General features: G+C 37.4%; 1 protein-coding gene across 3 annotated transcripts; it reads right to left on the bottom strand.

The window, feature by feature from the left end:
- Positions 1 to 15,122: 15,122 nt before the first annotated feature.
- Positions 15,123 to 62,244, bottom strand: RGS13 (regulator of G protein signaling 13). 3 transcript variants are annotated; one of them, XM_036756789.1, is made up of 7 exons: positions 62,098 to 62,244; positions 59,679 to 59,746; positions 51,213 to 51,282; positions 39,592 to 39,660; positions 33,023 to 33,084; positions 26,405 to 26,571; positions 15,123 to 18,915 (listed from the first exon to the last, which is right to left on the bottom strand). In XM_036756789.1, exons 4-7 carry the CDS (start codon positions 39,654 to 39,656, stop codon positions 18,730 to 18,732), a joined length of 480 nt encoding a protein of 159 aa, XP_036612684.1. In that variant the 5' UTR covers positions 39,657 to 39,660; positions 51,213 to 51,282; positions 59,679 to 59,746; positions 62,098 to 62,244; the 3' UTR covers positions 15,123 to 18,729. The 3 variants fall into 3 exon arrangements, with proteins under 3 accessions (XP_036612684.1, XP_036612683.1, XP_036612682.1); XM_036756788.1 differs by lacking the exon at positions 59,679 to 59,746; XM_036756787.1 differs by lacking the exons at positions 59,679 to 59,746; positions 62,098 to 62,244 and adding an exon at positions 52,943 to 53,122.
- Between the last annotated feature and the right edge of the window lie 9,845 nt (positions 62,245 to 72,089).

Genomic DNA, 72,089 nt, shown 5'->3' with positions numbered 1-72,089 from the left:
TATACATATATACATGTATATATGTAAAATCATTCTACACATCTATTTATCAGTTCTTTCTCTGGAATTAGATAAGTACCTTCCTTCACAGATCCTTTGTAGTTAATTTGGGTATTTATAATAGCCAAAATGACTTAGTTGCTCAGTTGTTCTCAAAACAATATTGCTGTTATAATGTTCTCTTGGTTTTGCTCATTTCACTCTTCATTATTTTGTGCAAATCTAGCCATATTTTTAAAATCAAACTCATCATTTCTTATGGCACAGTAGTATTCTATCATGATCATATGCTGCAACTTGTTAGTGATTCCCCAGTTGCTTTTGTGTAATGCTCATTCATGATGCCTTTCAACCTATCATATACACTAGCCTAACTCCAGCTCCTGTTCCTGCCCCCTTTTGCCTGCTTTGCAACCCATGGTTTGAGACTGACACACAGTGACCTTGAAGGGACAGCAGTTGGAGTTTAAAAACTGCATTCAACAGACTTGTGAATATCTACTACATATAGCACCCTATGCAGGGAGCTCCGATATTCTAGAAGGACAGATGTTTTTTTATTCCTGTAGCTATAGACTCATCTTTGTTACAGGATGATGCTAGAATTTGGAGCAGCTCCCCCAAATTGAAGATGTACACCAACTTTCTTTTTAAATATTGAACTAAATTTAGCTCAATTAAGCTTTTTGTAATCTATTTTTTCCTTAAACTCAAGCAACACCACAAAGTGTCTTAACACTGGTCTAATTGTGTCCCCACTGGGAAATAAGAGAAGGAATACAAGGATCAAAATAGCGTGAGGCTTTAATTATCCATTCTAATGATGGGAAGCAATGGTGCCGATAATCAGAGTGGGCATTCTGGAAAGCTTTTATGTTTGCCTCTTAAATGTATCAGATGACTATTTTTGGTAGCAAATTTACTTTCCTAATTACATTTTGCTCAGGCACATGTTAAAATTAGTTTGCATTCCTTGAGTACATAGTAAACAACAGTGATGAAAGGCTAGCCAGAAGCCAGCCAGCCACACATCATCATTTTCAGTAAAGTGCAGATGAGTAATCAGAAGGTAGCTGTGTCTCAGTAAGCTATTGTGATGCTCACATTTGATGCTGATTTCTTCTGAATGGGTATTAGCACTCGTAGATGTACCCTTTTTTCACTCTCGTTTTCGCTGTGCTCACATATGTTTTCATAGCATATACATTTAGCTTATTCTCATGTGGAGACTACTGTGAGGAATGTTCACATTATATCTTACAAAAATTTGTATGATCCAATTATCCTAGTAGGCATGAAAGGTGTATTCTGGATAGAGAGAACAGGGTGAATTGTCTTCAAGTTTATATAATAAAAAAGCCATCGATGAAAATGGCTCGTAAATGTTTAATGAAAAATGGACTCATAAAAGTTTTTATTGTTTGGACAGATCTTTTAGCTTTCAGAAATGAATAACAGCTGGTGCTGTACCCAAAGTACTTTGTAATCTTTTTGCACATGTTTAATTTACTCATGTCCACGTGTCTCATGTTTTCATCAATGCCAGCTTCTCCTTATTAGCTATTCTTCCTATTGCACACAGTTTGTTTTTAAAAACTTTGCCATCCAGTGGTAGAGTGCCAAAAAGGACTATACCAACACTTTTCAATGGCTCTATTGTTTTTCAGAACCATCTCAAGGTTCTTATATTTCTTATCATGCATTATTTTTGAGGTTCCTATAATTTCTCATGAACATCTGAAGCCTTGTGCTTTCTACCTATGTGAAGGTCTGCCGAGGGATTTGATCTTTCCTTCCCAAGTTTATTTTACTTAAATAAAAGAATGTAGAACTGTATGACTTTTATTTTGTTTCTATTTTCTCTGCCAAGGAGAGTGACCTTGGACTAATAGGGAATTGGTATCTCAAATAAGTAGAAAGATAGTAAGAGAACACTTCCCTTCCCCATGTAGATACATCTAGAGTATATCCTAATAAGGAATTGGTATCTCAAGTAAGTTGAAAGATAGTAAGAGAACACTTCCCTTCCCCATGCAGATACATTTAGAGTATATCCTAGAGTACTGGAAGAATGGATTGATGCTATTGGCAAGTTATTGTCTGTGATCTTTTAAAGATTGTGTAGAGTTGGGGTGTGTGACAGGATTAGAGAAGGGCAACTGTTGTGATTTTCAAGAAAGCCAAGATGATGAATATTGAAAATTATAAGCCATTTGAACTGGCTTTGGAAATTTATCCATCAGTCAATTAATAAACATTCATTAAATGCCTGTTATATGCTAGGCACTGTGCTAAGCATGGGGGGATACAGAAAAGAGGCAAAAGACAGTCCCTGCCCTCAAGGAGTTTATGCTGTAATGGGGAGAAAATACACAAACAAATATATACAAAGCAAGCTGTATATATAGGATAAAGAGACTTCTAAGCTATTTAATGCATACCCCCCATAGGTGAAAAGATTGGAGTTCCTGGGAAGTCTTGTGATTTACCCAAAGTCATATTAGTAGGGATCCATAGCCAGCTCTCTTTCTACCAAATCACATGTAGGTCCACATTCAGTCATTTTCCAGTCATGTCTGACTCTTTGTGACCCCATTTGGGATTTTCTTGGTAAAGATACTGGAGTGGTTTGTGATGTCCTTCTCCAGCCCTCTTTACAGATAAAGAAACTGAGGCAAATAGGGTTAAGTGACTTGTCCAGGGTCACATAGCTAGTAAGCACCTGAGGCCAGATTTGAACTCAGGAAGAAGACTCTTCCTGACTCTAGGCTTGATGTTCTATCCACCGTGCCACCTAGCTGCATACCAAATCACATCATTTCCCAATCCATCATTGCTCCTAGTTCTGCTTAGTTTAGTTGACTTCAGTTACTTCAAGGCTAGGAACCAATTTCTGTGGTCATTTAGAATGGCTGCCTTGTTAAGATAGCTGAGCAAAAAAAAAAATTCATTCAAGTAATTCTCAAAGGTGTCCTCAAGGACTTTACTCTCTAGTTAGGGAGATAAGACATGAATAGATAAAAAGTAAATAACAAATAATTTAAATAACAATTCAGGATAGAAAAGTCACAAAACCCCGTAAGATGAGTTACCTAAGAAGTAGGGAATAGGAACTCTACCTATGATTTCAATTATATGGAAAACTCCAGGAGGTGGAAATTCATTCTCTAAATGCAGGTTAGTCCCTTTTTGAAGCTTATAGTTTTAGAGAATCACCTAGACCACTGAGAAGTTAAATTGCTTGCTTAGGGTCACATAGCCAGTATATATCAGAGACTGGACTTGAACCCAGGTCTTACTGGCTTTATCTCTAGTTTGGCAGATAATCTGATAGGAACAAAGAAGAATCATCAGTTTAAGGTCAGGGTTTTGGGTGGTGATGGGCATCAAGGAAGGGTTTATGGGGAAGAAATTAGAGTTTGAATTGTGTCTTGGAGCATTTTTGGATAAGTAAGGAGTATCCCAGCTGAATGTGAGTTCTCACAAGACTGAGAAAACACAACTTGTGTTTGGGGGATAATGACAACTAATATTATCAAATGAAATTTAGAATTTCTTGAGTAACTAGGATCTAAGTCTTCTAGAAGCAAACAAAAAAAAAGAAATTAAGCTATTGATAAGACTAGAAAGGCTAAATGGAAAGGTCTAGATAGTGGGAGAGGTGAAATTCCTTAAGAATTACACTGAAAAATATTAGAAAAGTAAGAGTAATCAAATGATATTTAGAGTTCTAAACCATCTTCATTGGACTTTGTTTTTAATAGGGGAAAGACCTCTCTTAAAATTGCTATATCTAAAAGTAATACTTTTCTCTGAAAATGAGAGAGGAAGCATGACATGGAAGAGGTTCACCATCTTTGACATGTATTTGGGGCATGGGTGGGTGGGGCTTGGAGTTAGGAAGACCTAAGTTCAAATATGACCTCAGATGTTTCCTAACTGTGTGACCCTGGGCAAGTCAGTTTTTCCAATTTTAAAAAAGGGGATTTTAATAGCACTTGCCTCCCAGGGTTGTTGTGAGGATCAAATGAGATAATATTTGTAGAGAATTTAGCATAGTGCAATAATAAAGGCTGTCCTTTCTTTTTAGTTCCCAATAGGCATAATACTTAATCTCTCAGGGTTCCAGGCAATCCTCAAAGGTTATAAACAGCAGATAAGTCTATAATCTTCTAAAGTGGAGAGAATTTCCCCACTAGGAATTCTCTACAACAATGAAAAAACATAAACAGAACAATAATTTTTTCAAAATTATATTTAAATACCTCCAGGTTCACGGGATGAGTAGACAAATTTTACCAGAAATAAGGGTGGATTACTTTTTTGCTACTCTCTTGTAAAAAAAAAAAGTTGCATTACTTAAAGGCAGTCAGATCTTTGGACTGTACCATTGGCCAATAACAGCTCTAAACCACTATGATTTATGTGCAAGCTGCATCATCATATCACAGCTACATCTAAACTTGGAGTGTAAGTGCTAGCATAGGCAAGATTTTGATGTGTGAACTTGGCAGTCTGTTGTTACAGCTACCATTAGTTAGTATTTTCATAAACCAGAGAGAGTTGTTGAAAAACGTCATTGGAGCCTTGCTCTTTTTAACAAGGAAGAACAAGTGAGGAGCCAAGGTTTAATTTTCAGGAATAGTATTGAGCTGATAAATAACAGAAGTGCTTAGCAGAACTTCAAAAAATCAGAAAGGTAACTTTTAGCCACATGCAAGCAGAAGAACCCCTGAAATCTGTCAGGGGAAAGAAATCACAGAATCGTAGAAGCTAAAGTTGGAGGGTAGAAGAGAAGCCTTTCAATTTTCTTCTGAAAGAAAGCATTCATAAAATACCAGCACGAGGCTTCAGGGATACCTACAAGCCTTTGACCCCTTTCATTTCTTGAGTTCTGAAAATAACCATACTTTCCCACTTCTGTATTAAAGAAGCAAAACATGAAATCAATAGGACTCAATGATAAACTATTAATTCTTTTTTGTGATTAAAAATTGACTGTCTAACAAAGAAAACTTACCTCAAGTTTATAAGAAATATATAGAGGTTTTCGCACATCTTCCCCAGTCCTGGGAGATTCAATACTTTATACTCTTATGAACTTTTTAGAAGAATACCTTAAAATCCAGTCGACTTCCCCTATTTTTTTCCCCCTCTCCAACAAGAAAAGCACACAGGAAGGCTGCTAACATAGGTTCTTTGATCTGCTTTTCTAAGGACAGGAACTTTAACGGGTTAACAATCTTGGGTGTCAACAAAGCAGGCATTGGAAGGCATGATAATGCTCTTCTTTTTTGTTTTTGTTGTTTAGTTGAACTCTTCATGACCTCATTTGGGGTTTTCTTGGCAATGATATTGGAGTGGTTTGCCAGTTTCTTCTCCAGCTCATTTTCCAGATGAGAAAACTGAGGCAAACAGGATTAAGTGATTTGCCAAGGGTATCACACAGTGACTAAGGCCAGATTTGGACTTAGGTCTTCCTGACTCTAGGACAAGTGCTCTCTCTACTGTACCACCTAGCTACCCAGTGCTTTTCTACATAATGTCAAGTCAAATATGGAACTCTCCTGTAGTTAAACATGGGTAATGTTTTGAAAGCCTGACTCTCTTCAGGTTTCACTCTCTCTCTCCTCTCTTGCTTTACACTTTTTCATTTTGTTTTCCTCTTATCCTTTTACATCTCGTTTTCTTCTTCCTCCCAAAGTTCACCTGTTCTCCTTTTCATATGACCACCACAATTTTACTTACACTTAGAAATAATTATGTTAAAATTTGAAAGCGGCACAGATCCAATCCTATTCTAACAAGTACTTGCTAACAAAAATTTATTGAACAATTATTATGCATTAGTGCTAGAGTTATAAAGATAAACATGGCACAGTCCCTGCCCTCAAGAACCAATATTCTATGGGAGAAGGCAATATGTGCAAATATAAGTATATACGGAACAAATATGCAGAGATAGCTTAGGGATGGAGGTGAGGGCATTAGCAGTTGGGGGGTGGGAATCAGGAAAGGCTTCATGTTGAAAGTTGTACTTGACATATTCTATTTCTGTATGACTGTAAATCATTTAACCACTTCAATTCCTTTTCTACTGTATAAAATAAGAAAAATAAGATAATATTGAAAATTTTCTGTATTTACGATTCTGTGATCTCATAGTTCCAAATAACATAACATTGAAAATTACTGTAAATGTTAAAACCAAAAGATTTCCAAACTCCCATGTTTTTATCCATTTTTATCGGTATTCTTTGTGACAGGGGAGGGGAGTATTAAGGACCTTAGCTCAAAATCAACAGCCTTCAGGATAATTGAATGAGTGAGGCTTTGCCAGACCAAACAGGTGTGTTGGTCAGGACAATAACTCCCATTTGGTATCCATGCTAGGGTTTGCCAATTGGTCTAGAAAAAACATCTGGCTATTCTGGTTAAAAAAAAAAAAGACATCGTGATTACTGGAACTTGAACACCACCTCTTCAATAATTACTCTTTCCGACTAAAGGATAAGAAATGACAATATTATTCACCAATATGTAACAGTTCATAGAAACAGTAACTGTTAGCAGCTGTAATAACAAACCTTCATATTAAAATCCTGTGCATAATAGCCCTTCAAATTTGGGAAGTGGACTATATTCCCACTGAATAAAATGCATGCTAGATAATCAGCATGATGTAGTGGAAAGAATAACAGGCCCAAGTTAGGAAGCCTGGATTCTAATCCATGCTTGCTTATGACTAACTATAACTTTTGGTTAGTCTAAATTCCCCTTTGGGGCAGCTAGAGGCACAGTGGATAGAGTGTCACCCCTGGAGTCAAGAGGACCTGAATTCAAAGTGGGCCTCAGACTCTTACCAGGACTCTTACCCTGGGGCAGTCATTTAACCTCTGTCTGTCTCAGTTTTCTCAGTCATAAAATAGTGGTGATGATGACAAGGATAACAGCTCCCTCACAGGGCTATTTTGAGGATCAAATGGGATAGTGTTTGTAAAAGTGACTAGCAACACATCTGGCATGTAGTAGGTACTTAATACTTATTCCCTTCTTCTCCCGATGGACCTCTCACCCCCATGAACTAGGTAAAAATTCAGTAGATGAAGAGAGGGAGGGAGGACATTGTAAACACAGAAGACAGAATGGAGGCAGAAGTATACATGGGATATTATGGGTACTGAGAGATCAGTTTAGTTGAAGCTTATGAAAGGTCTTGAATTCCAGGTGAAAGAGTTTGATCGGGTATCTGGGAGGAATTGAAAATACATGAATATAGGAGTTCCTGAAATAGTATCTATTTTTTCCAAGGCCATAAGATTTTTTTTAAATGGGAAAGAGAAATTGTAAAGTTTTTGTCTATTTTAATTTAACATTTGGTGACAACTGCCTCTTAAAGGAGTGATTTCATAGTAAATCAGTGTTCACACTAGGAAAAGGAAAAGAGAAAGGCTGTGCAAACTTATGTATCTGAATGATTTATTAAAGAATGTTTTTAATTTCTTCTTTGAATTTTTATTTTTTAATAGAACTATTATTTATTTTTATTTTTAAAAATTTTAATAGTATTTTTCCCCAGTTACATGTCAAGAATTTTTTTAGCATTCATTTTTACAAGATTTTGAGTTCCAAATTTTTCTACCTCCTTCTTTCCCCTCCACTTTTCTGAAAATGGTAGACAGTTTGATATAGTTTATATATGTGCTATTATGTAAAAAATATTTCCACATTAGTCACAGTTGTGAAAGGAGAAATAGATCAAAAGGAAAAAAGTAAGAAAAAAAAGTAAAAACTATGCTTCGATCTGAATTCAGAGTCCATCAGAGTATTATTTGGATATGGATAGCATTTTCCTTCATGAGTCCTTTGTACTTGTCTTGGATCATTGTGTTGCTGAGAAGAGCTGAGTTATTCATAGCTTATCATTACAAAGTATTGCTGATACTGTGTACAATGTTTTCCTGGTTTTGCTCATTTCACTTTGCAACGGTTCACACAAGTCTTTCCAGGATTTTCTGAAATCTGCCTGTTAATCATTTCTTATTGCACAATAGTACTCCATTACATTCATACACCACAGCTTGTTCAGCCATTCCCCAACTGCTGGACATCCCCCCATTTCTAATATTTTTTTTACCATGAAAAAGTTGTTACAAATATTTTTGCACATGCAGGTCCTTTACCTTTTTTATGATCTCTTTGGGATAGAGACCTAGTAGTGGTATTGCTGTATCAAAGGGTATGAACAATTTGGTTTTTCCTTAACTTCTTTCTTCTTTCTTGTTTATTTTTTTGGTTGGATTTATTTAGTTCTAAAAGGGGGAGGTTGAGGTCCCCCACTAGTATAGTTTTTCTTTCTATTTCTTCTTGTAACTCATTTAACTTCTCCTTTAAGAATTTGGATGCTATACCACTTGGCACATATATGTTTAGTATTGATATTACTTCAGTGTCTATGGTACCTTTTAGCAAGATGTAGTTTTCTTCCTTATCCCTTTTAATTAGATCTAATTTTGTTTTTTCTTTGTTTGAGATCAGAATTGCTACCCCTACTTTTTTTTTTTTACTTCAGCTGAAGCATAATACATTCTGCTCCAGCCTTTTAAGTTTACTCTTTGTGTATGTCTCTGCTTCACATGTGTTTCTTATAAACAACATATTGTAGGATTCTGGTTTTCAATCCACTTCACTATCCACTTTCATTGCATGGGAGAGTTCATCCTATTCACATTCAGTTATGCTCACAGCTCACAGAAATACTGTGTATTTCCCTCCATCCTATTCCTCCCCTCCCCATTTAAACTTTTTTTCCCCTTTCACTCTGTCCGTCCTCACCAGAATTTTACTTCTGACTACCACCTCCCTCAGTCTGCCCTTCCTTCTATCAGCCCCATACAGTTCCTTTTTCTTTCCCTTTCCCCTCCTACTTCCCTACAGGGTAAGAAAAATTTCTATTTCCAACTGATTGTATACATTATTCCCTCTTTGAATGAAATCTGATGGGAGTAAGGTTCAAATAATGCTCCCCCCGCCCTTCTTTCCCTTTACTGTAATAGGTCTTTTGAGCCTCTTCATGTGATGTATTTTAACCCTATTCTGCCTCCCCCTTTCCTCTTCTGCCAGTACAATCCTTTTTTTCACTCCTTAATTTTTTTTATATTATCACATCAAAACATCCTGTTTTGGGAAAAGAAATATGAGTTATGCAAGCCTAGTCACCTCTATTGTGTTAGGGTTCTAAGGCTCACAACTTGCCTTCTGCAATGGGGCTGGAGGCCTCAAAGGTGGCCTGCTGAGCCAGTACTAAGGGGCCTTGGTTGATGATCTGTGCTGCAGTTAAGGGCCTCCTGCTGGCTTGCCTGGACACTGTCTGCACTGGGCTGTGCTCCCCTTTTACCCAAATGAGACAGACCTTTCTTGAAGTCCTTCTAAACTATCTTAAGCTGGAAAATTGTTTCACTCCATCTTTTTTGGGTTTCTGTCACTCCAGAATCTGTTTAGAGGCTTGATTTAACGTTATTTCTGAGGGAAACTGGTGAGAGCTCAGGCAACTTCCTGGCTTCTCTCTGCCATCTTGGCTCCACCCTCAGAATATTCTCTATGTCTGATAAAGGCCTCAGAAGACCTAATGAGTGGGGATGCTACAAGTTTTCGGGTCTGCATCTCCTGTTGAAACCCTCCCCTTTAGCTATTTGGGTGAAGCAAGTGTAATATCAGTCCTTGTGGTGGAGTGGAAATGAGAATGGGCAGCAGATTATAATGGGATCCCAGCTTTCTTTATTTTACATAGGAAAAGTTCCACCTCTGAAATATCTTAGTCACTTCTGAGGGGTTCTAGAGCAATGATTGGTCGGGAAACAATGTACTATATGTTATTTCCACTCTCAAATCCATGCTTTGAGATCTTTGAGCATTGTAATTGGCTTAGAGGGTAAAGGAGAGACAAAGAGGAGAAAAGAATGACTAAAAGTCAGACTCATGTCATGGCTAGCTTTGTTTCTATTTTCATAGAGTGGTTTGCTCTTATGGCCTTGGCTATACTCTGAAAAACTTGCCCAGATTCTCATCCCTTGTAAAGATTAATTCATAATGGGTCTCATGGCAAAACAAAGAACAAAGGTGCTATTAAGTTTGTTTATAGCTTGAATTTTTTTAATTTAATTTTTAATTCTCCTGTTCCAGTCTCTGACTTTAGAGTTACTCCAGGAACAATAAACCCTAATTTTCAATGAGGGCTTTTTGTTCAGTACTTCACATAATAGGGTATCTTGCATCTAAGTAATGGTCAACCAGACAATTGCTAATGTACTTATGCATGTATATATTTTCTAGGAAGCAATGGCAATACATTTACATTTATAAAGAAAGGATGGCACTTACAGTTATGAAAATTCTAAATTGCAGACATGTCTTTATGGGAGGGGTCATAGCAGCCATGAACCAGATGTTGGGGAAGGAATGATGAAAGTACAGTTTAGCTGGATCTCCTATGGTAAAACAATAAGATCTATGCAAAAAACATTAGCACGGTCCTTGGCTGAAGAAAAGATTGCAGGAATGAGAGATGGAATAGGAAGAAGACTTGTAGAAGATTAGTGAACTACCCTAGAGGATTGGTAATGAGGGCTTATACAGTGGGAATAGAGAAGAGAGGACAAATGCAAAAGCTATAAATGACAAAATTTGGCAACTGATCATATTTGAGAAATGAATCAGAGGGAAAAGTCAAAGCTTGCAAACATAGGAGACTTTAATGAACAGTGTTGTCACAGAAAGATTGAAGTCAGAAGGAGGAATAGATAATATATTTGCAAAAGCTAATAATTTTAGTTTGTTATATTAAGGTTGACATGCCAATGGATCATCCAGGTGGAGATGATATGAAGACAGCTGGAATTGCAAATCTGCAACTCAGAGGAGAATTCAAGGCTGAAGCTATAGAAATGGGAGACATCTGCAGAGAGCTCATAGTTGAATCCATGGGAGTGGAGAGTTGGGAGGGGGTCAAGTACTCGGTGAAGGACACAGAGAAGGAGCAGTTAACAATATTGGAGAAAAACCAAAAGAGGATGGTGTAGAAAAGTGTTCAACTATTACTACAGCAGTAGAAATGCTGATTTGAAAGGGACCTTAGAAGTTATCCAGGCTACTCTGTGCTTGGACAAGAATCCTTTCTACAACATATCTGGCATGTGGTCATCAGTCTCTGCTTGGAGACTAAGTGAGGGGCTACCCACCGCCTCCAGTGGCAGATTCCGCTTTAGGATAATTCTAATCCTCAGGAAGAGCCTCCTCTCATTAAATTTCAGCTTGGCTGAATTTTGGCAAATTTTGGCAAATGTTGGCAAATTCCATCCATTGTTCTTAACTCATTCTGCCTTATAAGGCCAAGGAAAAAAGTCACATCCTTCTCAGGAAACCCTTCATTCTCATTTACACCATGATCAACACAGACACACAGACACAGACACACACACACACACACACACACACACACACACACACGGAAACTATCAGCAAATTGCTCTACTGAGAGCTCATACATGACGGTCGTGACAAGTACATCTGAATACCTAACTGGTCTTTGAGAGAGTATTGGAATTCAATTGATGAGTTTTGGGGGCGTGATCTCATGAAGGCAGGGATAAGACTCTCTTAATGATACTGAATTTTTTCTTCACTTCTCCCCCACTACTTGGACTTCTGTCCTCAGCCTTTAGAAAGGATTGCCCTGACCTGGTAGGCTTCTTTATTTTATATGCTTTGAATTGGATGAAATATATATGAATATATATATATGAATATATATGCATTGCATTGGATTGATTATTTTGGAGTCAGATTCTATTCTCAGGAAACTAGCTACAATATAATCATGTCTGATTATTTACACAACTCTTCCAACAGTCTTGAGCAAATGTAACAAATGGGCTTCAATTCAGGGTGTGGTAAAAGTTCTAACGGCGAGGAATGCAGCTGACCAAGGTTGAAGGCTCAGTGTCAGTGATGAGGTGCCCTCCTCTGGGACGCATTATGAATGAAATCAGAGGCCACTTCATGGTGTCTCTCCATTTGTTGCCAATGTACTGTGGAAGGATGCTTAGGTGGAGAGGAAAATATAACTTCCCTTGAGAAGAATTTTAATTCTCCAATGAAAAAACAAACAAGCATCTATTCATCTCCTAAGTCTCTGCAACCAATTAAGGGAAGTTGTTATAGAATACCATCACCAAAACAATACTTGAATGAGGGAATTCTTCCTCTTTGTAAGATTTGCTTCCTGACATGTTATTGTGTTGTTTTAAGTTTGACTTTGAAGGGCCCATGTGCACCTTTCTTGACTTCATCATACTGGTGAAGAGGACCTGCGTGTTCAGATGTACTAAGTTATATATGTTTTCTATTGAAATTGATTGTTGAAGAGTGGACTTTGGGATCCAGAAAAAGCCTGCTGTTTTTTTTTTTTCAAGCCTGGTCCTTCTTTTTGCTTCGTGTACCATTTTGGGATTCCCTCATATCTGAAATGATCTATTCTGGGCTAGATGTGTTCCAGTTTCCTAGATGATAGGGGTATCCCTGCCTGTGACCTGAGGGGTAGGAAAACAATCAGAATTATTTGAACAGAAGTACTCTATGCCCTATAAAACACCTAGAGCAGCCCCTGCTTCCAAAGTGGTTCTGACAGAGTTGAATGAGTTGCTATAATGGAACCAGAAGTCTCCACGAATGCTTCATTTAGTCATATGTCAGTGCCTAGGTGTAGCCTCTCTTGGCATGACAGTGAACTCTTTTCTCTTTTCTTTCCCTTTTTGTACAGATGCTTTTGATTATTTTGTACCTGAGTCTAAGACTTTATATTTAACCCTATTGAATTTCATCTTATTCTTTTTTATTAATTAATTGTATTAGATTATTTGAGATTTAATAGATTTATTAGATTTTTAGATATTTTTAGATCTAATTAGATAATTAGATTTATGAGAGTAATTTTATTAGATCATTATTCTTGTTTCCTTGGTGATATCCTTGTTTATCTCATTTCCATCGCCATCTCCAATATAGCTTTGAGGCCATCAAGCCCCAGTTTAAGGGGTTTGGTTATTGGGGTCTTCTATCCCCTGCTTGAAAACCTCCAACCCCCCCCCCCTCCAAGGCAGCCCATTTTTACTTTTGGAACAATGCTAATTGGTAGGAAGATTTTTCATTACATCTAGCCCAACTTTTCTTTTTTCACCAAACCTTTACTCCTGGATATGAGAGTTGTCTTGAAGCATCTGAAAGGCTGTTGTGTCTTGTTTAGTTATACCCAAAAGGAAAAATGTTTTTCTTTTCTGACTCTTAGCTCACCCTATTTTCTGCCCATTCAGCACATTGCAACATAAGAGCTATTTGATAGGCTCAGCATCTATTCCCCCCCTAGGCCAGCAGCCATTTGTGTTGAGATCCCTTTTCCAAATTAATTAAGGTAGTCACAGAAGACACAATAATGAATGCTGTCCTAATCTTTTTTAAATCTGGTATGCATGGTTATTTACATATTATCTTCTCTGTTAGCATACGAGCTCACAGAGGTCAGGGACTGTGTTTTCGACTTTCTTGGCATCCCTAATGCTTAGCACAGTTTTGGGCATGTAATAAGTACTTAATAAATTTTTTTGACTGGTTAACAAAGAACACAGATGGCATGCAACTTAAGAAAAGGGCATCATTTTAGTTATAAAGCCATTGCTTGATATAAGATGAGCCACATATGGGGTTGTATTTATGAAGTAAAAGCAATTCCAGGTAAGACTGAAAAGTTTACACTATTCATAAATGGAAACACAGAGAGCCATCTGCTCAGGGTAAGAGTTTAAACAGGTGAGTAGTAAAGATGCCAAGTAGATTGACTTCATTTATAGCTTGTATAATTGTAGAGACAAGGCAGTGTTAATAAAATTTTGGACAGTACAGTGTGGTAAATTTTTCCTACTTGCTTGGTAAGATTACAAATGGCTCAAAGCTTGAGAATGGACACTTTTGTACATATTCCCACACTTCCCTTTTTGGTATAAGTCATTTCATTTTCATTTCTCAAAGAAAGAAGGTCTCCTACATAATCGAAAAACAACTTTGAATGAAGATAGGTGGGGAATTGACTGATTTAAAAGCATGTCAATCTCATTTCTCATGTTAGAAAATAAAGACTGGTAGCTTTCAAAAAATTGACTAAACTTTTGTGCTGAAGCAAAAAAAATCACCATAACATTTTCTTACATCAATGGTTTTTGTATCCTCATCAATGTGGATATTTCTTTCAAAAATGCATATCACTACCCCTCCATGCCTATTCATCTTCTGTGATTTTCATCCATGTCCTCTCAGAAGAGACATTGACGCAATGTATTGGGAGACAAATTCTACTTTCTTATAAAGTCTTGGTCTGCAACTCAAAAATGTACTAGAAATATGTTTTTTTTTCTATTTTATCATATTCTTTTGAATTCTCAAGTGAAAAGATTATATTTTTAAATTGTCATTTTTGATGGTTGACAGCATAGGTTCGTGGAGATTTTGAATTGAGTAGAAATGTTTCCATCTCTCTTTAGAATTAAGTAATAATACTTTTGATAATCATTAGAGTAAAACATAGGCACAATATTTTTCTATTTAGTGCTGCTTCGAAGAAAATATTTATTTTTAAAATTTCAGTCTTCTAAGCATTTTTATTTCCATATAATCAGTATCTAAAGAATTGGTTACCTTTCCATCCATTTGAATATGGTTCTCTGAGAAGTGCTGAACAAAGGCAATTAGACAGGCAAGATTCTTTTCCCTCTAGCAACTGTTATCCTGGCAACTTTAAAATTCAGCTTTCTGGCAAATGTTAGGAGAAGGCATGAGTGGGATGCTACATAAAAAGCTTTCTGAACGTGACAGAATTTATCAGAGCTAAATGTAAAATCTCAGTTTATAGAAAATACTGAAAGAAAATTTAGCCTTAAAGGTGTAGAAGACATTACACACACACACACACACACACACACACACACACACACACACACACACACACACACACTGAAACTCTCTGACAATGGCTGAGGAAAATTGAGCAAATGTATTTGAAATAACATCACCAAAACTTCTTTACCTCCAACTGGTAAGATGAACAAAATTTTGTAACCTGTGGCCTAAGTCTCCTCTCTCCCCAAAGTCTCTGTGGGTTCACACAGACCTGTAGGGCTATTGAGGTCAAACTCTTTTGAATGGTTGTAAGGCTCCTTCAAGAGGCTTTTTCAGTATTTTGAGGCTTGATTTAATAAATACTATCTTATCAACAAAGGTCATTATCTATAGGAAATCTGTCTTAAATTTCATCCATTTTTTGCCATGATGATGGCAAACACCTTTGGAAGTAGCACCTAGGTGGCAGAGTAGATAGAGTCCTAGAGTCAGGAAGACCAGAATTCAAATTCCACCTCAGATACTAGCTGCTTGATCTTGGTCAAGTTTAAGAAACCTTTGTATGCTTTAGTTTCCTTATGTGTAAGATGGAAGTAATAACAGAACCTACCTCCCAGGGTTGTTCTGAGGATAAAATGAGGTATTATTTATAAAGAGCTTTGCAAATCTGAAAACACTATTAAATGCCAACTCTTATTATCATTTCGTATCATAAGGGGATAAACTGTCATTTTGGTTAATCCCTTGTGAGTTAATATACTGTTAGTTTGGTTAGCATAAGTCTGTCCTCTAGATCACCCCTGAGAGAACTGAAAAAAAATAAGCCTTAAAAAACTCCTGAGTTACCAGACTTGTAAAACTGTGAGTCAGGTCCATGCAACAAAGTTGAGGACAAGACCTATGGTCTGCCACCCTTTGGTGTAAGGATTAGTAGACCCATTGTAGTGGGTCCCAGAGAAATAAAAATGATTTATTCAAAATCATGCCGCTGATAGGAAACAGAGCCAGGATCTACACCTTGGTCTTCTGATACTAAATAGAATGGTTACTACACTATCTTTCCAATACACCTTTATAGTACATTGACCTCTAATAGTTGGTAGGTTTATTCAGTAGCTAGGTGACATGGTGGATAGAGTGCTGGACTTGGACTCAGAGTGATTTGAGATCAAATCTTGCTTCAGAAATTTACTAGTTCTATGACCCTAGGCAAGTCACTTAACTTCTCTGTGCCTCAGTTTCTTTATCTTTAAGATGAGGGGTTGCACCTAATGGTCCCCTAAGGAAAGGTCCTTTCCAGTTCTGAATTTATGTGTGGCTTAACATTTCAAAACTTTTAAATGTAATATATATGTCCCATTAAACAAGTGATTTCATTTTGTATTTTATGTTGAGTATTCCTAGTCTCAGGAGTAGAGGTAGGGTATATTATGATTAGCAAATCAGGGATTATGATTTCTATTATGAGTGTAGTTTATTATTGTTTATTTTTAAGGAGTGGAAAACATTACTTATCCAAAATATCAGGTAATTTGAATCTTAATATGCATATTAGAAATGCTGCATCTGATCCTGATAATTTAAAAAAAAAGTAAGTTGCTCACTTCTGTTAAAAAGTGAATTAACCTTTCCAGGTGCTGAGTTTTTCAATATCTTCAAGGAAGGACCAGTCAGTGAGATGTGACCTGGTGACCTAAAAGAGCTAATGTGCCCCCATGAAGTGAGAGGATTCACTTCTTATTAGTAGCACCAAGGCCACTTGGGAAGCATTTTACCAAATTGAAAAAGGATGAAATAAATGAAATAGGATGAAATAAAAATGATTCCAGGAAGGAAGAGAAATAGTATATATTTATAGTGTTTTTCAGAGTATGAAGTCCTCAAGAATATGGAAAGACAGCATGGTGTAGTAAACAGTCTTCTGGGCCTGGAATCAAGAAAACCTGAGTTCAAAATTCTGGCCCTGCCACATACGAACTGTGTGACCAAAGGCCAATCACCACCTCCCTGAGTGTCAGGTTGCTCATCTCTAAACTGGGGATTGATAATACCTAGAGTACCTATTTCACAGAATTTTTCTATAAATGTTAGCAGTTATTATTAGCAGACTTTACTGAGATTAACTCTGAATCAATTTCAATTCAAGATACATTTATTAAATGCTTAATGTGTGTAATAAATGGTCATCTACTAGTATGATTTGAGAAAAGTCACAAATCGTCTCCTCAAAATGGTCTCAACCAGCAGGTTACCATGGTTGCAATGAATAACATCACTGCTACCTGCCCACTGGTAGAATGGAAGTTCCTGGAGGGAAGGGGCTAATTTTTATCTTTTTATGCCCTTTACTTAGCCTAGTGCCTTGTACATCACGGGTGTTTTATAAATGGTTTATGAACTGAACTTTGGAAAAAGACAGTGCGGACAGAGTGTTCCTTTAATATCTGTGAATGTTCCAGGGAAGTAATCTCACAAAGATGTGCTATATTTCTCACATCTTCCAATGTGATTGGCACTAGGGGAAGAGTGATGTATGTTCTGGCTGGTGTAATATGTAAGCCTTAATTTGCACTAGTCATTTGTACCAAAACCTATTTCTTCCTTCTTTCACATAAACAGAGAAGAACAATGTGAATTCATGGCTTCTGTAGGTCCATATATCAATTTAATGGCTAATGTGATCCACAGAATACTAAAAGAACTAGAGAAAGGTCATCAGCATATTGGATAAGTTGCCCATCTATATTTTACAGAAAGATAGGGCAATAATTACATGGGGTAAACCTTGGGATGAATAACTACAGTATGCCTAGGGGTGGGAGGAAGTGGGGGAGGCACTATTCACATCAACCAGGTCAGAGAGCCACTCATGTATCAGAGTATGGGCCTGATACATTCATATCACGAGTAAAAAATCCCAGAAATAGGACAGTGTTCTTTTTCATTTTTAAAGTATACTCAAGTATAAATGAAAAAAAAATCCTCAATTTGTTATGCAACTAGGAAACATAGTGAGCTTTGTATGTGCAGTAATTGCTTTAAAATGTAGGCAATATACTAATGGTTGAAGTTTAATGAGCTATAAAGCAATGAAAAAGTATGCATGTAAACTAGCCCATACATGAAATACTATGCAAGTAACATAGTGTCTAAGACCACACCTTTGTTGTTGTTACTGAGGCTTTAACTTGTGATTGGTTTCTACTGTGAAGTATCTCATTACATTCTTGATAATTCAAAACAATTAAGCGAATTTATTAAGCAAGAATATTTTCTTTACAGTATATAATCTACCCTAGAGCTAATCTTCATCTAAGTACAACTTTTGAGGTCCTGAGGTGTCTGTGATCCAGGAGCAGAACCAATGCATGAATTTGAAAAGCTTTAAATTCATCACTTGAGTGGAATCTCTTTGATGTTGGTGTTGTGGAAATAATCTTAACATCTGACTTAAATATAAACTGTTATATCAGGCTTACATTGAGCTAGCTAGCATTTATTTAGCACTTTAAGGTTTGCAAAGCACTTTACAAAAATCTTATTTTATCCTCACAACATCCCTGGGAGGTAGGTACATGATTTGCCCTGTGTTATAATCCATTTAGTATAATAATCAAATTACACTGGATTTCTCTTGTATTTCTAGTTTGCAGAGCACCTGTTTGGAAGCTATAAATCCATCCTTGCTCACTTTCCTGTTTCCTCATTTTGTTGTATAGAGGGTGTTAGAACAAAGAAGGTGCTTTCCATATACCATCTTCAGTTCCTTAAATGGTAATGTGCTTTTCAGATTTCACCATCCCTCTGCAGACTTTTGATGAGGTTTTGGTATAATTCTGACCTTAGGAATCTGGGGTAAGAATCTCTCTCCATGTGCATGTACACAATTTTTTGAGCTTCATCAAAACAATTCTGGGTGGGTTCCTGAATGTTCTTAATGATGGCTTCTCTGGTAGGACTGTCAATGTTAATCTGAAAAATTAAATGACATGTAGGTTCATGGAACATGCCTGAATATTGGTAAATTAAACCTCTAAAGCTTTAAATACATTTCTTCCATCTTTTCATTCAGAATCCTGTTACTAGTGTCATTCCTTAGGCACCAAGAAAAAGTTACAAGAGACAATTTTTAAGTTTCTGTTTTTGGTAAATAGCCATGCCCACACTGGAAAAAAATATCCACAATACTAAAGCAAAAATAAAAAAGAAGTGGTTTGTTATCTTTGGTGTGAAAAATAGGGAAGCACTGAGATGAAGGATCCCTTGAAGGAAAGAGGAAATTAAAGATTACGTAGAAAAGATTCTAATAGGCTCTTTTTCCGAATCCTGGCAAACAACCACATTACATGGAATATGCCCCAGATTGAGAGGAGAATGAGGAGAAGTGGGGGTAGAAGACTGAAGGAAGTGGCTTTGGTGAACCATGCATTTTCCAGATGAGGGTTTTGGGGTATTAGTCAACAAAGTTGGGTTCTGTGGAGGGGCACAATTTCCATATTCTGTTCTTAACCCCTGGCCTACCATCAATAGGAACTTTTGTACCACATCCTCTCGTCATCACTTGGGACTCCTATTCACATTTGTCACCCTGCCCTATTCCCACCCCTGTCATTTCTCCTAGAATAGATGTGGATGGAGAGTAGTGCCTTTAGGATTTTCCTTATGCCTTCTTATTTTTAACTTTAGGTGGCAATAGGTGGTAACTGGCAAAGTCACAGGACCATATGGTTTTATAGTTTGAATACACATTGAAGATCATCTGGTCTGATTCTTTCATTTTTACAAATGAGAAGAGTAAGACCCAGAAGTGGTCTTTCCAAGGCCAGTACAAAGCTGGATCCCAGACCAGGCGCTTCTAGTCAAATTAGCTGTTTTTTTTCTACCACATTTATCCATTTAGATAGTTCAATCCACTACCATTTCACGTCTTCACCACTGTGCAGTGAGTGAGGCAGCATGAGACTTTTTAAAGAGCCATGGACCAAGCTTCCCATACCTCATCTGTGTGAACATCTCTCTTCTCTTAAAACCTTGGTTTTCCCATCTGCAAAATTGGAAAATCTGGATAATTGAATTAAAGAGTTCAAATATTCTACCTTAGGGCATGTTCTCTCTCTACACTTTCCTTGACAATCTCTCATTCACTTCCATGGCTTTAACAATCACATCTATTTAGGTAATTCCCAAATCTGTATCTTTAGGTCTGACCTCACCTCCAACTATTATGTCATTCTTTCTTCCCTTTTCTGCCGAACTTCTGTAAAAAGTTGCCTATACCAATGACTCAGTTTACTTTATCAGCACTAATTCTCTTCAACCTCTTATAATTTGGTTTCCACCCCAACTAATCTAGTGAAATGACTCCCTCCATAGTCACCAATAATATTCTAATTGCTAAATCCAATGAGTTGCTGTCTTCATTTACCTTGAAACTTTGCAGGATTTGACACCCTTGACTCACCCTTCCAAATGGAAACTCTTTCCTTTCCTGTATTTAGAGATAACAAATTCAGTTGGTTTGCTTCTAATTTCTCTAGTTGCTTCTTCAACACTCTCTTTGCCAAATCTGATGCTCTTTTCTTAGACAATTTGACCTCTGTTTTAACACTCTTGACTACCCTCTGTTTCTGGGTACTGCTCTCTGAGTTGTCATGACACTACTGTCTTCTGGTTCTCCTCCTACTGGTCTGACCTTTCCTGCTCAGTCTCTTTAGCTGGATCATCCATATCATAGCTTCTTATTGTGGGAATATTGCGAGACTGCCCTGGGTCCTCTTCTCTTCTACTTTTGCTCTTAAACTCTCTCTCTCACTCTCTGTCTCTGTCTCTCTCCGTGTCACTCTTTCTCTCTTTGATTCTGTCTGTCACTCTCCGTCTCTGTCTCTCTCTGGCCCTTTTCGTCCCTCTGTCTCTGTCTTTTCTCTCGTGATGACTTGAGCACCCATAGGATTAATTATCATCTCTATGCAGATGACTCACAAATCTATATATTCAGTCCCAGCCTCTTGGACATCAACAACTGCTTATCGTACGTTTCAAACTGGATATTTATTTTTTATTTTTTTTTTTTGTATTTTTAAAATAAGTTTTTGTTGATGACTTTTGTTTTTTACATCACCATAGTTTCCCCCAGTAATCCATCACTCTTCTCCTTCCCCAAAAGCTAACCCATATAAGTAATTTGTTTTAGCTTTAATTTAATTTATTTAATATATTTAGTTTTCAGCATTTTCACAAGAGTTGGAATTACAAATTTTCTCCCCATTTCTACCCTCCCCCCCACTCCAAGATGCTGTGTATTCTGGTTGTGCTGTTCCCCAGTCAGCCCTCCCTTCTGTCACCCCACTCCCTTCCCATTCCCTTTTCCCTTCCTTTCTTGTAGGACAAGATAAATTTCTATGCCCCATTGCCTGTGTATCTTGTTTTCTAGTTGCATGCAAAAACTTTTTTTTTGTTTTTGAACATCTGTTTTGAAAATTTTGAGTTCCAAATTCTCTCCCCTCTTCCCTTCCCACCCACCCTCCCTAAGAAGTCAAGCAATTCAACATAAGCCACAAGCGTATCATCATGAATGACCCTTCCACAATATTCATGTTGTGAAAGACTAACTATATTTTGCTCCTTCCTAACCTATCCCCCTTTATCCAATTTTCTCCCTTCACCCTGTCCCTTTTTGAAAGTGTTTGTTTTTGGTTACCTCCTTCCCATCTGCCCTCCCTTCTATCATCCCCCCTTTTTTATCTTCTTCCTCCTTCTTTCCTGTGGGGTAAGATACCCAATTGAGTGTGTATGGTATTCCCTCCTCAGGTCAAATCTGATGAGAGCAAGATTCACTCATTCCCCTTCACTTGCCTTCTCTTCTCTTCCTACAGAACTGCTTTTCCTTGCCACTTTTATGCGAGATAATTTACCCCATTCTATCTCTCCCTTTCTCCCTCTCTCAATATATTTCTCTCTCATCCCTTAATTTGATTTTATTTCTTTTAGATATCATCCCTTCATCTTCAACCCACCCTGTGCCTTCTCTCTATATATATATCCACATACATATATACATACATACACACACATATACGTATATATATACATACACACACACACACACACATATATCTATATATGCATATTCCCTTCCGCTACCCTAATACTGAGGTCTCATGAATCATACACATCATCTTTCCATGTAGGAATGTAAACAAAACAGTTCAACTTTAGTAAGTCCCTTGCAATTTCTTTTTCTTGTTCTTTTCCTTGATTACCTTTTCATGCTTCTCTTGATTCTTGTGTTTGAAAGTCAAATTTTCTATTCAGCTCTGGTCTTTTCACTGAGAAAGCTCGAAAGTCCTCTATTTTGTTGAAAATACATATTTTGCCTTGGAGCATGATACTCAGTTTTGCTGGGTAGGTGATTCTTGGTTTTAATCCTAGCTCCATTGACCTCCGGAATATCATATTCCAAGTCCTTAGATCTCTTAATGTAGAAGCTGCCAGATCTTGGATTATTCTGATTGGGTTTCCACAATACTCAAATTGTTTCTTTCTGGTTGCTTGCAGTATTTTTCTCCTTGATTTGGGAGCTCTGGAATTTGGCGACAATATTTCTAGGAGATTTCTTTTGGGGATCTATTTGAGGAGGCAATCTGTGGATTCTTTCAATTTCTATTTTGCCCTGTGGCTCTAGAATATCAGGGCAGTTCTCCTTGATAATTTCTTGAATGATGATACCTAGGCTCTTTTTTTGATCATGGCTTTCAGGTAGTCCAATAATTTTTAAATTATCTCTCCTGGATCTATTTTCTAGGTCAGTGGTTTTTCCAGTGAGATATTTCACATTGTCTTCCATTTTTTTATTCCTTTGGTTCTGTTTTATAATATCTTGATTTCTCTTAAAGTCACTAGCTTCCACTTGCTCCAATCTAATTTTTAAGGTGGTATTTTCTTCAGTGGTCTTTTGGACCTCCTTTTCCATTTGGCTAATTCTGCCTTTCAAGGCATTCTTCTTTCTCCTCATTGGCTTTTTGGAGCTTTTTTGCCATTTGCGTTAGTCTATTTTTTAAGGAGTTGTTTTCTTCAGTATATTTTTCAGTATTTTTTGGGTCTCCTTTAGCAAGTCATTGACTTGTTTTTCATGGTTTTCTCGCATCCTTCTCATTTCTCGTCCCAATTTTTCCTCTACTTCTCTAACCTGCTTTTCCAAATCCTTTTTGAGCTCTTCCATGGTCTGAGACCAGCTCATGTTTTTCTTGGAGGCTTTTGTTGTAGGCTCTTTGACTTTGTTGACTTCTTCTGGCTGTATGTTTTGGTCTTCTTTGTCACCAAAGAAAGCTTCCAAAGTCTGAGACTGAATCTGGGTGAGTTTTCACTGCCTGGCCATGTTCCCAGCCAACTTACTTGACCCTTGAGTTTTTCAGCAGGGTATGACTGCTTGTAGAGTGAAGAGTACTATGTTCCAAGCTTGGGGGGGATGCACTGTTGATTACAGAGCTATTACAGCCAGCTCTGTCACACCAGCATTCCTCCTTACCCAAGAACACCCAACCTGGACTAGACTTAGATCTTCAGCAGGCTCTGCACTCCTGCTTTGATCCACCACTTAATTCCTCCCAGCAGGTGGGCCTGGGGCAGGAAGCAACTGCAGCTGTAGTTCTGTAGCTGCCCCACATCCGCTGCCCCCAGGTGCAGTGGCTGAACCAGGAACTCTATCATCCTGTCCCCAGCAGCTTTTCCCACTAACCTTCTCTGTTGTCTTTGGTGTTTGTGGGTTGAGAAGTCTGGTAACTGCTGAAGCTCATTGATTCAGGGCGCTAAGGCCTGCTCAGCCCAGCTCCTGGTCTGGTTGGGCCCGCCACCCACGCTGGGCTCTGCTCCGCTCTGCTCTGCTCCCAGCTCAGTGCGTGATAGACCTTACCCAGAGACCATCCAGGCTGTCCTGGGCTAGAGCCCTGCTTCCCTCTGCCATTTTGTGGGTTCTGCAGTTCTTCTCTGTTGTCTTTGGTGTTTTTGGATTGAGAAGTCTGGCAACTGCCACAGCTCACTGATTCAGGGCACTAGGGCCCGCTCCTTGTGGCTTCTGGTCTGGTTGGTCCACCCCACCCACTCTGGGCTCTGCTCGGCTCTGCTCTGCTCCCAGCTCAGTGTGGGATAGACCTCACCCAGCAACCATCCAGGCTGTCCTGGGCTGGAGCCCTGCTTCCCTCTGCTATTTTGTGGGTTCTGCAGTTCTAGAATTGGTTCAGAGCCATTTTTTGTAGGTTTTTGGAGGGACTTGGTGGGGAGCTCACACTAGTCCCTGCTTTCCAGCCGCCATCTTGGCTCCACCCCCAAACTGGATATTTAAAGGCAATTTATGTCCAAAATGGGATACATTTTAGTTCCCTAAAAGTCCACAATTCTTTTACTCTCCTGGGTTCATAACATTAATGTCTTATTTTTCTCCCTGCTTTTCCTCCCATTCATATCTGATCAACTGCCAAATCTTGCTTTTTTCTACCTACACATTCCATTTCCCATCTGACCCCTTCTTTCTACTCATACAGGTACCACTTTAGTATCTACTCTCATTATCTCTTGCTTGGTCCATTGCAGGAGCTTTCTACTTGGTCTCCCTGCCTCAGTTGTCTCTGAACTCTGATCCATCCCCTGTACAGTGGCCAGAGTGATTTTTCTTAAGCACGGATCTGACTATGTCACTTCCTTACTTAATAACCTTTAGTGACTACCCATTGTCTCTAGAGTATAATGTAAACTCCTCTGTTTGGCTTTTCAAATCCCTCACAACTTGCCTCCAACCTAAATTTCCAGCCTCATCATATTTTATTCCCCTACCTACACACTCTATAGTCTAGCCAAAATAACCCTATCTCTCATACCTGGAATTCCATCTTCAGTCTCTTATTCTTGAGCCATCTTCTATGCTCACTATGTCCTTTGCCACTGCCTTGACACTGACCAGTACTTCAGCATCTGCCCTGGGGCCCTGGTCTTCTGCCCAGTGAGAAGTCATCATATAGCTTGCACAAGGCCTACCATGTTGCTCTCTAGATATCACCATCCCTGTCCCCTACACCTAAACTCAACATTTCAAAAATTGCTTATAATCTTTCTCCTAAAATCTCTTCCTCATTATGACTTTACTTTTTAATCTGTGACACTACCATCTGCATTGTCATCTATGTTCAAAATCTTGATATAGCCACTGACTCACTCCTGAGCCTTACCTCTCATTTTAAATTTTTTAAGTCCTGTTAATTCTGTCTTCAACAGAATGAATGAACAATATGAATTCTTCTGTTACTCTATTGCCACTGCTACCGTCTTTATGCAGGCCTCTATTGCCATCTACTTGGACTATTGTAATAGCCTATTAATAGGACTTTTTGACTCTACTTACTTCTTATCCAATCCAGCTTTGACACTTCTGCCTAGTTATGCATAATCCTTATGCATAAATCTGGTCACATTCCCCATCTTCACAAAACTATGCTATATTATCAATTTCCTCACATCTCTCTAACATACCTATCACATATTATTTTCCTTTATGAATATTTTTGTGGATGTCACATCCACCCACTAAATTGTAGGTTCTGCAAAGACATGCCTGTATCTCATTTACATTTTGCATCACTAATTGCATCTAGCAGAGAGCTCTGAATATAGTATATAATTAATATTTTTAGCATAAATTTGAAATATAATCTCAGCTTGTACTTCACAGTAAAGTCATCATACTAATTACAGTTGATGTATCATTTTGAGGGGTTTCAGTGTTAGAATGATACAATGCTATTTGTCATCTGTGTATGTATAGAGCTGTATACTTTTCGAAAATATTTCCACATCCACATCCTCATTTCAGTCTCACAAAAATCCTATCAATGAGTTATGGAATATTATTTATATTTCCATTTTGCAGATGATGAAAGAGATTTAGAGACCTAAAGTCATAGAGTTCAGGAACTTCAGAATTGAGAGAGACCTCAGTGGCCCTCTATAGATCAAATGTTATCTGAAAAAGAATACTCTCTATAACACATCTAGGTTTAGTTTGAATATCTCCAAAAGACAACCTATTATTTCTCCAGGTAGCTCATTTCCAATTTCAGGATAGTTCTAATTGTCAGGAAGTTTTTTTTCCCTCCTTAAATCAAATGTATATAGCTAATTAATGATAGAATCAGGATCCAGGTCTCTTGATTTTCAGGTGCTTTTCCCTCCTTGCTATAAGGTATCCAAATGATATCTTAGGGAATAAAGTAATCAAATAACCTACTATTTGTCATAGGTTAAGTTCATTCTTACAGTATTTACAGGTGTATCTTGTTTTCTTAAAATGTCAGAAGAAAAGGCTCATCACTTGAGAAGAGTGTCTTTTCATACTCACCATCTTTCCTTTTTAGAGAAATAAATATATATTCTTGCAATTATTTGAACAGTTATTGTTACTAAGTAAGATATTTACCTCTCTAGGGGACTGAGGTTGAATGTAAGTCTTGTAAAGCTTCTTGGCCTTAGAGATCCTGCTAAATCGTGATGCAGTTTTTTTGTATGTCTCACATGCCATCCAGAATTTCATATTCTCATCACTGTGCTCCATTTTTAAGTATGCTGCATAGATTACTGGACCATCTAAAAATAATTGATAATTTTTTTCATGGTGCAACATAAAGAAACACAATTGAAAAATATTAAATAAAGATTGAATTAAAAGTCTGAATCAAAGTTCTGAAAATCAAGAATAATCACAGATTTATAGATTTAAAATATAAATTAGTATTGATATTATTCATATAGGGCCTTTCACCTGAGGCATCCCAAATATATTTTACATGCCTTATCAACAAGGTTTAGGTCTTGGGTTAGGCCAGACCTGTGGGGAGCCAGGGTAGAACAGCATAGTGAAGCAATGAGTATTCAGAGAACCACTGAGTTCCTTTTCTCTTTCCTTATTTTTAGCCTTCTCTCTCTCCCTCTTCCCCCTCACCTGCCCCTCCTCCCTCAGCCTGGAGGCCACATGTGTCCCTCTAGGTCCTGAAGGGTAGCCCTTTGACTGAATCCAAACTTTACTGAACAAATCCCCTTAATACAAGGATTTCTTCTTTAAAATTTGGACTCAGTCAAAAGGTGACACCTAAGGACCTAGAAGGCCGCGTGTGGCCTTGAGGCCGCAGGTTTCCCACCCTTGGCCCAGTATATTCATAATTGTCTGTTGAATTGAATTAAATAAGGTATAATGCAAAATGTAGGTTAGAGTCTGGGGTGTCAAGATAAGGTAGAAGATGTAAGCTAATGAGGACCCCAGGCACACAGTGACAAGTCAGGCTTCAGGTGTTAATCTGGGCATGGATTAACAGATCTGAGATTGAGTTTGGTCTAAGATATAGAGAACAGCATCTTTGGAACCAGAAAAAGCTGGTGAACATGTAGTCATTGGCCCCTTAATAATGAGGGACAGGGGGAGCAGCTAGTGGGGGCTCAAGCTGAGGGCAGTAGAAAAGACAAAACCCTCAGGGTGCTCTGGAATCCTGAGGGACAAGGTAGCAGGCCTGCCTCTGACTTCTGTATTCTTGTAACTCACTTTCCTGACTTTCAAAACTCTCAAGGTTGGAAACTTCCTTCACTGGAGGGTACGAGTAGAGGAGTCACTGAGATCTCCTAGTCATGAATGATATAAAGAGATCGTAGTTGAGTCTGACAGGCACCTTTTGAATGCTTCCACAGCCAAAGACTCCTTTTCAACACATGGTTAGACTGGAACTAGTTATGGAATGTCTGCATATGCTCCACAGTCTGTCTCTCCAAGGTTCTTCCCTCACCCATCATCACCACTTTGCTGGAAGCAGCTGCCTAACATCTTCCTTGTGGTAGCTGAGATCTCACATGGTCTCAGTATTCACCAGACCCCCATTAAATAACAGAAAAATGAAACATTCCTTCAGTCCTTGCCCTTAAAGTGCTTTCAGTAGAGAAAACAACATAAATACAGATAAATACATACCATAAAACTTTGATCCCCCTGTGAAGTAGGTGCTATTATTAATCCAATTTTGCTGATGAGGAAATCGAGGCTGGGAAGGGTTAAGTGCCTTACCCAGGGTCACACAGCTAGAAAGTGGCTGAGGCAAGATTTGGACACAGGTCTTCCTGACTCCAACTCCACTGTCCCACCCACCTGCCTAGTAATTTTGTGGGAGATAGCACAAAGAACTGAGAAGCTTAGAAAAAGGCCTTTGGTAGTATATGACATCGGAACTATGCTTTAAAGGAAATCAGGAATGCTGTGATTCTACGTTTACTTACCTAGTTTGGTTTAGAACATTTGGATCACTGATCACTCTCTGAACTCTTATTTCCAACCTGATCATTTCTGGGTAAAATTTGAAAGTGAGGCTCACCCCAATAGTTTTCTGGGTAAAGACCAAAGTGAAGAATTTATTCATCATATTAACTGTCCCCTCTTCATTACTAAGGGTGATCTCTGCTCTTCTTTCATGGAGGGCTACATGTAGCCACAAGGGAGCTTACTCCTTTGGTCTTATTTGAATAACCTATTTTTAGAGTCTCTTGCATCTTGCTCCTCAAAATTACTTTTGACCTGCCTTTTTCCTGGCTGACAGCAAACCTTGTCATACTTTATGGGCTTCCAAGTTTTCTTTACTTGGATTAAACTTTATTTTCTATAACAATTTCTTTGACTTAAGTGATGGGATTTTTCAGGCACTTGATACTTTTGATTCTTGTTACACTTTTTCCTTGTTTTTAGAGTTTCTAATAAAGTACTTTTAAACAGTTCCCGGGCTTCTTTCTCTAATTAATTCCTACATTTTGTCATGGTTTCCCTTTCTAAAATTGTGTGATAAATGCCTTTGGCTTCCCCTCTCCTTTGTTGTTCAGTTATTTCAGTTGTGTCCAATTCTTTGTGACCCCATTTAGGATTTTCTTGGAAAGATACTGGAGTGGTTTTCCATTTTTTTTCTCCAGCTCATTTTATAGATGAAGCAACTGAGGCAAATGGGATTAAGTGACTTACCCAGGGTCAGAGAGCTAGTAAGTGTTTGAGGCTGGATTTGAACTCAGATCTTCCTGACTCCAGGAATGGCATTTTACCCACTGTGTCACCTTGCTGCCCCATCTTCTTCTAGCATATTGAATTTAACATGCTGTGATAGTTCTGGCTTACAGTATCTCATCTTCTAGACCAGTTTCTTTGCCAGTCAGGATCAAGTTTATCCTCTGTGGTTTCTTGAACTACCAGTTCTAGGAACCTGCTCTTTATCCTACAGGCAGGATGTTATTAATTAGTTCCATGAAAACCTGGTTGTGCAACACAATGTCATAGGTGGCTATCAAGCTATAAGCTGAGTAATAGAATCAGAGCCACTGGGATGGAGGACTGAGGTGGCAGGGTGGGGAGGGTAAAGCAAGAGACCAAACTAGGTGAGGAGTATGAAGATGTTACAACAAGATTCTCAGGACTTAACATTGGGTGTGGTCACAATGTTTTTAATGATGTTGGGCAAGGTAGGCCTTTATTTAGAAACCTCAACATCACAATAGAGCATTTTGGTAAACTAAATTGTTTTAATTCCCCAAGTAGAGTTCTATCTTACTCCCCTTAATCAAAAAGCTTCGTTGGCTTTCTTTTGCTTCAAGACTAAAATACAAACTCCTTCATTTGATATTTAAAATTTTTTTTTAAAAAATCTGATTCCACTATACTTTTCCAGACTTATTACTTATTGCTTTCCTGCATGCTCTCTAGTCCAGCCAAACTGCTCTGTGATGTGTTTTCCACACAAGGCATTCCATCTTATAGTTCCATAATCATCCTTGACAACTATATTCCAGACCTAATTAAGCAGTCAAATTTCTTTTTGTATATTTATTTACAACATCTTCTAGTCTACTCTGCCTGGATGGGGCTTATTCCCTGAGAATTACCTCTATGTAATCTCAGTCGACTCTGGCTCACCCAGGCAATAACCTATAATTTGCTAGAAGAGCTTAGTTCAGAAAAACAATAGCAAAAACTTTCATTTATGGTAATACCTTAAATTAATAAATTTTCTAATTTAATTCAACAAAAATTTATTAGGCTGTGACTATGTGCCCTATATCCTACAGGCTTGAAATACAATTACAAATCAATTCCTGACCTCAATGAGTTTACAAAAACAAAGTTATTTCTTTCAAGGAGTTAACATTCTAGATATTTTTAGCTATTTAAAGTACTAGATTATGAAAATGAAGAAAAACCCTCAGATGCATACATTAAGTTAATTGAGGACGGGAATTATTTGCCTTTTTTCTTTATACCCCCAGTACCCTAGCACAGTGCCTGGTACGTAGTCAGCCCTAAATAAATAAGTGCATGTGCATGTGTATTTTTAATAATAGAGGTGTCCCATTTCTATCTGAATTTGACACCACTGGCATAGAGAACTACCATGGAAGAAATTGCCTTTGCCAATTTGGATGGCAACTTTTCTATAACATAATTTGGAGATTAGCTTTGGGCACTGAGAGGTTAAGTGACTTGCCAGGCATTACATAGTCAGGAAAAGCTGGAGCTGGGGCTAGAACTGAGCTCTTTAAAACTCTATCCTTAGGGGTTCTTAATATGGAATCCATGAAGTTTTTTTTTAAATTTGATAATTGTATTTCAGTATGATTGGTTTCATTTCTCATCCTACATATTTTTAATACATTATTATTTTTTTTGAGATGGGTTCCAGAGCAGCCAAGTTGCCAAAAGCGGTCCATGACACAGAAAAGATTAGTAATCCTTTGGTTAATAATGAAGTTGCTGCTTACATGTAGTATAGGGAAGAAATTTATAGCTACACAGATTATTTATTGAATACAGTTTAACTCTGCTTAATCTAATTCTCAGTTTTTTCCTGTTTCCTTGCATCATTTGGTTCCCCCTTTGCATATTCTATTCCTAGTCCAAGCCAGAACTCTCTTTCTCAGCTCTCTGTGGTTACAGAGGAAGCAAGGTACTTTCTGAACATTTTAGGTTTTACCCTTGAATGAAGACCACAGTGAATCATAGGCAGGCACTGATGTCCTTAATGTTTATAATTCTTTCATTTCTCACTCATAGCAAATTCCTTGAAATCTATTTTCTGGGAATACTAAACCATATCCTTACTCCTAGAACTGATGCTTATTTTGAAAGAAGGCATCATGCTGTAATAGGAAGATTTCTGAACTTGGAATCTGAAGAGCTGAGTTCCAGCTCCTGCCCTATCAGTTTTTTAGCTGTGTGATTTCAACCCTCTGAGTTTTCCTTTTCTCATTGGTGAAATGAACATAGCCCTTTTTATATACTATAAAACTTTAATGGGCAGCTAAGTAGCACAGTGGGTGGAGTGCTGGGCCCAGGGTCAGGAAGCTAAGTTCACATTTGGACTCAAACACTAGCTGTGTGACCCTAGGTCAGTCACTTAACCCTGTTTGCCTAAGTTTCCTTATCTATAAAATGAGCTGGAGAAGAAAATGGTAAACCACTCCAGTGTCTTGGTCAAGAAAACTCCAAATGGGGTCATGAAGAATCAGACATGACTGAAAAAGGACTGAATAACAACAGAACTTTAAGGTTTGCAAACTGCTTACTATATGCTGTCTCATTTGAACTCCACAATCATCCCGTATAGAAGATACTATTATTGTCCTTACTTTACAAATGGGAAAGTTGGGGCTGAGAAAAGTTAAGTGACCTTCCACAGGTCACACAGCTAATCAACATCTGAGGCAGAATTCCCCTTCCTTCCTCATTCCAGGTTTAGTGTACTATTCACTGCTCTAGTCTGCCTTGCCTACCTCACAGGGATATTGTAAAGTTAAAGTGAAGTCATATAAGTGAAGTGAGTAGTAAATTTTATTTTCGTGGGTTATCATGGCCAAAGAATCCATCACACCAAATGGACAGGCTACTGGGGTTGATTGTCTCTCTTCTTCTCTAGGCTGAACAGCAGAAAGCTGGAATATAGTGTGGCTTTGGAATCAAACTCCCGGTCTTTGTGGCATGGTGTTCCATTGACTTACTCTTTGAGAACTCATGCCCGTGAAGCAGGGATTGCCTCCACGTGGCAAGAAGTCATTGGAGTAAGACTGAAGCATTATACACTTAAGGTTTGGTTTCAAGACTTTTATATGCAGCCTACTTGTCTCTGATAAACTAATATATTCTGCACCACTTGTGTTTCTTCCTTACTACCCATAACAACTTTCATCTTCATTCAAGCCATCAGGGTTTCTTGTCTTTTGATCTCTGGTTTTGTCTCAGCAGCTTCCTTTACTCTCCAATCTTTTCCCTGACCTCAGGGACCACGAACACACATGGCCAAAATGTCATCTTTGTTTCTCATTTCCTGCTTTGATTTTGTTTTTAGCTTTCACTAGTCTTCCCCTTCCAACACTAGCATGAGCAAAGAGCACATTTATAAGATATTAGATTGCTATCTGAGACAGATAGAATTATAGACACATTTAGGACGGGGGTGGGGAGTTTCGTCATACAGCTAAGGCTAAATTACAAAAGCGATCATTTCCTTCATAAATACTTGACAACAGTAAATTGCTAGAATCCTTTTTGCTAGAATCTCCTTCTAAATTCAGAAAGGGATGGTAATGCTTTGCAGTAAGTTGTACTATTTATGCATGTTCTTTCAGGGAATTGTGCACAAAACTCATGCGAATACTAAATATTCTTAGTGACTAATGTTATAATCAACGCCAGAGGAAATAGTAGTGGTTGACATGGTAAACTGTTTTTTTTTTTATGCACATTTTTTCTTTTTTTAACACTTGGAGATTGTCATCTGGAAAGCAATGGGTAAAGAGAGCTAAATTAATCACTGACCTTCCCCTGTTAAGGAAATTTATATATATATGTATATGTATATATATGTATAGAATGAACATATGCATAAAATATGTATATATTTTAACAGGGGGAAGTTGGTGGTTAATTTATATCATATTACATGTTATGATACAATATATACACATATATTCTTATGGTAAAAGATGGAGATGATAGGTAACTATCGTAACATAGCTATAAAGTACTTACATTTTGTTGTCATCAGTTTTTCAAAAGACTCGGCCCACTGGAACACTTCTTCCAGAGTAAGGCTTTGGAAAGAAACAAGGCAGTTGAATGCCCTAGCTTATTTTTGCAAGGTTTTCTGAATAAAAAAAATGACTAAACCTTGGAAATGTGTATTAAATGAAACAGCATAGAATTATGACTATCCTTTGGACAGGAGCTCATTCTTCAGTGACTCCTTTTATGTTGTAGATAATTTTGGTGCTCTATATACCATAAATCTATAGTTTACTAAAATCTAAGGCCAAGAAAAAATGAATTGCCACATCCTAACCGTATTATAAGAATATGACGAAATGTATAGTAACTTTGATATAACTAGCTAGAGTTTATATAGCCCTTTAAGGTTTGCAAGGCTGTTTATATAAGCTATCCCATATGACCTTCAAAGCAACCCTGAACAGTAGGTGAGGAGGGGAAGAATGAGAAGTGAATAAGTATTTATATAGTGCCTACTATGTCCAGGTACTGCACTAAGCACTTTACAAAAATTATCTTATTTTAACCTCACAATAAAGCTGAGAGGTAGGTAGTTATTATCCCGATTTTATAGTTGGGATAACTGAGGCAAACAGAACTTAAGTGACTTGCTCAAGGTCACACAGCTACTAAATGGTGTGTGTGTGTGTGTGTGTGTGTGTGTGTGTGTGTGTGTGTGTGTGTGTAATTCGAAGTCATTTTTGAACTCAGGTCTTCCTGACTCCAGGCCCAGTATTCTATCCACTGCATCACCTAGCTCCTATTACTATGCCAAGTTCACAGATAAAGAAGGTTCAGGGGCCTTTTTTTTCCAGGTTTACATTGCTAGAAAGAATCTGAGGTAAGATTAGAACTCAGTTTTTCTTTACTTCAGGCCCCTTGCTACATCCACTACCGTACCCCCTAGCTGCTTCGGTTGTACTAGTAAATATTTACATTTACCTAGCGCTTTAAAACTATAAAGAATTGTATATCATTATTCCATTTGCTCCTCAGGTAAACTGTAAAATATATTTTGTAAGTATTGTCCTTCCTCTTTTATGGTTGTTGAAACAGAACGATTTGTCCCATATGGTAGAATTGGAAAGTAGCAAAGAACTGCATCTTCTAGTGCTTTGTAATCTCGGGTCAGTTTCAATCTCCATTCAAATGACAAATGGATTCATTCTGTGCTATTTCATTAAAACAACGAAGATAACAATAGACTGTCATTATTTCTATTATTATTAATGATAGTCTTTTCTATCCATTACAATAGCAATAATAGGTAACATTTGTATAGCACTTTAAGGTTTGCAAAGCACTTTACAAACATTTCATTTTATCCTTACAACCATACCGAGAGGTAGGTACTATTATTATCCCTATTTTACAGGTGAGGAAACTGAGGAAGAGAGAAGCTAAGTGACTTGCCCAGGGTCACACAATAAGTCTTAGATTCAATACTCTCATCTGCATCACCTACCTGTTTCTCATCATAATGCACCCGTCCAGGATTTCCTATCCAAGATAACTTTATAGCTTCCTTGTCAACAGAACGTGCCCCAAGTTGCTTTTCCATTTGTTTTATCCACAGGACTCATTTGTAATGCAATCAGCTAGAGTTGGCATCAGCGTTCCCACTAATTATTTTTTGATCTTTGATGACCACATTCCATGCTGGAAGGGGCCAGTCCATTCAATCAACCAAAGCCCAAATCCCACTGACCACTTGTTCTCTCAAAGGAAGCAGGGGCACTGCTGGGAAATTGTTTCCTGCAACTTCCTCCTTCCTCTCACTCCTGCTAGTAAACAAAGTCACCTTCAGGATGGCCAGTAGACTTGATGAACATTAGAGATAGAAGGGATATTAGGTGTCATCTAGTCTAACCCTTCCTCAAAGGAGTCAGGTAGTGTAGTGGAGAGAACACAGAACTCAGAGCCAGGAGTTAGATTCCTGCTTGATTAACACAAAGTCCTCCCTGCATCCTCAAATATATCTCTTCCCTGTTTGATGATAGGTGGTGAAGGGTAGAGCATATTGGATATAGAGTTAAGAAGACTTGAGTTTGAATCCTGCCTTAGACACTAGCTTTGTGACCCTGGGAAAGTCACTTAACCTCTATCTGCCTCAGTTTTCTCAACTGTAAAATGGGGATAATAATGGTACCTAGGGTTGTTGTGAGGATTAAATGAGGTATATGTCAGATATTTGCAAACCATCTGCAAACTATTATTATTAAAGTCTTTAAATGGGAGACAAAGTCATTCATTCAACAATTCTATAATTAAGATAAAGAAAACTAGAAATACCCAGAATCAAAGTTATCCTTTGGAATGTGTTTCAAATGAGATCAAGGTGTAAATGACCACTATCAGATCCTTTCCATTTTCACTGGGGAGAGGGGGTGGAGGTTGTGACAAAGCAGTGGGACATCGGGTACCTGAAGAGATTTGGGCAGTGCCATCTGGTGGGGAAAGCTTATAGAATGTATAGACTAGGAGCTCTGAAGGCAAATTCTTTACAATTCTTGTTAGGCCCATGCCTCCATCCCTTTAACTGAGCAAGAAAAAATAGAATCTCTGTTTATTTAGAGATGTTCTACATTACAAGAAGCTTTACTAGAACATTGGTTAAAGACATGCAACCTTAGAAAGGGACATGCAATCTTAAAATATTTGTAAAGAAATGTACTTTTATTCATTGTAAATCATTAAAGACTGTTGCTTAGTAATAATAATAGCTAACAGTTATGTTCTTTATAAATACCTAGAAAAAATCTTTTGGGAATTTGCATTATGAAATATGTTAGTTTTATATTTTATTAGCATATCCACTTATATAAATGAATGCTTATGAAATGAAAAAAAATGTAATGTGAAAACAATTTATTTGCATAAAGATTTTTCCCTTAAATTTTCTTTCCACTATAAACTGTGAAGGAAATACTTACTCGGCCAGACAAGCAAGGAAAAAAAAACAATCAAAGAAGCCATTAGAATTCCTTTGACAACTTTGCTGTGATGACTTTGGTCAGGCCGCATTAGAGGAACTGGCAGGTTTCTTATATGTGCTCCAGGGTGTGTATGTATGTACGTACGTATGTATGTATGTATATATGTATGTATGTATGTATGTATGTATACATGTATGTATCTAGACAGTGTTTTTCAAGAAGGGCTATGAAGGTAGCACAAACAGGAAGGAAGGAACAGGGACATCATGAAGGTCTAGTTGCAATTCTGCCACCAGTGACCTGTATGACCTTGAGCAAGTTATATGATTTTTCTGAGCTTTATTTCCTTCATCTGTAAAACGGGGGAGTTAGGTCAGATGATCCTTAAGGTCTCCTGTTGTTCTAAAATCCCATGTACCCATGCAGAGCTATTCATAATTTTGAACTTTTTGAGTTGCCTGGGGGTATTGAGAGGTTTGAGTATCTTGCCTAGGGTCAAACAGACCCTAGCAGGACTTGAACCATTAGGCTTTGGCCCTAATAATGAGTGTAATAATTATATGCCTATACAGTTGATTATTTATATGATCTTTATATAATTGTATACAATTTGTAATGCTTATATGTTAGTATAGCTGTATAATTGAAAATTAATCTATTTTCAAATCTGTTGCCTGCAGCCTTGTTTTTGAAATCAGGCATAGACGTGGGGAAAAACAGATTTCTAGACAGGAACAGGGTGTCCAGTGGATCACCCCTATCTTAGCTAATTTAGTATGTAAGAGTACCGGTAACAGCCACCAGCAATGGCTGATATTTGATACCTAGGAGGAAAATTTCCCAAAGGGTAAACATTAAGGTATGATATGGAGATAAAAAAAAATCTGGAGTCCTGAAAAGGTCAAATGTCTGTCTCTAAAAATTCAGATGGATCTTGCCAGGTTCAGATTATCTGTTTGCATCATTACTGAGGCTTAACAGAGTACTGCTGTTTAGATTGGTTTCAAAAACATTTCCATGAAACGGTGTCTGACTCATTCTTCTTCTCTTATTAGGACCTGAAGTACAGGAACCCAAAATAACTCTCTCCCTCTGTTGGAGACAGGACATTATGGATCACACACTTACCTGTTCCATGCATACCTATCACTTGGACCAGATTTAAATCTGTTAATTTAGGTCAAGTCATTCCCCTTGACTGCTCTGATGAGAGAAACTCTTGTGCCTACAAGACATGGCAGCTTCTGCAGAGAAAGATTATGTTTCAGGGTTGACTTACCAGTCCAGACTGACCCGAGTCAAAGTGGTAGAGTTTGTTCAGAGTTTTCCACCAGTTGTTCTGTAGTTTTATGCTGCTTAAGGAAGGCCCTTAAACTGTCCCCATAGTGCCCTGCCTCAACTGATCTTCCTAGGAAGTGCTCCAAAAACTGTACTTTGGTTTCAGCACTCCCATTGGCCACGTCCTCCTATACAAATGTACCTTATAACAGTAACAGCATTTTAACCAATCGATCAATAAGTATTTATTAAGAACCTACTATATGTGAGGCATCCTGCTAAGAGCTGGAGATAAAAAAAGGCAAAAGACAATCTCTGCCTTCGAGAAGTTTACAATCCAATTTATATAGAATTTTAAGATTTGCAAAGTACTTTACGTGTATATGATATTCGATCCTCACGAAAACCTTGGGAGTTAGGTACTATTATTATTGTCATTTATTTTTTTTTCTCTTAGAAATTCCTAGTATAGTGAATGGAGTGCTGGGCCTGGAGTCAGAAAGAAAGATCCAAGTTCAAATATGGCCTCAGACATTTACTAGCTATGGGCAAATTACTTAATTGAAGCCTTGGTTTCCTAAACTGTAAAACAGGGATAATAACAGAACTTATCTCCCAGATAATCTTTGTAAGGGGCTTAGCACGGTGCCCAACATGGTAGGAACTTAATAAATGCTTGTTACCTGGTCTTCTATTCTACCAGTTTAATACCTACCTTATTGTACTATCATCTATTCCTAATCCCTCCGTATTAACCATATTCATGAAACAAGACACTTTAAGATAAAGTTTTTTCTGAAATCTAGGTAAAATGTCTACAGCATTACTTTGATTTACTAATTCACTAACCTTGTCTAAAAAAAAAGAAGGAAGCATTATAGCTACAAAAAGGCCATCACAAATAATGACTAATAAAAATTAATAGTTTGTATTTTTTAAGCACTTTAAGGTTTACAAAATGCTTTATAATGAACTCGTATTTTTTTCTTATAACAATTGTAGGAAGTAGGTGTTAACTCCATTTTATAGTTGAAGAAATTGAGAGTGAGAGGTTAAGTTACTTGCTCAGGGTCACATTTGTACCCTCAGTCACTTTGAGGAAGCATAAGCATAAGTCCTGAGTGATGAAGGGGTAAAGAAATCATGCTGTCAACAGGTATGGGGGCTACAAAAGGTAGAGAGGTGTTTCTGCATTCTAGCTGTGATCTTTACTGGAAGCAATAATCACTGGCCTTTACATAGTGCTTCGTGACTGTATTGTCTTATTTGATCCTTACAATAGCTCTGTGAGGTAGATATGATAGGCATTGTCCCCATTTTAGGGATGAGGAAACTGAGGGCGACAGTTTAAATAACTAATCTGTAGTCATGCACCTGGCAAGTATCAGTTGGTAGGATTCAAACCTAGATTTCTCTCTCTGTAATCTGAATTCAGTGTTCTTTCTGCTATACTTTTAGACTACATGACCTGAGGAATTCACTTGGGACATAGACCCGAGGGAATATCAGCAGCCTGTAGCCAAGTTCTTTTCCTTTGCTAATAAATCTCTGAAAAATGGATGATGATTTTTAAGTCTACCTAATCTAATATATCGGTCTATGTTAATGGCTGAACAATGGTTTAGACTTTCTTAAAAACAGCTTATCTTTTCCAGGCAAGGCCTCCTTAGAGGCACAGCATTTTAAGTCAAAACAGCTACTCTCTAATAGTGAGACTCACAGAAATCTTAAGGAACAACAGGCTGGCTTGGAAGGGGGGACATTTAGGGGCTTGTAGATAGATACTTCCTTTTCTTTTTTATTATTATTACTTCATTTTAAGAAATATATTATAAACTTAAATACAAAATAAGAAAAGGAAAAAAATCAGATACTTTTCTCTCTGTGTGTGTAGGACCAATTTACAATTAGAATTAGAATAGAAGGACTTAGGAAAATAAGACTTACCAGCTATAGAATTTAGACTAAAGACTATTAATTATTAACTGAAATATAAAAAAACCCCATCATTTGTGAATGTTAAGAAATAATTTACACTCTCTTAATACTCTTTCCTTTATCTCTAACCAAATCTTTTTTTGACAACAAAAATAAGTAATGATGAAAATACTGTTCTATCATTTGAAGACATTATGTGATAAAGCTGAATCTGAGCAGATAGACACCATGTTACCAGAATCTTCCAAAGTGTTTTTTTAATATGACTTGTAACTAATTTAATTTTAATTCTTCTTTTGGTTCAACAGCCTGTTTGTAATTAAAATGGTAGCTGCATAAATAAATATATATTAACCACTGTAAATCTGTTTTTGTAATGATCATAGAATTTGTTCCACTTACTTTGAAGAGATCCCATTGGATTTCTTTCTTCCTCTCTTACAGAGCCAGAAAACTCTTGTGCTCATTTTTCTAAAGAAATAAAAGAATAATTTTATACAAATCAGGAATTTTTGGATGATTCAATATTTTGAGTTATTTTTGAAAATACAGAAATTATAAATACTTTTAAAAAGATCATTTCTTGAAGTAATGGAGTGCAATTAAAGGAAGAGATGGAGTTATAAGAACCTACCTCCAAGAAATATTTCTAGAACTATAGAATTTAGGATTTGAAATGGACCATAGAGGACACCGATTCTAATCTGCCACATGAGAAGGAATCATTTGCTACAAAATCACTTACAGGTTAGTGGAACATCATCTGGCTCCTTTTGAATACTTCCATTGTCAGAGAGGTCACTAATTCACAAGGGAGCTGATTCTATTTTTGTACAGCCTTTAGGTTTTATATTAAAATCCTCCTTTCTTGCTTTTAACCTCTTTCTATAAGTCCCAGATCTAAACTCTGGATCTATATAGGGTATCATATCTTTCATTCATACAATAGCCCTTTGGATATTTGATATAGTTACTATGTCACTCATCCTCTTCTTTAGGCTAAATGCCCCCAGTTCCTTCAGTCATTCTGCTAATGAGGTGGTTTTCAGACCCTTTACTATGCTGGTCATTCTCTTCTAGACAAGCTTTACTTAGTCTTAAATGTGGCTTAGCACAAGTCCAGATGTGGTACAAAATAAAGTAGAACTCTTCCCCATATTGAACTACAAATTATATTTAGAATTAATCCAATAAAATGGAAGCTTTTTTTTTAGGGAACTCAAAGGTATTTTGATGGGAATTTATAATAAAATATTAATTTTGATAAGGAGGACATACTTATGGTTGAACTATATTTCTAGAATTTCAACACTATTTAGAAAATCGTTTAGCTCACTTAGGAGAAAAAGATGATTTTATTCCCAGAAATATGTTTTCAATTTTTGTAATTCCACATTAGTCTCTTTCCGATTTTTGGTTTTGTTTTTAATCAGGTTCTTGGTGATATTGTCATTAACTCTGTGCATGTGTGTGTGTGTGTGTGTGTGTGTGTGTGAGTGTGTGTGTGTGTGTGTGTGTATGAATGTACATTAAAAGTAGCCAATGGAATACATTTTTGGGCTGTGAAAGAACTGGCAGACACGATCGTTGAGCCACTGTCAGTGATATCCACAAGATCCTGGGAAACAGGACATGAGCCACAAGTCTGAAGAAGCACAACTGTAAAGATTTGCAAAAAAAAGTTAAGAGAACAGAGTTAAACTACAGGACATTGAGCTTGACTTGATTCCTGGGAAAATTCTAGAATAGATCATTAAAGAGATGTTTACTGAACCATCTGAACCAAGGAAGGGACACCAATGTTACAAAGAGCCAGCATCACTTCATCAAGAAGAGGTCATGTCAGACTAACCTCGTTTCCCTTTTTTTTTTCCACGGGATTTCTAAGCTAATAGATGAGAAGAATGTTGTGGATATAGCTTACATGGATTTGAGCAAAGTTTTTTTTTTTTTTAAATAAAGCATCGCACACTATTCTCATAGATACGGATGAGATCATAATATAATCACATGGACTTGTGATTAGTAGGATGACTGGATTCAAAGAGTTATTGTTAATGGTTCAATGTCAATGTGGAAGAAGTGTCTTCAGTAGAATACACTAGGGATTTGTGCTTAACACTGTACAGTTTAACATTTTTGATAAGTGTCTAAAGATAAAGGCAAATTTGGAGATGAAGTAAGGCTGAGTAGGCTAGCTATCAGCACTTGGCAGTTAAGATCCAAATGGATCTTGACAGGCTAGCACTGGGCTGAATAAGATGAAATTGAATAGGAATAAACGTAAAACCTTGTACTGGAGTACAAAAATTCAACTTCACATAAGATGAAGGAGGCATGGACAGATATCCACCATTCTTTAAAAGATCTGGAGGTTACAGCACACTGAAAGCTCAATATGAGTTAACAGCGTGATATTGCAGGGAAAAAAACATGCAAGCAAATGCCAGCTTGGGTTGCATTTAGGAGGGCATAGCTTCCAGAAAAAGGGAAGTGAACTAATCTGGAGTACCATGTTCACTTCTGAGTGCCATATGTTAAGGATGTTGATAAATTGTAGGGTGTTCAGAGGAAGAAAATAAGAGTGGTGAGACCAAATCATATGAGAATCCATTGAAGAAGCAGAGCGTATTTAGTATGAAGAAAAGAAGCGATAATTGTAATCAAGATTTTGAACGAGTGCCATGGAGGAGGAATTAATCTCATTCTCTCAGATTCTAGAGGACCAAATGAAGACTACCCAGTGGAAATTGCAAAGAGGCAAATTCAGGCTTGATTTCAGGAAAAGAAAAACAAGCAACTTCTTGACAATTACAGCTATTTCAAAGTGGAAGAGGTCTTCAGGCAGAGGCTAGAAGATCATTTGTTGGTTATGTTGTATGTATGACCTGGACAAATGCTTCCAAACTCTCAAATTCTGTGATTCTAGGAAATGCTAGGAATAGGGAGGCATCAGATAGAGTTTTTGTTGTCAAGAAGCTATTAGGGGAGAAGGAAGCTATGTGATAAAATAGATAATGCAAAAATAACATGCCAGTGCTAAATGGAAGGTACAGATAAGTGCTAAAGAAATGGAGATTGAGTTGTCACCATAAACTGAATTGATCCCTGAAGACTTCATGGAGGAAGTGAGATAATTTTTTTTCCTACTTCTCCACTGGGTTATTTCTTCTAATTGTATGATAGATAGGGGTCCTTTACAGGAGTCAGATTCGTGGATGAGACTAGTCATTGACTAATACTTGGCCAGTCAGTAACTCAGGCCCTACCTTTAGAGACCGATCAACTCCAAAGCACTTCTAGTACCCCCAGTCCTGCAAAGCGATAGAGAGAGAGAAAAAAAGAGATTCTTTAAAGGGAATTTATTTTCATACAGAAATACAAGGCATATGGTCCCCTGCAAGAAACAGGGGGAAATTACTCATGTGGAAAGATGAAAAAGGGCCAGCTGCCAAATGTAGTAAGATCAAGCTTTCATAAACATACAGTTGTGTTGACAGCATGTTTGACATGCCATCATTCAGAGGAAATTGCCAGGAAGCTGTGTACAGCTATGGTAGGGGTAGGTTAGTTTTAATGGTCTTGGTCCTGAACAGGAAAACAAAATGATTACACATATCTTCCTCTTCAGAAGATAAATGGGGGTCTGCAGGTACAGAATATTATATATTATGTCAGATATGGTGAATCTGTCAGATTGGTCGTATCAGGACCAATGGTTCAAAGACTCCATTTCAGAATCATAAGCTTTACATTGGTTGGAATTTAGGAATCTCTTTGAAAATAACTAAATAAATTAAGAAAATTTTTTGATTTTCTAGTATGTTTAAGTTACTGTGTTAGATACTGAGGAGGTATTAGGAGATTAACAAAACAGAATTTATGCTCTTACAGAACTTATAATGTAGTTGAGCAAATAAAACATTTAAATAAATAATTATAATACATGGTTAAAAAAGACACATGCATATTGCAAACCTATTCTATCTAGAATGTTCATCAATTCCACAAAAACACAATATTAAGTAAAAGATTATCACAGGAGTAAGGATTATAAGGATTATATTCACTATATATGCACATTCAATGATCATATGATGGTGGTAAGCTGACTAGTGCTACAAGGAGCTAACTTTGCCATGGCTCAGAATGGGAGTTGCACCATCTCCGATACTCTGATTTGCCTCTTGTATGATCTGCTAAATAGGTTATAGTGGAGATTTACAACATGTCTGTTCATTTGGCTGTTTGGGAAAATGGACACTGTTAGAAATATAGGTGTCAGAGTGAATAAGGCTAAGGTGGAGCCACCTACAGGACTTCACCCCTCAACAGTGCCTTCAAAGACAATGCAAGCATCTAAAAGCCAGTAGAGGGCTCTTGGTCATTGCTGGTTTTATCACTCCTGCAGACCAGCTACTTCCTTGGGTTGAGGGTTCTTTAGAAATTCTACTTCAAGAAAGAATGTTTGACTCCTTGGGTCAAGGCTCCTGAAACTGTGGGAAACCCACCCTCTTTTCTTTTATGCTATGAATGTTGATCAGACAGTCAACTGGTACTCATTAAGTGCTTACTTTGTGCCAGGTCCTATGCTATCCTATGTATTTAGCACGTGGAGGAAAGGATGAGAACATGCATAGGTGGGAGCCTTTCTATCTGATCTGGCTATGGCTTAGCAGAGCACAATTTGATGTGGCCTGGCACCAACCAACTATGACGTGAAAATGGTTCTTGCTCTTGCTAATTAGTACGTTCTGGCAAGTGTCTGGCTGAGCTTTTCTCCTGCTATTCCCATAATAGGTTGAGCTAGAAAGGTAGTCTCTGGCAATGGTGGTAAGCTCTTATTAGTTAATAAGTGGAGAAAGATAATTCTGCTTTTTAATTTAATGAGTCCAACATTTATTAAATACCAATATATGTAAAATGCTATACGTGGCACTAAGGATAGAAATACAAGAATGAAAGAATAAATAGTTGGTGCCTTCAAAAAGCTTGGATAAGGCTTAGCTGGGGAAATTTCATCTTTTAGGGAAGCTTGGCATTTCAGGAGGCAGATTTGAGGACAGAATGTACCCTGAGTATGGAGAACAGGTTGTATAGAGATACGGAGCTGGGGGATGTGAAGTTTAGGAAATAACTGGCTAATTAAAATAGGATGCAGAGTGTGCAGAAAGGAGACAAATCTCCAAAGATAGGTGGCAATCATATTGTGGAGAGTTTTAAGTGCCTAGGTAGGGGTTTGGATTTTATCCTGGAGGTAACAGCAAAATGCATTGAACATTTCTGAGGAGGGAAATATCTTGGCCAGACCTTTGTTTTCAGAATACTGATCTGGCAGGTACTTGGAGGATGCAATATAGAGGGAGAAGCTGAAGGTTGGGAGACCAGCTAGGAGATGATTGTAATAGTTGCTGGGAGAGGAGCTGAAGGCCATGGCCACACAAATGTTTCAGAAGCTGGATTTGGACAAATATTTGTCCTCATTACAACAATGACTTTTTAACTGCTTCATGCTGCTTTTCACTAGAGAGAAAGGGCCAGGACAGAAATTTGGAGAATATTTGTACTTTGTGGACAGGAAATAGATAATGATGTAGTCAAAAAAACTGAGAGTGTTCAAAGAGACAGATTGAAAAACTGAAGAGGGGGGCAGCTAGGTGGTGCAGTGAGTAGAGCACTGGCCCTGGAGTCAGGAGGACCTGAGTTCAAGTCCAGCCTCAGACACTTGACACATTTACTAGCAGTGTGACCTTGGGCAAGTCACTTAACCCTAATTACCCTGACTTCCCCCCTCCAAAAAGCAAACAGAAAAAAAATTAAAACTAAAAAAAAAGAAAAACTGAAAAGCAATGTAATGGAAACCAAAGGAGGGGATAATATACAGTAGGAAGGGCAGTCTTGGAGCTAGAGTTGTCCAGCAGGACAGGACTGGGCAAAGGCCCCATTAGTTAAGATGTCCTTAGAAAGAACAGTTTCAGAATCACAGAATCAGAGAACTGAAAGGGATTTTAACAGCTATGTGGTACAACTCATACACAAAAGGAATCCCCACCATATCATACCCAACAAATGATCATTCAGCTCTGATTAAAGACATCTGAGAAAGAGGAACTTCATTGGAGTGGTAGGATTGGAAGCCAGATTTAATAGTTGTAAGATTGGAACAGCAGATGAGGAAACAGAAACAACTTCTGAGTGTGGCTATGAAAGGGAGAAGAAGAATGGGATAATAACATATGGGGAATGCAAGGCCATATTAAATTATTTGTGGGGATGGAAAATAATCTCAGCTTGCTTATAGGAGACAGAGGAAGAATGGTTGAAAGGGCAATAAGTTGGGGGAGATGGCAAAGAACAGAATTAAAGGTAGAAGTGGAGTGGTTGGACTTGGAAAGGAGAAGGGCCATGTCTTTATCAGAGGCTATAGTAAAGGAAATAAAAATGAAGGATATCAGAAAATAAATTTTAAGCTATGCAATGGGAGAGAAGAGAGAAATCATGGCAGTCTCAATTTTCTCATTAAAGCAGGGGCAAAGTCCTACTCAAATCTTCTGGCAAATAAAATGAACAGGAATTAATATTTCAATGGGTCAATGATCTCATTCATCTGGATATTCCTTCTCCCAGTGCAGATCATTACCATCCATAACTTCTTAACATGTGTGATTCTTCTCTAAGTCTTTGCAAGAATCATCCATCAGAAGATTTACACAACATACTAGAGGCCTTCCTCTGGTGCTTTTAATATTTCATAAGCTTTCAATGTACTATTTGGACTGTCCATCCATTTCACCTTACTCTCAGTTAAGACAGGTGCACATTTTTTTTTGCATTTAAATCCTTTATGTTGTCTTTTATGTGACTTTACTCACTATAATACTTTAATATTCCAAAAGATTTGTGATTTTTATAGTGTGAATGTGCATTCTACTTTGGTAGCTTGCAAAATCCCACTGCTTATAGTTTCTGTGAGTTGCTATCTATGAGCAAAAAAAAAAATGTCATCACCTAAAGAAAGTTCCCCTTTTTGAAATTAGGATGGTTCTTAGTAGAGTAACCTAAATTCAATACTTAATTAGTAACTGGATCTTATACCTTTAAAGAGAGGAAAAAGTCTTATATTGACAAAAACATTAATAAAGGTCTTATAATGACAAAATTGGAAATGAAAGGGATGCTTATTTATTGTGGAATGGTTGAATAAATTGCGGTATAATAGAATATTATGGCGAAGAAATAATTTTCAAAGTCATATGTAAAACCATGTACAAACTAATGCAGAGCAAAATAAGAAAACCAGAATGATTTATACTATAACATCGATATTACAGAAACAAATTTTGAAGACATATATTGTATATATTATCTCATATGATCCTCACAACAACCCTGAGAAGTAGGTGCTGTTATTCTCTACACTGAGCCAGATAGTGGCTAAGTGACTTGCCTAGGGCCACATAGCTAGTAAGTATCTGAGGCTGGATTTGAATTCAGTTCTTCCTGACTTCTGGTCCAACTGTCTATGCACTGAGCCACCTGGCTATCTATGGAAATCTGCATAAAATGAAGAAGAATGAAATAAGCAAAACCAGAAGAGCCATATATACAGTAATGGCAACACTGCAAAAACAAATAACTAGAAACTAAGAACTCTGATCAATGCAGTGACCATCCATAATTCTAGAGGGTTTAGGATGAAGCCTACTACCCACCTCCAGATAGAGAGGTGGTGGATTCAGAGTATACAATCACACACACACACACACACACACACACACACACACACACACAGCCAGGGAAGGAATTGGTTTTACTTGACTATACATATTTGTTGTGAGGAATTTGTTTTTTGTTTTTACTTTTTCACCAAATAATATCAAAGAGAGAAATTAGATTTCTCTTAAATAAAAAAAAATTATTTTAAGAAGAAATTTAAAAATGAAAAAGAGCTTGCAATTTGTTGACATAGCTTTTGAGAACAGAGTGGCCTCTGTTGCACAAGGAGCCATTAATATAAGAATTCAGTGTAGAATAGAGAAACATATAGTGCATTATTTCAAAGGAAGAGAAAATAACCACTGGAACTACTATTCTGGATCTGAATTAGAAAAACAAGAAGAAAATGCTTGCTGAAGTAGAAATGATGGCAACCCTAGGGGAAGTGACTATTCTATTTCAATGTTTATGACAGAAAAGAGGGAAAAGACGCAATAGTCTGTTGTGCCCTTATGATTCGGGGAGATTGGATTAAAGACAGTTTGGAGAAAGGATGAATATGATATCAGGGCCTCAGATCATTCAAGGGAGGTTGGCCTAAGAGGGATGGGGAGATCTCAAAAATGAAATTCTGACAAAAGGAACATGAATTATTCCAAAGAACAATATGAAAGGGTAGCCATCTGTAAGGACAAATGTAAACACACATGGAATTCCTCAATCAACTGGCACAGAAGAAAAACCTCCCAAAATATGCAGAATTGTAAACAAAGACAAATAATGAAGGATGACTACAAAAGAGTCAGAATTGATATAGCACAAAAGTAGTTGGCTCAAGAGTGAATCTTAAAGACAAAAATATTTTGTTTTGTTTTCAATATAATGGGGGGAATGGTCAATGAGGACCTAGTCCTTAAAGAATGGCCATTTGTGCTCTTCCTGATGCATTATACAGAGCATGTATAATATTTTCTGCCTCCTGTCAAACCAACACATGCAACTTTGGGCAGCCAGTTTCTACCTGTGAGTAAACTAGGAGTCATGAGTGAGTATGTGATGATGAATCGTCTTTGGTTAGCTGAGGAGCAAGAAGGATTAATCACTCAAGAGACTCTTAGCCAGAACTAAATGTGTATACAACAGGCTCTCCTCTCTGGGAGTTTTTGAGTGAGGAGGACTACTTGCCACAAGATACCTGGTGGGGGAGCTGTTTCCCCATCAGTTGCCATGAGCACATGAGGTTTCTTTTGTATTTATTTTTTCTTGATCCTGTATCTGGAGACTGGATGGAACAGGTTATGACCTTGTGAGCTTTGAAAGGAAGAGCTATCAGAGAGAGACCTTCAGAAGAGTCAGTAACATAGATCGCTGGAACTGACCGCAAGTATAGATAAGTCCATTAAAGAATCAGCCCCGAGGAGCAACCTGATTGACCTAATCAATCAACCCATCAATAAATATTTATTAAGTGCCTACTATGTGCCAAGTATTGTACTAAGCAGTAGGGATACAAAAGGAAGCAAAAGACAGTTCCTGACCTCAAGGACCTTAAAATCTAATGGGGAAGATAACAGGCAAATATATATGTATATATATGCATATATATGTAAGTATGTATGTATCAACCTATATGCAGGAAAAATAGGAAGTAATTAGTAGAGGGAAGGCTGTTTAATCGCTGTTATAAGGACCACACCAGATAGAAGGTTATAGAAGATAGTGTTACAAAGTGTAGTAATCCCTTAGTGTTACTAGATAATAGAACTCTGAGGGGACAAACAATTAGCCTCCCTCTGCAGACTAAACTTGAAAATGATGCTATGATTAAGTTATAATGGAGAAAAGAAGGTAAAAGCAGGGATACTTCTGCAGCTTATCGTGGGTAAGCTAGTGACAATACATGGTAGAAAGAAGGTAGAGTTATTGAATTCTGAGTCTGTTTATGCTACCAATAAAAAGTGGTCTTAAATTTGGAAAGATAGAATAAAAATTGATTATAAAGAAGTGAAACAGCATAAACTACTAAGAATATATATCTATATCACACACATACACACATTAATTAATGGATTAATGTCAACAGAATTAGGCAAATTGCATCTCATGATTGGGCTAGAGCTGATCCACTGTCAATAACCTTTGAATATTCATGAAGAATGGTTTAGACCTGCATGAGTGGGGAACCTGCAGCCTCCAGTCCACAAGTGGCCTTCTAGGTCCTCAGGTGTGGCCTTTTGACTGAGTCCTTTTGTTAAGGGGGTTTGTTCTGTGAAGTTTGGATTCATTGTCTTCCTACTTCTACATCTAAGTTAAAAATAAAACTCTTCAGCATAGCATTTAAAATCCTCCACAAGCTAATTTTTTCTTTTTTTTTTTGCAGCCTTCTGAATCCAAGTCCAGTACTCTATCCACTACAACGATATGTGGAGGCTACAGAGAGGCAGATTTAATTTCAACATATGGACAACCTTACTAATGTTTAGCATTTCTCAAAAGTAGAACTTGCTGCTTTAGAGAGGTAATGAGTTCTATATCCTGAAGGTTTTCAAATGGAGACACTAAAACAATAGTAACATTAAAAAAAGATTTGGGAAACACTTCCAGATCGTGCAGTGTCATGATGTCATCCTTATTGATATCAATTATCATTACATCACACAGTCAGGGCAGAAATTATAGAAAATTACGCTGTCATCACATTGCCCTATAACAGTTCTTTTTTGGAAGAAATCCTGAAAAAAGCCTTCTAGATTTTTCACTTCACTGCTTTTTGCTAAAGTATACTTGAATTTTTTGTTGAAGTTTTAACTGAAATCAAGGTCAAGTTATTTATATTTTTTAATTCTTTACACTAGATACATGAGATCTTATTATGGTCATTTCAATTCAGTAAGTATTTATTTGCGTTTAGCACTGTGATAAGGATATGTGATTCTAACTGTAAAAAAAATAGAGTTGTCATGATAAATTCATTGGAGGATCTTCTAATCAAAGTAACAGCTCAAAACTAATCTTGCATCTTATTCTTTTTATTTTTTATGATGGAACAAGTCAAGTGATAGAGAAGTCTTACATAAGTTTTATAGATGGATTTTTTAATTTTTTAGTCAAAATATTATTTTTTTTTTCAGCGTAAGGAACTTCCAGTGATGGAAACTCCCCCTATCAAAGCAGATCAGCAAGTCATTTGTAAGCTAGAGACTTAAATAATTGGCCGAGGCACTAACTTAAGTAATTTATCCCTGGTTGCACTGATAGGATGTTTTAGGGGGAGGATTTGAATCCCTAAGCACAAGACCAGCCCTTGCTAATTTTGACTTTCTGTTTATTTAATAATAAAATGAAATATTATGATAAATAGGAATTGGATAACAAAAAAATTTTAAATTCATACTTCCTTTCAAGTAGGCAAATGGGGATACCTGGGCAAATACACTATTTAAAAATTCAGTGAACTGAAAAATGCTTTTCAACATCCACATCACAAAATTATTTGAGATCATTAGCTCAGAAAATGTTGATTAATCTGAAACCATATCTTTTTTCTTCCCCAGGTTTTACACTATAACCTTGAAGTGATACAGTATCTTACAAAATCTCTGAAAGTCATGGTCAAATGTATACATGCAATGAGAAATTGATTTATTCATTGCTTCACAATGAAAGGAGATCTAAGAAAGCCTTTGAAATGTTATATAACAACATGAGGCCAGTTTTTAAGCAGAGGAAAAAGATTTTTTAATAGAAAAATTGAGGAAAAACAATAGAAGTTAAAATGATACACCTATAAGTAAAAGTGGTTAGAAGTTTGCAGTACTGGCTATCTATACTATAGTAATAACAAGAGAGAGAGAGAATGAAATTTTCAACATTCACATTCAAATCTTTCAAGAAATTTATTGTAAAATAAAGATACTGAAATATATTCTTTTGTTCCTTTAAGCAATTCTAAAGAAATCAAACAGTGTGCATTTTATTAACTGACAAAGTTCCTTCCAACATTACTATTCTATAACTGAAATGACCCACTATGGTTTTGTAAAACTTGAGATCTTTTGATAGTTTTCTGAGATTCAGTTTTCCTATTAATGACCTAAATTGTATATCTTCATAAATATTTTATTTGGCTTAATTGCATCCTCAAAATTATACAGTTAAATAAGTAATTGCTAAAAACTGTCTAAACAAAAACTAAAAATTGATCCAAAATCTCTATAAAGCTAAGGTTGAAAAAAAATAAAAATTCAAACATACTATTCAAGGTGATAAAATGTATAACAACTATCTTAATTTGTGGATATACTCACCAAATCTCAAATTAACAATATATTTTCCCCTCATATTGGCTTATATGGTATGTGGAAACATTCCATTGACCTAAAAATAAAATAAAAATAATACTAATAAAATAGGTCATTGTGTGCTTCCTGGAGAATGCATATTTGGCAATGATTTCTACAAATACCCTGGCCTAGGGTTTAAGCAAATGATTTTTCCAGTTCATAAATGCTGGATTATGGTTAACCTTATTTTAGGTTCATTAACACTTTAGTGAGCATTTTAATAATTTTATGTGTTAATGTTTCCAAAATCCCTGCTTCATTGTTTTATAATTATATTTGACAAAGCATGCCTATATCATTCTGACATTTAATTTTTCCTTCTTCCTCTTCTTTCTTCTTAAATGAACTTCATGTATAAATTTCAAAACCTGAGTAGAAAATATATAAAGCCTCTTTCTGCTCACTTAACAGTTCTTGACTATAATATATACTCTTGTTACTTACTCGAAAGATTTTAAAAAGTATCTAATAAGTCTAAATCTTGCTGTGAAGATGTCAAATGAGGGTAGATTTAGATGCGTATAATGTCAGTTCCTTTATTTTTTATATTTATTTCAATTTACTTTGAAAAGTTATATTTATATAAACCTTAAATAAATATCCCATATTCAGATCTTTTTAGTTGCAGGATAGGGTGTCTAGAAATCTCCCTATGCTGTATTGCGCAAGGGAGTTTGGATTTATTCTATTTCACCCTATAGGGGAGAACCAGGAGCAATGGGTAGAAGCTGCAATGGTGAAAATTTAGGTTTGATGTTAGGAAAAAAATACTTCTTAGCAATTTGAGTTACACCAAAGTGTAAAGTGATGTCTTGGGAGATGCTAGGTTCCCCTTCAGGAATGCCTTCAAGCAGAGGATGGCTCACAACGTGGTGGATTTATTATCTGGAGATTCCTCTAGACTGTGGATTAAACTAAGATGGGTACTGATTTCTAATATTCTATGATTCTGTGGGTTTCTGTTGTTACCTTTTTATTCTAGAAGTAACAGATGCATTTTTAATTCTTGTATTTATCTATTCAATTCCCAAATGAGAAGCAAAATTTCTGAAGCAAATGACATCTTATCTGCAGCAGCACATAATATTTTTGTTATTTAAAACTGTAGTGGTATACAGTTGATCTTGCACAGAACATGAAGGAGTGAAGGCATTCCATGTAATCAAGGTCAACAGATGAAAATGAACACTCAAAATTATCCACAACTCGAATCAATGTGAGTTTTAAAACCTTGAAACAGTCTGGAAATGGCTGGTTTTCAAAATAGTTTTGGAATGGCTGATTTACTGAAAATGTCTCTTTGAACACACACACACACACACACACACACACACACACACACACATTCACTCACTCACAGAACACATAAAAAAGAAAGAACATACTATACCCTGAAGCTGCAGTATTTTTCTATTGCCCAAAGAAGAAACTTCATTTATTATTGGTACTTTGCCAAAAAACAGATCTTGCTACTGGTGATGTGAATTTCATTTTCAGCAAGTTCAGCCTAGACCAGACAAAGATGAGTATCTTCTACTTTTTTTTTCCTTAGAAGAAACCAGTTCACCCTTCCAGCAAAAGTTTCTGTGTTCTAATGTGAAAGACTGGAAATCAGCAACTACTAGTCCTTGTTTATATTAAGTAAACATTCAGCTACAAGGCATTTAACAATCATTGTGCAGTCTGATACTTACAAATATGTCTTGTTGCACAGAACATGTTATTTAATTGCTTCTACTTCCAGAAATATTCATGGGGTCAGGTTTTAAAATTCCACGAGACATGCAGGCTTCTCCTTTGTCTTTCTCTTAACAATACTTTCTTTTCTCTCTGAGTACCTTCTTGGGCACTCTAGGCTACTGCATGAATCCTCTGTTTTACCCACACACAACACACATGCCTATATTCTTCTGTATCTATGCAAAATGAGGCTCTATTGAATATGAAAAGTAGTTCTGCAGGACTATGACACATCACCGATAAAAGGACTTTGATCTAACATGGTCAGAGCAGCTGAAATGGTCAGATTATCAGAAGCAATAGATATTTTTGTCAGATATTTTATGAGTAATATTTTATATCTTCTAGTTATATAAATTGTGTATCTAAATTTTAAACTGTTCTTTGAAAAGATAGTAAAGCTCACTTCATAAGGTGCCATGAGGTGCCTACTGCCACCCCAACTTCTCATTACACATCACAGAATACTAAGAGACCTTGTAAAATTAGCTGGTCAATTACTTAAAATGTGGGCTTTAACGTATTTAGTGTTATCTCAGGTTTCTTAGAATGTATATAATCATTATGTTTCAGTCATTGAAACATCAAAAATTTATGTCTTAAATTTTATATTAAAATTTGAAAATACTTTGCAAAAAAGAAGCAAACTTCTTAGATGCAAATATTTGAGCATTGAATTATTTCCAAGAAAAATCTAAAATTAAATATATGAGCATGTTTTATGAAGATCATAGGACCTTAGTTTTATAAAAGAACTTAAGAGTTACCTGGTCTAATCTCATATTCAAAGGAGGAATCCTCAAATCATAGAATATTAGCACTTTTCACTAATTAGGATACTCACCATTTAGAGGGGACTTTAGGGATAATATAGTCTAATCTCAATTTAAAGGTAAGAAAATAAATATGGAGAGAGAAATTGTATTTGTCTAAGGTCACATGGCTGATGAATGTTATAGATTGGACTGCTCCACAAATCTCTTGGTTCTCATTTGGTGGCTATCCCACCACTATAACATATAAATTGATAGGCTTGCCAATCTGGCCTTTTCATGAATACATTCAGTGACAGGATGTTCATTTGGAAGGCAGCCATTCCATGTTTTTGATATCTCCTATGTTTAGAGTTCTTCCTTACTCTGAACTAAAGTCGGCCTGCTGAAAAATCATTCCATTAGCTCTAGTTCTGCCTTCTGTAGCTATAACATGTTGTCTATACTTTCTTCCATTTGCAAACCGTTCAAATATTTGAAGAATTTCCTTTCAGTCCTCTCTCATTCAGCTGAATCGTCACCACTTCTTTCAATTGTTCCTCATGTTTCTTATCTTCCAAACATTTAAACAATTTGTTTGCCTTCTTCTATGTGCTCTCTGTTTGGGTAATGTCTCAAAATGTGATACCTAGAAATGAAGCTAGTATTCCTAGAGAAGTCTCTCAGCGTTAATGCTGCCTGGATCTGGACACTCTATTTCTCAGAACTACGTAATAATGGGAAGAACAGTAGATTTGATCTGAGTCTTAGTTTTGGCTTCATCTAGGCTGTTAAAATGATTGTCTCCTCCACTAAACCTATTGCTCTTGTCAACTTCCCTGTTTTTTGTTGGTGGCACCGCCATTCTCCCAGCTTCGTAAATTTTGAAACTTTCCTCTTTCTTATACTCTTCCTTCAATCAGTTGACAAATCTTGGCTGTTCTATTTCTAATGTCCTTGGCTTCTCACACAGAGGCTCTCCTTATTCAGATCATTTCTTACTGCTTGCACAGGCATTTATAATCTCTCATCTGGACTATTACAATAGCTTTCTACTGATCCCTGTGCTTCTAGCCCTAACTTAGCTGCTAAAATAGCATTCCTAGACTTTTGGTTAAATGGAAGTGTGAAGCCATAATAAATCTCAGATACCTAATATTTATCACAAGAATAGAAGCAGAATTGTCCAACATTTTTAACAGGGCCAACAGGGAAAAGATAGGGTAACCAAAAAGAATAGCCTCTCAGAAATTGGAAAGGGACAACAAAAACAAATAATTGAGCACAACGATCTAATACAGTGAATAAATATTATGAGTTAAAAGAAAAAGAAGAATAGATGCCATGAGGGGAAAAAATGACCACAGAAACAAAGTTGGAATTTTTACAAGACCCATCAAATTGGGAATAAACAATGTAGGGGTAATACAGAAGGAACCGGGGTTGGTAAAAAATGGATTTAACACTAGCAGAGAGAGAGTCCTGTCCTCAGGAAAAAGAAAAAAAGGAACAAGATAAAATAATATTGAAACTTAAAAGTGTGTAGTGATCTGAAAAAAATTAAATTAAGAAATCGAATTAATGAGAAATAGAATTATTCTGTTATGTCATTGTGTTGGCTGTGAAAGAGCAGCCGAAATTAAGAAGGTACAATCCAAAGAAAGGAAAGACAGTTGATGGTTTGGTCAAACTGCTTTTGTTTACTTCACCCTATTTTACTTAATAGACTGGGGAAAAGTCCCTACTTTGAATCTCACAAAGCACAGTGGAAATCACCTAAATTCCCTGAGAGATGCAATAAGGAATGTCTCACTCAAAGTCACATTCAAACTACCCGAAATAATCCTACCATATCAAGATGATAGGAACACTGATTATATAGATCAGAGGTCTGAGGGATAGGGGTGCAGGGAGTTGGATGTGGGTAGATAGACCATGCAGCTATGGGCAGTGATGGCTGGGACAAGAGACCACCTTCTGGAGAAGTTGCATTTGGTTTCCTTGGGGCTCCAGGAAGCTTGGAGGCTTGTATTGTAGTTTCACTCAAATTTTGGATCATCAGTGTGGGTGTTCCTGGTTCCGTTTTGCCTACACTGAGACTAAGTTTCTACTGCAGCAGTGGGCCATTCTTTCATGATCAAATAGCAAAGTGGGCTTAGCATGGCCCACTTTTCAGGGGTAACTTGGCCAATTAGCTTCTTTCTTTTTTTTCTTATTTTTTAATTTAATTTTTTTTAATTTTTAGTTTACAACACTCAGTTCTACATAATTTTGAGTTCCAGATTTTCTTCCCTCCCTCCCCCCCCGCCCTCCCCAAGACGGCATGGAATCCCATATAACTTCCCCGTATAACTTCACATTGAATTAATTTACACACTAGTCAAGTTATGGAGAAGAATTATGACCAATGAAATGTATCATGAGAAAGAAGAAACAGGACCAAAAAACAAAACCAAACAAAAAAACAACCCAAAAACAAAAACAAAAGAGGGAAAAAAAAGGGGGGGGAAAGGCTAGCATGAAGTATGCCTCAATCTGCATTCATACTTCATAGTTCTTTCTCTGGATGTAGATAGTATTCTCCATTGCGAGTCCTTTGGAGTTGAATTAGCTTCTTTCTTGATGTAATAGGTGATCAAGGTTGCTTGTAAAAAATAGCTGAATATATTGATGTCACACCACGGGGTAATTCATGATAAACAGATCTGGTCATCTTGACCAGTACAAAAATGTCATCTGGTCGAGGTAGCCATGCCGGCTCATCACAAGTATTAGGCTGTTTTCAAGTTGTTTGCATATTCATGTTCCTAGAATGTGCATATTCATTACAAATTCATGAGGGAGCTACTTATGTCAAGTGCAACTATGTCAAACAACAAAAGAAGCAGAACAAGCAATCAGTTAAAAGGATGAAAGGATAAGTCACCCAGAAAAAAGCTTGCCTCCTTATAAGCAAAGATGACAGAGGTGTGCGGGACAAAAAAATGCAAGAGATAATTTAAGAGCCATCAGGTTCCCTGAAAAAATCTTTCAGCCTGTCATAGGAAATTATACAGCAAAATTTCCCAGAATCATTGGAGTCAAGACAAGCCAGAGATGAGGAGAATTGATTGAATATCATCATTAGGTGTTAATGTTAGATTCAATACCTCCAGACACATAGTTGTCAAACTCTAGAGTAACAGTGACAGAGAAATGATCTTATGAATAGCTAAGAAGAAAACTATTACAAATTAAGGAATAACAATTAAAACATACAAAATTATTTATCCAATGTGAAAATGTTTGAAAAACTAGAATATGATATGGAGATTTTAGGGAAATTTTGTTTCACTCAAGCTTTACTGTCCAGATAAACTATCCGTACTATAGCAAAGTGTGTGTGTATGTGTACACCCTGAAGTTTTGCATGAAATTTAGAGGAATTATGGAGAGTTAGCAAAAAAAAATGGCAAGGATTATAATGAAGTCTTAAGGGGTAGCAAGTAAGACTTGGAAGAAGACATCAGATTGGAAGGAGTGCTGGTATGGTTAAATCTTTCTCCTCTGAAGCCACCATATGGGAACATGAAGGCAACAGCAGTTTGAATCCAGCAACAAATACCTCAATACTCCTACAGTGGGAAAGCAAGGCAGCAGCAAGTTTATCTTGATTGGTAATTAAAGGTCTCCAGAGTTTAGGGGAATAAGAAAGAATAAGTGAACAATATAAACATAGTTGCTAATGGGGTTAATAAATATAGTTAATAATGGGATATGTAGAGGTACAATGGATAGAGATGGCTTTAAAATTAGGAAGACCTGGGTTCAAGGTCCGTCTTAGATATATACAGGTTGTGTGACTCTGGGAAAGTCACTTAAACTCTCAGTGTTCTGGGAGACTGAATTTCTATAGGGTGTTTGTAAAATCTGGACACATATGTAAAAATGCATATTTTCAAGAAATGAAAAGGATGAAATTTTCAACCACATTTTATTTAATTGGAATATTAACAAATAACATCTTCAATATGATTTCCATCATTTTTGATGCAAAGGTTGATCTGCTTTGCAAGATTCATGTGAAGTCAATGCCATAACTCCACATAGCTGTCAATTGTCCTATGTGTCCAGACTTTAGGGACACTGCATTGCAGAGAAGAGCCAATTCAAATTGATAGAAAGAATTTTCTCCACTGGGAGTTCCCTATAGCAATAAAATCACAGGTCTAGTCCTTATCCCAACAGTTAATCAGACTACAAGTAAAGAGAGAACATAAGAAAAGGAATTCCTTGATTGGGAGCATTGCAAATGATGAATAAACTAGGTGGAGGGAGAGAGATAATAAGAATGCAGGAGGGGAATGTAATGTTCTAAAGCAGTATTGTGACAAATATACCATGGACTTATCCCTACTTCATTTCCTTAGGTCTGCTCTCCCCTGCCCCCCAGCCAAATCCTCCGTTCCTTGGGACAGCCTCATTGCCTCTATTAGTAGAGAAGATACTGAGTAACATATTTTTCCTGTTCATCCACCCTTAGTGAAGTGAGAGAGGACTTAAGAAGATGTAGTTTGGTGTCAAGGTGAGACATATATAGAAAAGACAAAGAATAAGGGGTGAATATGGAGACAGAAGGGTAGGTACCATCAGTAGAATTTTAGGTGACCATATGTAATATCTTGAGTAGCCTTCTATGGCATACTGCCATGCTGTCATTGAACAGCCAATTTACTTTAATTCAGTAAACATTTAGTAAGTACCTACTATGTGCTATAGGTACTATGCTAAGTGCTGGGTATAAAAAAAGGCAGAAGAGAGTCCCTGCTCCCCCAAACCTTACAATCAGATACAATATCATCCATTTATATTCACCAAGGGGGATATTATAGATATGAGCATTTGTGTGAGAGCCCAAGTCCATCCCTATTTTGTGTATAACTGTTGTCTCCGCTTGGAGGTCAGGCAATTAGATTTGAACACTAAAGATGTCGGGTGGCACAGTGGATAGAGTGCTGGGCCTAGAGTCAGGAAGTCATCTTCCTGAGTTCAAATCTGGCCTCAGACACTTACTAGCTGTATGACCCTGGGCAAAACACTTAATCCTGTTTGCCTCAGTTTCCTCATCTGTAAAATGAGCTGGAGAAGGAAATGGCAAACCAATCCAGTATCTTTGCCAAGAAAACTCCAAATTGGGTCATGAAGTTGGACATGACTGAAACAAATGAACAACCGTAGATATCCTGGGCCTGATGTCAGACACTTAAGTATAAGTATTGATTGGAATTTAGTGCCTGCAAAGATGTTTTTTTTAGTGGTTCACACATTGGGGGAGGGACACATATTTTAGGACATTGCATCTGTCCACTGATTGCAAATTCCGAGACGGTGGATGATAATGAAGTTGAACCTAATAAAGAATAATGTCCAAAGGAGCTGATGTTAACTGAATCACTGGACAGTTTGCATACAGAATCCTGTGAGCTGCATTAGTTACTCTCTATTCTTTAATCAGTTCTTAGTTGGTTAGCTAGAAGAGTGTTTCAGAACCTGCTGGAAGGTTGGATGCAACCAAAAACTGGACTGCACATATACACATTTCTAAATAAAAGAAGGAATGTGGGCAACTATGCCTACCTAGTCTAATTCATCCTAGGTGGGCATGGCCAAGCCCTCCAAAAGTTATCTAGTAGAACAGGGGTATTCCATCCTATAAGAAATAGTCATCTCCTGACATGCTAAATGAAGAAGTCCTGGGGTGGGGGCAGCGCTCAAAAGCCCTGAATCACTCTGTCCTGACAGTGGGGAGTTTAGTATCAACCAGCTTCCAATCAGGAATCTTCTCTCAGCCTCCTAGTATGAACCAGCCAGTCTCCAAGACTAGGCTCCTAACTTCCTTCCCCCAGTTCCTAGTCCTGATAGATCTAGATAAGAATTCTATATTTAAAAAAAAACCTACCTGACTTTGTTGGTCTGGAAGAGGGTCCTCTTCTCCCGCAAGGACTCTAGCATAGTGCTCAATTCTACCTGGGAACCCAGAAGATATTATCTGATTTCATTATTCTCTTTGACTGCCCCTCTTTTTGTGAATATCTCCCTATGATAAAGCTGACTGTATTTCTTGAAGTATAATTTTAAAAATCTAAAGGAAATGATTGGTCACAAACACAAGTCAGGAAAGTTATTTCTTCCAGGTAAAGAGCTATCTTTGTATGGAAGGGAGATGGAGTTCATGTTGGTTGACAAAGAAACAAAAATAGTGTTGCTATGGGGAGGATTATCTGAGAATGAATAGTATTGAAATCAGTAAAAAAAAGTAGGGACTGAAATATTAATTCCTTCTAGCTCAAAATTTATGATGCTATGATCTTATGTTTCATCATCAATCCTTTGGATTTAATTAATTTGAATTCTGATGACTTTGAGTATTATTTTCTCTCATAACACTGTGGTTATTGTTCTCATGGTTTTGTATGATCTCTTTGTTCCACTTTCCTCTTCATCTCACAAATCTTCTCAAGTTTCTCTGAATTCCTTGTATTTATAATTTCTTATAGTTCAAAAAAACAAACACTAATATAGTCAAAGAGAGGGGTAAAAGGAAGAGAAACAGGAGACACCAAGAAAAGGATGCATCCAGGGTAGTGGACTTTGGTTGCACTGTGTCTTCAAGTTTCTTTCAGAAATGGAGATATCATCAAAAGTCCTAGTGTTTCTTTTACACCAGAACAACTTCCTGAAGTCTTAGAAGGTCATAGGTTTGATGGAGGCTAGGATGGGGAATGGAGATCTGACTGAGACCTTTGATGTTAGTTTTTCCATTGTTTATGCCACAAGCATAGAGGTTCTAGGCATTGGCTGGGGCGGGCCCAGATGAACCAAAAAGTGAGTATGAGGGTCTAGAAGTTTCTACAAAATGACAAGATGGGGCTGGTAACTTGGAACAAGGGAAATTCCCAATGTCTAGAGCAGAGGTAGAAATAGAGGTCTCTTTGGAGAGCTCCTCCCAGATCTTCCATTTAAGGAAGGGGCCCAGGGCAGTCATCTCATCATTTCCTTCTTGGCTGAACTCCTAGACTTTATTATTCCCCTGCAACAGGTACCCTTCCTCTTTTCCATCCCCCCTCCCACTTTCAGCTTCCTTTTATTTGTTATCTTCCTGCGTTAGAGTGTAAGCTCCTTGAGGGCAGGAACTGTCTTTTGCCTTTCTTTTTATCCCTAGTACTCAGCACAGTACCTGACACATAATTGGTGAATAATAAATGTTTATTGACTTTTTTATTGACTATTTTTTTATTGTTTATTGACTGGCATTTGTGATTCCAGTAGCATAAGGATCTTCCTATGAGGAAAATCTACCCATTCGGATCAGCACCTACTCTGCAATTTTTAATCTTAGCAGAATTTTCTGGAGCACTGAGAAGTTGCTTCCTTGGGTTAGGAATTCTTTTCATCATTTATCTGAAAGGCACAATTATTTAACAATTGCACACTTTACAAATACGGAGCTTAGAATTGTGCTATACTTTATAAATCACAGAATAACAGAATTTTAGAGATAGAACCTCAGAGACCCCCTAGTCCAACTTATACCTGAAATAGTTCCCTCCACAACAGATTGTAAAACTGGTCATCTAACCTGGAAGAACTTCAGTGAGGGGGAGCCTTCTAAATCTAGAGGCAGCCCATTTCACTCCTGCTTAGCTCTTATTGTTAGGGAATGTTTACCTTCATGGTTTCACCAATCCTAAGTTTGCCTTTGGAACTTCCTACCTGGGGGAGCTAGGTGGCTCAGTGAGTAGAGCACCGGCCCTGGAGTCAGGAGGACCTGAGTTCAAATCCAGCCTCGGACACTTGACACATACTAGCTGTGTGACCCTGGGAAAGTCACTTAACCCCAATTGCCTGGCCCTCCCCCCCTCCAAAAAAAAGAAAGGAACTTCATACCTTCATACCTCCTCATTTTCCTCTGAGAGCCAACAAAATACATATAATCAATCCCCGTTCCCCTCAATTACTTGAAGACAGCTGTCATGTCATCTGTAAGTCTTTTCTTCCCTTGGCTTACCATCCTTGATTCCTTCAATCAATCCAAAAGTCAAATCCTGACTAGACTCAGGACTTATACTGATGTAATCTGACTCCAGAACTTCATCAACCATACCATTCTGAGTCTTGAGGAATGAAGGACTTTAGATTTTCCCCTATACAATATATAAGGGAAGTACGTTCTAACTTAACACATCCTTTACAATACCACACATAGGCATATTTTTCACACATTTAATGGCACAAAATAATAAATATCATAAACATACTAAAATACAAGCAAAAGTAATGATTTTTAGCAACAAAAAGTTGGCTTTTATCACACTTACCCTATCATGAGGCAGGTGGCAGATAGCATTGTCACTTTCTCCTTTAATTGAGATACATTTAAAGGCTGTCTCCAGCTCCCATGGTAATCATGGCATAAGTGACACTCGACTCCTATTACCTCACAACTCTAGTGTTCTCTCTCTTCGCCAGAGGCTCCTGACTGTTTCAGCTCCGCAGATTTTCTGGCCAACAAGAAAGAATGAACACCTGTTCGATACAGTTCCTGTTTTCTTCTCTGTTTCAGAGATCTAAAATGACTATGCCATATACCACTATTTTAAAATATGTTTACAATGTCTAGCCAGTATATCCCCTAGGGTATGTGAATCAGGGTGATTGATCACAAATTACCCCTTGAGGGTTCCCTCATCACCCAATGATGAAACAGAGGTGCAATAAAAAGAACAAGGAATAAAGAACATTGAATTTGGAGTCAGAGGATGGAGATGAATCCTACCTCTGCTAGTACCACCTGAGTGACCTTAGGCTGGGCCTTACTTTCCTCATTTGTAAAAGAAAAAGGTGATGCTACATAACTGCAGTGTCAAACCACTAAACTATATATAAAGTTCTCCATGGGCCACATATTTACTAAGAAAACCACATGGTAATATTATCTTTGTTGTGACGTATTTTTATTTATTTTGTTAAATATTTCCCAATTACATTTTAATCTGGTTCAGGCCAGTACTGGGGAGTGTAATGGGCCCTATTATGGCCTGTAGACACTGCAACTGACTCCTCTGTATTAGATGACTATTCTAGCTCTACATTTATGAAACTATGATTTTCAAGGTCTCTTCCAGTTCTAGATCCTTTGATATTATGCCTCTAGGAAGCAGCCTAAAGGGTGTAGCTCTAGTGGTTGGTACCCAGGGCTATAAAAACTCTCAAGACTCTTATGAGTATAAGAAGTCAGAAAATTCCTTGTCACAAAGGCACAGAGGGTGGGACAATCTTTTGCCCTTTTCACCTGTATTCTTAAGCCTATATTTCTGCAATATTGCGACTTGTTTTCTCCATTCAATGCTATTCTAGGCATTCCTTTTAACCTGAATCTACCTCTACAAAAAGATCTGGGGGATGAAGAGAATTTAAGAGAAAGGGAGAATGGAATTCCAATATAATTAACTGGGTCTGTCCCTGACCCCATGGATGGTACTGTCTCTTATTTACCTAGAACATTTTGGCCTTTAGAGCTGGAGTTAATTAGCAAGCTCACTCTTGTTTCATAACCATAGGATTTGCCTGGGTAATTTATTCAAATAATTCTTTCTTTTACTGCAGCATGCAAACAAAGCTGAACAAAGACATTTTTTGAATGCTGTCAAATAAGAAACTTGGCATTATACAAAACAAATGTTTATTCTTAGTTATGATCTGAAAATGACAAAATGAGATGGTTCTAAAACCTATAGGAAGATTTAAAGTACCATGGGAATTGGACAAAGTTAATATGTCCTAATAGGATATGCAATTGAATATTGAAAGCTTCAGAAAGCTGTTTAACACACTCAGTTCAACTCATTTCGACAAGTATTATTAAGCACTTACTGTGCTGAAATCTTAAAAAAAAAGCAAATATATAAATCAACAAACTTGGGAACCAAACAGGGATGTTTGAGGAATTCCTATGCCTTCTCCAAAACTAATTTATCAGTTCAGTATTTCATCCTGCCTATAATGAAAAATTACATGTGTCCCTGAAAACAGTTTACATTGGAGAAGACCAAAATAGACCAAAGAAAAATCTCATCTACTGGGAGTCAAAAGTAATTTCTGTTATAAAAGATACAGTGTTTGAAGGCCATACACCATGTAAAGGTGCTTTGTTAAATCTATGGCTTCAGACAGAAGAGTATCTGATTTTCTTTTCTTTTTTATTTATTTAACATATTTAGTTTTCAGCATTGATTTTCACAAGACTTTGAATTACAAATTTTCTCCCCATTACTACCCTCCCCCCACTCCAAGATGGCGTATATTCTGGTTGCCCTGTTCCCCAGTCAGCCCTCCCCTCTGTCACCCCACTCCCCTCCCATCCCCTTTTCCCTTCCTTTCTTGTAGGGCAAGATAAATTTCTACGCCCCATTGCCTGTGTATCTTATTTTCTAGTTGCATGTAAAAACATTTTTTTTTTGTTTTTGAACATTTGTTTTTAAAACTTTGAGTTCCAAATTCTCTCCCCTCTTCCCTTCCCACCCTCCCTCCCTAAGAAGTCAAGCAATTCAACATAGGGCACATGTGTATCATTATGTATAACCCTTCCACCATACTCATGTTGTGAAAGACTTACTATATTTTGCTCCTTCCCAACCCATCCCCCTTTATTAAATTTTCTCCCTTGACCCTGTCCCCTTTCAAAAGTGTTTGTTTTTGACTACCTCCACCCCCATCTGCCCTCCCCTCCATCATCCCCCCCATTTTTTATCTTCTTCCCTCTTCTTTCCTATGGGTTAAGATTCCCAATTGGGTATGTATGGTATTCCCTCCTTAGGCCAAATCTGATGAGAGCAATGTTCACTCATTCCCCCCCCACCTGCCCTCTCCCCTTCTCCCACAGAACTGCTTCCTCTTACCACCTTTATGCGAGATAATCCCCTCATTCTATCTCTCCTTATCTCCCTCTCTAAGTATGTTCCTCTCTCATCCCTTAATTTGATTTTATTTCTTTTAGATATCTTCCCTTCATCTTCAACTCACCCTGTGTCCTCTCTCTCTCTCTCTCTCTCTCTCTCTCTCTCTCTCTCTCTCTCCATATATATATACACATAGATATATACATACATACACATTCACCCATATTATATATATATATATATATATATAAACATATATGTATGCATATTCCCTTCAGCTACCCTAATACTGAGGTCTCATGAATCATACTTGTCATCTCTCCATGTAGGAGTGTCGACAAAACAGTTCACCTTTAGTAAGTCCCTTGCAATTTCTTTTTCTTGTTCTTTTTCTTGATTACCTTTTCATGCTTCTCTTGATTATTGTGTTTGAAAGTCAAATTTTCTATTCAGTTCTGGTCTTTTCACTGAGAAAGCTTGAAAGTCCTCTATTTTATTGAAAATCCATATTTTGCCTTAGAGCATGATACTCAGTTTTGCTGGGTAGGTTTCAAGGTTTTAATCCTAGCTCCATTGACCTCCGGAATATCGTATTCCAAGCCCTCCGATCTCTTAATGTAGAGGCTGCCAGATCTTGGGTTATTCTGATTGGGTTTCCACAATACTCAAATTGTTTCTTTCTGGCTGCTTGCAGTATTTTCTCCTTGATCTGGGAGCTCTGGAATTTGGCAACAATATTCCTGGGAGATTGCTTTTTGGGATCTATTTGAGGAGGCGATCGATGGATTCTTTCAATTTCTATTTTGCCCTGTGGCTCTAGAATATCAGGGCAGTTCTCCTTGATAATTTCTTGAAAGATGATATCTAGGCTCTTTTTTTGATCATGGCTTTCAGGTAGTCCAATAATTTTTAAATTATCTCTCCTGGATCTATTTTCCAGGTCAGTGGTTTTTCCAATGAGATACTTCACATTGTCTTCCATTTTTTCATTCCTTTGTTTCTGTTTTATAATATCTTGATTTCTCATAAAGTCACTAGCTTCCACTTGCTCCAATCTAATTTTTAAAGTAGTATTTTCTTCAGTGGTCTTTTGGACCTCCTTTTCCATTTGGCTAATTCTGCCTTTCAAGGCATTCTTCTCCTCATTAGCTTTTTGGAGCTCTTTTGCCATTTGAGTTAGTCTGTTTTTTAAGGTGTTGTTTTCTTCAGTGTATTTTTCAGTATTTTTTTGGGTCTCCTTTAGCAAGTCATTGATTTGTTTTTCATGGTTTTCTCGTATCCTTCTCATTTCTCTTCCCAATTTTTCCTCTACTTCTCTAACTTGCTTTTCCAAATCCTTTTTGAGCTCTTCCATGGCCTGGGACCAGTTCATGTTTTTCTTGGAGGCTTTTGGTGTAGGCTCTTGCACTTCATTGACTTCTTTAGGCTGTATGTTTTGGTCTTCTTTGTCAGCAAAGAAAGAATGCAAAGTCTGAGACTGAATCTCTGTGCGTTTTCGCTGCCTGGCCATATTCCCAGCCAACTAACTTGACCTTTGAGTTTTTCAGTGGTGTATGACTGCTTGTAGACTAGAGAGTTCTATGTTCCACGTTTGGGGGGGAGGTGCTGGCTCTGCCACACCAGCACTGCTCCTTCCCCAACCCCCAACCCGGACTGGGCTTAGATCTTCAGCAGGCTGTGCACTCCTGCTCTGATCCGCCACTTAATTCCTTCCACCAGGTGGGCCTGGAGCAGGAAGCAACAACAGCTGTAGCTGCCCCACCTCCGCTGCCCCCAGGGCTGGAAGCCGAACCGCGAACTCCTTCCACTCCCACAGCTTTTCCCACTAACCTTCTCAGCAGTCTTTGGTGTTTGTGGGTTGAGGAGTCTGGTAACTGCCGCAGCTCACTGATTCAGGGCGCTAGGGCCCCCTCTGCCCGGCTTCTGGTCTGGATGGTCCATGCCTCTCAGGCTGGCCTCCACTCCATTCCGTTCCCAGCTCCCAGCTCCCAGCTCCCAGGTCCGTGTGGGATAGACCTCACCCAGAGACCATCAAAGCTGTCCTGGGCTGGAGCCCTGCTTCCCTCTGCTGTTTTGTGGGTTCTGCCATTCTAGGATTGATTCAGAGCCATTTTTTATAGATTTTTGGAGGGACTCGGTACAGAGCTCACGCTAGTCCCTGCTTACCAGCTGCCATCTTGGCTCCGCCCCCAGCTATTCCAATCAGAGTATCTGATTTTCTAAAAAAAAAAAAATAATAACTTAAAATGTTTTAATGATTCATTGTTTCTTTTTGCTTCACACCACCTCGAGTTACTTCTCCAGTCAGTCAAATGCCTACTTATATGCCAATCACTCCACTTCCCCCAGTGAGTCTTTCCTTATAGCAAAGAAAAAGAGTTAAGCAAAACCTATCAAACCCTGGGACATGTTCATTTCCATTTGAAACATTAGAGACCCATTGTTCCCCAACTCCAAAACAAACAGAAAGAGGTAAGATGAGCTTTTTTCATTGCTTCTCTTGGTGCTAATAGGTCCCTACATCTTCATTTTAGTGCACTTTTAATTTGCATTACTGCAGTCATTGTGCATAATGATTTGGTTCTGCTTTCTTTCCTCAGCATTAGTTCATGCAAGTCTTCTCATGTCCCTCTAAATTCTTCATATTCTTCATTTTCTAAAGAAAAATTCATTTTCAAATGGAGTGGTGTATGGAATTGAAAAGAATGGGAAAGGGTAATAGGGAAACTGGACTTATGGTCTCCTTTTTTAAAAAATTTTCTTATATATTTAAAAAAATTCTTTTCTTAAACCTTGGAATACTTTAAAGCAGGGGTGGGGAACCTGAGGCTTTGAGGCCACATATGGCCCCCAAGTCCTTGGGTGCAGCCTTTTGACCAAGTCCAAGTTTTACAGAACAAATCCTTTTATTAAGGGGATTTGTTCTGTGAAATTTGGATTCAGTGAATGGGCCATACTTGAGGACCTAGAGGGCCACGTGTGGCCTTGGGGCCGCAGGTACACCTCCCCGTTCTGTCCCCCACCCCATATTCTTACCTTGTATAGTGCCTTGCTTAATTAGTTTGTTGAATTGAATTGCAGATATGAGAATAGGTTGGAATAAATTAAAGAACAAATACATGGCTCTCTAAGAACATTTTCAGTTCCTACTGGAAGATTGTTAAAGGGAGATTTACAAAAAAAAAATCATTTATCCAAAAGTTCCTAAATACAACTGGCTAGGACGTGTGATTTTTATAGATAGCTCTCTATCAGCTTTTCTTCTGGTTTCTTCATGGTGCTATCCTATCATTATTGTGGGCTGGGCCCAATTCGGGCCCATTCCCTGGTAGTTTAGATTCAATATTGGAATAAAATGAGATATTCGTAGCTTATTCAACAGTTAATAAAAGGAAATTTATTTAGCTATAGCAGCAGAAAGATATTCAACAAGTATAGGCATTAAGTATCTTGAATGTATTCAGCTGAGTGAAGTTTTTGTGGTGATCATTTGAGAGTCCCTGTAGCTCCTTGTGGCTGCTTAGTGCCCAGGAGTTGAGGAAGTGACATTAACATCTTAAACCCTTAGTCACTTAAGCTAACCAAGGCTCAGGGAATGTCTCAATACCTTTTAAGGAAAAAAAAATTGTCTAACCATCAGGGAAAGAGGGGTTAAGATATTGCTCTGACCCCAATCATTATCCTTAATATGTTACCAAACTGTGGATATAACCAGGAACATTGTGAAGTTTAAATGAGATAATGAATGTAAAGCACTTTGAAAAACTTAAAACACTATATAATGCCTATTATTATTTATTATTATTAATTATTATACAACAGTCACCAGGCCTCCAGGCTGGTGATAACTTCATTTCCTGAGCCTTCCACTATACTCCTATTAAGCTTAACCCATATTTATAGGACAATGTAAGAATATCTTAGTAAACGATTAGCAACTTAGCTTGAAAATTTAAGTCAGCTCTCCCAGGCCCTTGAAGCTGGTTCTAGCAGACACCTGATTGTACACCCAAGGCCAGTACTAGTACCTTTTTTCTTTTCTCTCTGTTTGATCTCAAGCTCATGGGTTTAATTATTTTTTCTATGCTGATGGCTCTCACATCTATCTATCCAGCTCTAGTTTCTCTTCTGAGGTCCATTACTACATTTCTTTTTTTTTTGGGGGGGGGGAAGGCAAGGCAATTGGGTTAAGTGACTTGCCCAAGGTCACACAGTTGGTAAGTGTCAAGTGTCTGAGGCCAGATTTGAAATCAGGTCCTTCTGACTCTAGGGATCATGGTCTATTCACTGTGCCACCTAGCTGTCCCCTCCAGTACTGCGTTTCTAACTGCATCCTTGACACTTCGTATTTGATGTTAGCATCTCAAAGTGTCCAAAACAGAATTCAATATATTTGTCCCCAAACTGACTCCTCCTCTGAACTTCCCTGTTTATTTCAATGACACCTCTATCTTCCTGTCACATAGGTGTACAACCATTATTGAGCCCTCAATCCCCATCCCATTCCAGTCATTTGTCAAATCTTGCTTTTTCTTCCACAGTGTTATCTCTTGCATTTGTCAATGTCTTTCCACTCACAGTCACAATCTTACTTCAGGCCATTATCACCTCTTTCTTGGACTATCACAATAGCTTACTAACTGGTCTTCCTACCTCAAGTATCTCCTCACTCCACTCCACCCTCCACTCGGGTATCAAATTGATTCTCTTAATGCTCAGATCTGACTATATTATTCCTCTACTTAATAACCTCTAATGACTCAATCTCTAGGATCAAATATAAACTTTATTGTTTGGCATTCACAGCCTTTTATAAGTTGGTTCCAACTTGTATTTATAACTTTATTATATATTACTGATTTTCTCAGGCACTGTGTTCCAACAAAACTGATCTTTTCCCTGTTTTTCATAAATGTCTCTCCAAATCTTGTTTCTATGCGCCTCTGCACCAGCTGTCTTGCATCCCTGGATTCTACCCTCTTCTCATCTAGTTTCCTTCAAGACTCAGCTCAGGTGTGACCTGGTACAAGAAGCTTTTCTTGATCTCTCATTTGCTAGTACCTTGCTCCCCAAATTACCTTGATTCTATTTTCTATGTGTCTATAATATGTACATTTTGTCTCCTTTGACTAGAATGTGAGCTTCTCTAGGATGGGGACCTTGGTCCTTGCATCCTTAATGCCTAGCAAAATACCTAAGACAATGTAGGTACTTGATAAATCCCTGTTGCTTGTTTGACTCATGGAGCTTATAGGCTCATAGATCATATTCTCGTTATTTGTGTATTCATCAATACCTGAGTTAAAATCACAATTCTGACACTCACTATGTGACCTTGGACAAATTACTTAAAATTGAGTTAGATTGCTTTAGATCTAGAGGTGAGAAGAGAGTGGAATCTAGGGAGGCAGGACAACTGGAGAGAAGTAGGTGAGGTAAGTTTAGGCTTCCTAGAGGTGTGAGCATTTTAATTGTTTTTTAACGGATAACTAGGAATTCACCAAGTGTAATGATGTGATGGAGAGGAATGGAAGGCATTCTAAATATAGAAATAGCATAATTAAATGTAGAGCAGAGGATTTGGGGTATATGTACCAAGGAGTACGTTTTTTCTGAGACAAATATGAAGGGGAGTAGTTTGCCTCTTCTATATCTCTTCTGTTTTTCAATATCTCTTAATAAAGAGATTGGCTCTTTCTCTGCTGTCTACAAACAGGCCCAGATCTGCTGCATCCTTAATTTTTTTTCAATTGAGCCTGTCAATCCCCTCAAGCTATTACTCTATATCTATCTTCCTCTTCATCATCAAACTCCTAGAAAAGAAGTTGTCTAGACTGGTTATTTTAGTTCCTTATATCACACACCTATTCATTTTATAACCCTTTGTGTACTTTGCCTTCTGACCTTGTCACTCACCAGAAACTTCTTTCACTTCAGTGATTTCTTAATTGATAAATCCAATGGATTTTCTCAGTCTTCACCTTCTTGACTTCCATGCAACGTTAGACGTTGTTGACCGTCCCTAACTTCTAGATATTTTTTTCTCCTTGGGTTTTTTGTAGCATTGTTTTCTTGTGGTTCTCTTTGTTTTGGTGAAGCCTTTCTTCTGTCTCCTTTGCTGAATCATCATTGCATATATACATATATTACATATATACATCATTACATACACTCCTGAGTTTCATACCCTAAGACTCTGTGCTGGCAACTTTCTTCACTTTTAAAAATTTCAACTTTCATTTATTTCTTTAAATATTTCCCAATTACATATAAATATTTTACTTTCACTTTTAAAAATTTTGAAATTCAAATTCTCTCTCTTCCTCTTGCTTCTCCCTCATACCTTGAGAAGGCAAGTGATATGATATTGATTATACATGTGAAGTCATGCAAAACATATTTCCATATTAGGCATGTTGCAAAAGAAAACACATGCACATAAGGAAAATACAAAAAAGTAAAAAAAATGTTCTTCAATCTTCACTGAGAGTTCATAAATTCTCTCTTTGGCAGTAGATAGCATTTTTCATCATGGGTCCTTTGGAATTGTCTTGGATCATTTTCTTGATAAGAGTAGTTAAATCTGTCATAGTGATCATCCTTACAAATATTGCTAGTACTGTGTACAGTGTTCTTCTCCTGGTTCTGGTCACTTCACTTTGAATCAGTTCATATATCTTCCCAGGTTTCTCTGAAACCATACTACTCATCATTTCTTGTAGCACAATAGTATTCCAACACAATCATATACTACAACTGTTCAGTCATTCCCTAATTGATAGGCACGTACATGGTTTCCAATTCTTTGTCACCACAAAAATTGCTGCTATAAATGTTTTTGTACAAATTGGTCCTTTTCCTTTTTCTTTGATCCCTTTAGGATACAGACCTAGTATTGCTAGGTCAAAGAGTATGCATAGTTTTATAGCCCTTTGGGCATAGTTTTAAACTGATCTCCAGAATGGTTGGATTAATTCACAACTCCACCAACTGTGCATTAGTTTCCGCTTTTTCCACATCCCCTGCATTATTTGTCACTTTCCTTTTCTTTCATATTAGCCAATCTGATAGGCAAGAGTTGGTACCTCAGAGTTGTTTTAATTTGCATTTCTCTAATCAATAGTGATTTGGAGCATTTTTTCATGTGACTATTGATAGCTTCTTCTGAAAATTTCTTATTCATATCCTTTGACCATTTTTATCAATTGGGGGATGGCATATATTTTTATGAATTTTGCTCAGTTCTCTATATATTTGAGAAATGAGACCTTTATCAGAGAAACTTACTGTAAATTTCACCCCTTCCCCCCATCTCCTCTCCTTGTAGTTTCCTGTTTTCCTTCTAATTTTGGCTGCATTGGTTTTGTTTGTGAAAAACCTTTTAATTTTAATGTAATCAAAATTATCAATTT

Source organism: Trichosurus vulpecula, chromosome 4, assembly GCF_011100635.1.
Source record: "Trichosurus vulpecula isolate mTriVul1 chromosome 4, mTriVul1.pri, whole genome shotgun sequence".
Classification (NCBI taxonomy): domain Eukaryota; kingdom Metazoa; phylum Chordata; class Mammalia; order Diprotodontia; family Phalangeridae; genus Trichosurus; species Trichosurus vulpecula.
The sequence above is the reverse complement of the archived record's forward strand: the minus strand, read 5'-3'. Positions and strand labels throughout refer to the sequence as shown.

What these genes read in the sequence shown, in the direction of transcription:
- RGS13 (XM_036756789.1), bottom strand. Translation starts at nt 39,656, where the DNA reads ATGAGCACAAGAGTTTTCTGGCTCTGTAAGAGAGGAAGAAAGAAATCC. An exon ending in TCCAATGGGATCTCTTCAAA is followed by an intron (nt 33,085 to 39,591) that starts GTAAGTGGAACA and finishes TTCTTTCCAAAG; the next exon opens with CCTTACTCTGGAAGAAGTGT. An exon ending in AACCTCAGTCCCCTAGAGAG is followed by an intron (nt 18,916 to 26,404) that starts GTAAATATCTTA and finishes TTAATTTTTCAG; the next exon opens with ATTAACATTGACAGTCCTAC.